Below are 52,697 nucleotides of genomic sequence, written 5' to 3'. Positions count from 1 at the left end.
TATGCCCGGAGACTCCAGCACCGCCTGGAGACAGCCCACACCTTCGCCAGAGAGCAGCTGGTGAATGCAGGTGTGAGGCAGAAAAGGAACTATGACGTGCACACCCGGGGAAGGCACTTTGTGGCTGGGGAGCTGGTCTGGGTCTACAGCCCCCTAAGGAAAAAAAGGCAGATGCCCCAAGTTGGACAGTCACTGGGTGGGACCCTGCAGTGTCCTGGAGAGGGTAGGGGAGGTTGTGTACCGGGTGCAGCTTCCTCCCAGGGGAGAAAGGTGGCACTGCACCGGGACAGGTTAGCCCCATACAGAGGGGCCTCTTCTCCCCAAACCCCAGGAACCCCCACAATTCCCCTCTCTGGCAATGGCATTCTCCAGGCACCCACCCTCAGGTGCCGCAGACAAGGCTCCAGACAGCCCACTCCCCCTGTCTCCCCCCCTGTGTCACCGCGTGGTTCCCCAGAGCCATGGACTGTATTACCCGTTCCCGCTTCCTTGTCACCCATATCCCTGCCTTCATCCCCTGGTTCCCAGAGGGGCACTCTGCGACCATCACGGCCACGCAGGCAAAGGAGACCTCCGGGTCGCTTCAGAGACTTTGTTCGGGGACGAGGGACTTTGTGGTGGGGGGGCTGTGTAGCGACCCGCACATACAGCTGTGTGTTATGTGTTAGGCTAGGAGGTGGTTGTGTTGTACTGACCAGTACCCGGTGTTCGCGGGGTCCGACATGTCAATCAACCTGCTATCTGCCAATCAAGGGAATGCCTGGAATGTTCTGATGCCGGGCATCCTGGTGGTTGGCGGAGTGGCGTGGAGGGGGGTTGGGCAGGGGGGTGGAGCATTGGAAGTTAAGACCAGGTTCAGCCTTTGTTCTCTCTCTCTTACGTCTGGGCTTCACAAGAGAAGGTCACGATTGGCTTGTGGGTTATCTGTCATCTATTTGGCGTGTGCTACAGCCCAAACAGTAGCCTGTGTAAAGTTGGTTTAATAAACCGTCAATTCGCAAACTCAAGCCTCTGTCTGGACAATTGTTCATTTATGATCTAGTCAGGTCATTACAGTACTTTCCATGCAAGGATATTATCTTCTGTTAAATGGACTTAATCGACAGGATGGCACAATTTTCACGCCACTATACCGAAGTGACTTTTTCGTAGCAGGTTAGGAGAATTTAGGAAAACGTTATTGAAATTATTGAAGCAATGTGATACAGGTTTCAGTGGAGAGGAAGTCTTAACTATATCTTTGCTACAGTCATTTACTAGTGTTTATGTTGTATCAAGGTAAACGTACCGAAGACCCGCAGGACTTACTGCAAGAAATGTAAAAACAAAAACGCAAAACTCACAAAGTTACCCAGTACAAGAAGGGCAAGGATTCTCTGTATGCACAGGGTAAGTTTGCCACGGAGTTTAACGTTCAAAATCACATTGTATTGGTCACATACACATATTTAGCAGAAGTTATTGTGGTTGTAGCGAAATGCTTGTAACTTTTTAAACGTAGGCACTAGAAGCAGAGCTGCCATGTGTCGTTACTTCCCAGTCTCTGTCTGCTTGAACATTCACATGTATTTATGCGTGGTGTCTACCTCCGCATGCGTTAATCAGGTAACAATGTATTTTAGGCAAAAGGAGATACAACCGAAAACAATCTGTTTGTGGTGGCCAGACAAAGCCTATTTTCAGGAAGAAGGTTTGCAAGAATCACAATGGGGAAATATTTTACAAATGCACTGTTACCCTAGTCTTCCCTTCTAAAGATGGAGGTTGTTTGCAAATTGCCTGTTTTAGTTACCATGTCTACCCAAGTCATTTCCATATTTTTATGTTGCATGCTTGAACCCTTGTGATTTGTTCTGCAGGGTAAAACTACAAAGAAGATTGTGTGGAGCCCAACTGTCGACAAAGGAGAATGGTGCCCATCAAGCGACGCAAACACTTTGAACTGGGAGGAGAGAAGAGGAAGGTAATAGTACTGGTTCTCCTCAGTTTTGAGAGCCAGCAAACCTTTGCGTCTATTGGTAGCCTAATTGTGAAACGTAGGCACGAAGCAGAGGGTGGTGTTAATGAGATGGACACTAAGACAATTTAGCTTCTTATAGACGGTGATTTAAATCTATTTGCAGCAATCTGTGAAATTTTATATTTTTTTACCTAATCGCTATCCTTTTTCTTACTCTCAGGGCCAGGTCATCCAGTTTTAAACTTTCTCTTTTCTTGGGCCACTTAATATATATTCTAACTGTACCTGAACTTGTACTGTATTTACTGTTATCACTTGATAATAAACCTCTAGTATACGTTGAAACATTGGAACCAGTCAGACAAGTGATCTTGAATTGTCTGACACATGCAGTTACACATGATAATGCCCTCCTTTTGGCAAATCTGACCACGACTCCATTTTGTTGCTCCAAGCCTATAGATAGAAACTAAAACAGGAAATGCCCGTGCTCAGGTCTGTTCAACGCTGATCCGACCAATCTGATTCCACGCTTCAAGATTGCTTCGCTCACGTGGAATGGGATGTGTTCCGGATAGCGTCAAACGACATTGATGTATTTGGTGAGTGAGTTTATTAGCAAGTGCATCGGTGATGTTGTACCCACGGCGACTAAAACCTTCCCCAACCAGAAACTGTGGTTTGATGGCAGCATTCACGCAAAACTCAAAGTGCGAACCACTGCTTTTAATCAGGGAAAGGCGACGGGAAACATGACCGAATACAAACAGTTTAGCTATTCCCTCCGCAAGGCAATCAAACAAGCTAAGCATTAGTATAGAGACAAAGTAGTCACAATTCAAAGTGTCAGACACGATAGGTATGTGGCAGCGTCTACAGTCAATCACGGACTTGTCACAGGTCTGCTCATAGCCTGTGGCAAAAATGAGGGGAGACGAACAACAGGTATAGGCCAATCAAAACGGTTCTTTATTGTAAACCAAAAACTATTAACATAAACAAAGAAAAAGGAATGAGGTGTGAAAGTATCATAATGTAAGGTGTATGTAAAGTGCAGGGATGTGTGAATCTGTGTGTGTGAATGACTGAGTGAAAACTCTGCAAAACTACAAAGGAACAAACAAAACAGGATCATACCTGGAGGAGCAGATAGAGAGAGGCAAGAGTGATTAGTGAAGCCATTTAAATACCCTGAGCCCAGGTGACTCCAATCACTAACAACCCTCCTGTGCCTGCAGGAGGAACCGCCCCTGCACTGCAGAGGAGGGGCCGTGACAGACTACAAAAAGAAAACAAACACTGTCGCGGACCCCGATGTCTTGCTCCCAGACAAACTAAACTTCTTTGCTCGCCTTGAGGACAATACAGTGCCACCAACACAGCCCGCTATCAAAACCTGCGGGCTCTTCTTCACCGCAGCCAACATGAGTAAAACATTTAAACTTGTTAACCCTCGCAAAGCTGCCGGTCCAGATGGCATCCCTAGCCGCGTCCTTGGAGCATGCGCAGACCAACTGGCTGATGAGTTTACAGACGTATTCAATCAATCCCAGTCTGCTGTTCCCACATGCTTCAAGAGGGCCACAATTGTTCCTCTTCCCAAGAAAGCTAAGGTGACTGAGCTAAATGACTATTGCCCCGTAGCACTCACTTCCGTCATCATGAAGTGCTTTGAGAGATTAATCAAGGATCATATCCACATCACCTCCACCCTACCTGACACCCTAGACCCACTCCAATTTGCTTACCACCCCAATAGGGCCACACAACGCAATCACACTGCCCTAACCCATCTGGACAAGAGGAATACCTATGTAAGAATGCTGTTCATCGACTACAGCTCAGCATTTAACACCATAGTACCCTCCAAACTCGTCATTAAGCTTGAGACCCTGGGTCTCGACCCCGCCATGTGCAACTGGGTCCTGGACTTTCTGATGGGACGACCCCAGGTGGTGAGGGTAGGAAACATCTCCACCCCTCTGATCCTCAACACTGGGGCTCCACAAGGGTGCGCTCTCAGCCCTTTCCTGTACTCCCTGTTCACCCATGACTGCGGGCCATGCACACCTCCAACTCAATCATCAAGGAAGGAGGAGGTGATGGCCCTCGGAGTATGGTGTCAGAAAAATAATCTCACACTCAACGTCAACAAAACAAAGGAGATGATTGTGGATAGACAGCAGATATAGCACGCCCCCTATCCACAGACGGGACAGTAGTGGAGAAGGTGGAAAGTTTTAAGTTCCTCAGCGTACACATCACGGACAAACAAATGGTCCACCCACACATAGCGTGGTGAAGGCACAACAGCGCCTCTTCAACCTCAGGAGGCTGAAGAAATTTGGCTTGTCACCAAAAACATTCACAAACTTTCACAGATGCACAATCAAGAGCATCCTGTCGGGCTGTATCACCGCCTGGTATGGCAACTTCTCAGCCCACAACCGCAAGGCTCTCCAGAGGGTAGTGAGGTCTGCACAACGCATCACCGGGGGCAAACTACCTGCCCTCCAGGACACTTACACCACCCGATGTCACAGGAAGGCAAAAAAGATCATCAAGGACAACAACCACCCGAGCCACTGCCGGTTCACCCTGCTATCATCCAGAAGGCGAGGTCAATACAGGTGCATCAAAGCAGGGACCGAGAGACTGAAAAACAGCTTCTATCTCAAGGCCATTAGACTGTTAAACAGCCAACATACTTACTCAAATCTCTAGCCACTTTAATAATTAAAAGTTGAATGTAATAAATGTATCACTAGTCACTTTAAGCAATGCCACTTTATATAATGGTTACATACCCTACATTACTCATCTCATATGCATCTACGGTACTCTATACCATCTACTGCAGCTTGCCTATGCCGCTCGGCCATCGCTCATCCATATATTTATATGTACATATTCTTATTCATTCCTTTACACTTGCGTGTAAAAGGTAGTAGTTGTTGTGAAATTGTTAGATATTACTGCATTGTCGGAACTAGAAGCACAAGCATTTCGCTACACTCACATTAACATCTGCTAACCATGTGTATGTGACCAGTACAATTTATTTTGATCTGTAGTGAAGTTTGGATGATGCCTTCCCCCCCTAATTGACTATCAAATGTGAGCAGAATGTAGGTTCTAGTTGTTAAAACAAACTAGATAATAATCCCTATGTATTATTCAGTGTTTGTAATGGATTAGCTGTGGATTTAATACTCCTAAAGGTGTACGCTGTATCCTGAACTTCCGTTCCACCTCTTATGTATGTTTTCTTTCAGAATGGGCACAAGTTTAGGAGCATCACTGAGACAGTGACAACAGCAGTCATTCATTTTCACACTAATCATTAATTTGGCTTTTTGATTTGTTTAATTGAGGATGACAAAGTCAATACTTGACACAGTATGATAATCAAGGACATTGCCTAACTAGACAATTCAATATGTCCAGCATTCACTTCTGTACCAATAATGTACAATTACATAGTGTACCATATGTTGAAATCAATATATTTGTAGGGGTTTATGATTTGCCAATACGGTAATGTGGCAATCCACAAGAGTACAAAATAAATACAATTCTGAAATACAAAAAAAATATTATTTTTTTCCATGCAGTCCTGCTTCAATATCTGGACTTGTGCCCTCCATGGGGGTGACATTGAAAGTATCCATAGTGCAAGAAGGCTTATATGCCATTCGTGCGTTCCATTGGAATTGTAAAAAAAAAATTAAGGATGACACTTCGAAGAGACATCAAGTTTACTTACTTTCATTAAAAAATGAATGGAACTGGACATGCAGTCAGTTATTTATCCATTGGCACAGCTGATGGATCGCTAACACTGTCTCAAAGTGTTCTGTGGAAGACTAGATTCTAGTGCTATAACTCAGTCCACAGATGTTGGTTTGTCACAGAGTAGCTCGGATGGCTTCATTCCGTAGCACTTTGTACGTGAGCCAATAGAAAACATTGAAGCAAAGGAAACTCAGAGGGAACACAGCCCTGGATATAGTGTCAATCCTTTTTGCCCGATCTACAAACCGCCTGCGGATGTCATACAGTGGAAACCCAGGAGGTAAGGCCTGAAAGATTGGGGAGTCCATCTCTGGTGGCGCATCTTCTACTGCTCCATAACTATGGAGAAAATAGGCCTGACTCTGCTCTGCCAGTTCTTGCTCCTAGGAAAGAACAAAAGGAAAAGGGTCAAATATGTCTGTCACCCTCAACCTGAAACATTTTCTCCACATTTCTTGCCACATACAGTATTATAATTATTCAAGTGTGGCAAAGTAAAAAAGGACTTGGATTTTGTGATGAATACATTTCACATGAGAGAGATTAAACAGATAGCGATGACAACCGTATCACTGTGAGATCTACCATTTTGTTTTTCTAAGTGAACAAACAGTGGACTATCCCCATTAAACTAGACTCCAGTCAAGGTGAGAAAAGTAGGAGTTTTTACCCTGGCACAGACACTGCACTGCTGAGGGCCAGACAAGGTCCCCTGGCAGGTGTTGTTGCCTGGTACGTTGTTACCTTTCACTTTGCTGCTCTCACCAGTTCCACTTCCCTGCTGATAGAGCCAGAGCAACATGGAGGTTTAGCAGGCATACGGGAATACTGTGATTCAATCTAAACAACATACAGTGACACATTACTGATGACATTCAAGTATGTTAACAGAGTCTGAGAAATACCAACTGAATGTGTAAAGGTTTCAGAATAAGATGAGACTTAGGTAAAACAGAAGACTACCTGGTCCCTGGAACTGATCTAGATGGAGGTGTCAGGGAAAACTATTGGGAATTTTCATAATATAATGGAAGGCTAACTGTGGAGCTACAGACAAACTACTACCACAAGTCAGTTCAATAATTCCAGATAATTCTTTTTTAGACCACTCTTTTGGGTTACTTGTTTATGTTGAGGTCCAAAGTGAAACGGAAAGCCAAGCTGTTGAGTAGAGCAATAATGGCTAGAAGAAGGAAGAAAATGACTTGAATTTAGAACAGATCTGTGGATCTCCCAGCATGATACAACAGCCAGCTGAACTGTGTTGCTGCTGCATAACAGGGCAATGAGGGAATAGCAGGTGACAGCAGCCTGAGGGAGTGGGCTGCACAGGGTCTCGTACTCACAGTTCTCTGCCTCTGTTGTTCTTTGATCTTTTTCCTCAGTCTGAAGAACTCTTTGTGCTGTCGTGAGACAAAGTTTACTGCTGCATACTCCAGCAGTGCAGCAAACACAAAAAGAAGACACACAGCCATCCAGATATCAATGGCCTTCACATAAGACACCTACAAACAGATGAATACGTGTTAGAACTTCAACATACAGGTAAACAACTGAAATAACCTGTGATGGTTAGGTATTAAGTATAAAACTGGTAACTGGCATTTTCTGAATTAAATCATCTTTTGAAATCAAATTTGATTGAATGTACTGTATGTAGCTTGTCCAGCTAGAACACCTGAGCAAAATAAAAAATCAAACATTTCCTCTCTTACCTTAGGCAAGGATGCCCTGGACCCAGAGCTTTGTGTTGTCATGGTGAGCACTGTGGTGATACCAAGGCCCACTCTAGCTGGGGCCGCATCCATGTTGATCCAGAAGGAGACCCAGGAGAGGATGACGGTTAGCAGGCTGGGGATGTACATCTGGATCAGGTAGTAACCCATCTGTCTCTCCAGGTGGAACTTTACCTCGATGCAGGCGAATTTACCTGCCAGCAGATGCCAGATGGTTAGAGATGAAGACATTGTCATTAAGCAAACTGTGGCAATAACATTCCATTGAGAACCCAGAATCTACCTGTGTTGTAGTGTTTGGTGCAGTAGCCCAAGTCTTTCTCCTCCTTCAACACAAACTGAGGAAGCATCAGGTCATCAGCCACCTGCACAGGGCCAATGTCCAGCCACTGGAAACACAGGTCATTCATGGTGTAGCCAACTAGAGCACAGAGGAGAAGGGAGAACACGGGTTTCTTTTATTCATGATCTAGCCTGCTACAGAGGGAGGCAAGTTTATTTATAAAGTTGTCAACATCAAAAGCTGTCTAGTCAAGTGTAGAAAATGGGGAAAAAGAGGCACCAGGAAGTGAAACTAGCCGAGTGCAAAGAATGGATAAAAAAGAGGTAATAGAAAACTCACAGCTTTCCAGCTGCATAGAGCATGTCTGAATGTCCATAGGGAAGTTAATCAGATCCATAGGGCAGGACAGGATCAGAGTTAACCTGACTCACAGAACCAGAAGCACATAGTGAGAGGGTGAATAGAAGACAGGTATGGGGAGCTTTGTACACTAATATTACTTGTGGCCTCAAATTGAGCGTTGATAATTATTGTTACTGGTCACATGTTATAAATAACACAATTGTACTCTTATATATCATTATGAGGAGACACTACTGTTTTAGAGACACCGGTCACCTGATACTGTAGAGGACATTCCCATTTTGGAATATCCGCAGCAGTTTGTTGTCTGTGGTGACTTCGTGAAAGTTTGCCCCTTTTTCATTGGCAAAGAAAAGGTCAGGTTTCCAGATGGAGTCCAACATGGAAGGATCCAGGTCCAGAGAGTCATCAGGGTACTCCTTATAGGCCAGTCGTGGGTCATTCCATTGTTGCCGTAGAAACACATTAAGCCGATAGTCCTATGGTAGTTATAGTAGAAAAGAGACAGTCTATTAAAGTGAGCGAACAGCCGCTGTTTGGAGGAAAGGTGGATGAGAATAAAAAGCCCTCACCATAGTGGTTTCTGTGATGGACCCAAAGCTGTTGATGAACAGGTTGATGGTGACATTCACAGGAGGACCTGAAAAATAGTCCATGAGACACAGCTACTCATCTATACTGGATTATAATTTCATGTGTTTCACTATACTATTTTCTGAAACTGACCATTTTTTCATTGCTTAACCTGTACTGTAAAATGCATTACTCATACAGTACATGTTCATTCATCATTCATTCATATTTCAAGGAAAATATCTGTGGCAGAGCATCTGTGGCAAATAAAAACGGATCTGAAAACATTGTCAGGTCTATTTAATGACGGGATAATATTGTATTCCAGCCCACAATGGAATAAGAACTATTTTACTGTATATACTGAACAAAAATATAAACGCAACATGTAAAGTGTTGGCCCCATGTTTCATGAGCTGAAATAAAATATCCCAGACATTTTCCATAAGCACAAAAAGCTTAATTTTGTGCACGTTTGTTTACATCCCTGTTAGTGAGCATTTCTCATTTGCCAAGATAACCCATCCACATGACAGGTGTGGCATATCAAGAACCTGGGGATAATAAAAGGCCACCTGTGGCGGACTGCACTAGCATCGAATAGTCCCCGCGATATGCAACTTTTCAGGGAAGTCAGGAACCAATACACGCAGTCTGTGAGGAAAGCAAAGGCTAGCTTTTTCAAACAGAAATTTGCATCCTGTAGCTCTAACTCCAAAAAGTCCATGGAGAATAAGAGCACCTCCTCCCAGCTGCCCACTGCACTGAGGCCAGGTAACAATGTCAACACCAATAAATCCATGATAATCGATAATTTCAATAAGCATTTCCCTACGTCTGGCCATGCTTTCCTCCTGGCTACCACAACCCCAGCCAACAGCGCTGCACCCCCCACAGCAACTCGTCCAAGCCTCCCCAGCTTCTCCTTCACCCAAATCCAGATAGCAGATGTTCTGAAAGAGCTGCAAAACCTGGACCCGTACAAATCAGCTGGGCTAGACAATCTGGACCCTATCTTTCTAAAATTATCCTCCGCCATTGTTGCAACCCCCATTACCAATCTGTTCAACCTCTCGTTCGTATCGTCCGAGATCCCTAAAGATTGGAAAGCTGCCGCGGTCACTACTCTGGACGGTTCTGACTTAGAATATGTGGACAACTACAAATAACTAGGTGTCTGGCTAGACTGTAAACTCTCCTTCCAGACTCATATTAAACATCTCCAATCCTAAATTAAATCTAGAATTGGCTTCCTATTTCGCAACAAAGCCTCCTTCACTGACGCCGCCCTCGTAAAACTGACTATCCTACCGATCCTCGATTTCTCAGAAAACTGGATGCAGTGCCCTCCATCTATCACAGTGCCATCCGTTTTGTCACCAAAGCCCCTTATACCACCCACCACTGCAACCTGTATGCTCTAGTCGGCTGGCCCTCGCTACATATTCGTCGCCAGACACACTGGCTCCAGGTCATCTATAAGTCTATGCTAGGTAAAGCAACACCTCATTTGGCAGCCTTTCCTTCCAGTTCTCTGCTGCCAATGACTGGAACGAATTGCAAAACTCGCTGTAGCTGGAGACTTATATTTCCCTCACTAACTTTAAACATCAGCTATCTGAGCAGATGACCGATCGCTGCAGCTGTACATAGCACATCTGTAAATAGCACATCTGTAAATAGCCCACCCAATCTACCTACCTCATCCCCATATTGTTTTTATTTACTTTTCTGCTCTTTTGCACACCAGTATTTCTACTTGCACATCACCATCTATCATCTATCACTCCAGTGTTAATTTGCTAAATTGTTATTACTTCGCTACTATGGCCTATTTATTGCCTTACCTCCTCACGCCATTTGCACACACTGTATATAGACTTTCTTTTTTTCTCTATTGTGTTATTGATGGTACGCTTGTTTATTTCATGTGTGTTGTTTTTAGTGTCACACTGCTTTGCTTTATCTTGGCCAGGTCGCAGTTTTAAATGAGAACTTGTTCTCAACTTGCTTACCTGGTTAAATAAAAAATATTAAAAAATGTCAGTTTTGTCACACAACCCAATGCCACAGATCTCAAGTTAAGGAATCGTGCAATTGGCATGCTGACTGTTGGAATGTCCACCAGAGTTGTTGCCAGAGAATTGAATGTTAATTTCTCTACCATAAGCTGCCTCCAATGTCATTTTAGAGAATTTGGCAGTACGTTCAACTGGCCTCACAACCGCAGACCACGTGTAACCACGCCAGCCCAGGACCTCTACATCCAGCTTGTTCACCTGCAGGATCGTCTGAGACCAGCCACTCGGACAGCTGATGAAACTGAGGAGTATTTCTGTCGTTAATAAAGCCCTTTTGTGGGGGGAAAACTAATTCTGATTGGCTGGACCTGGCTCCCCAGTGGGTGGGCCTGGCTCCCAAGTGAATGGGCCTATGCCCTCCCTGGCCCACCTATGGTTGTGCCCCTGCCCAGTCATGTGAAATCCATCGATTAGGGGCTAATTAATTAATTAATTTCAATTGACTGAATTCCTTTTATGAATTGTAACTATAAAATTGTTGAAATTGTTGCGTTTATATTTTTGTTCAGTATAATAATAATACATTTGTATAAAGCTTTTGATTAGATTTATTTTTGATACTGTATATATACAATAAAAACAACATGCATTTAGAATCAAGGCAGATAAAACAGCAATAGTGTGATTGGTGCTAAATACATTTTAGATTGGGACTAGGACTATCAAAAATTCAGTCTGTAGAAGTGGGTTTTAAGGCCCGTTTTAAAAGTTCAGAGTGATGGTGCAACTCTCAGATGGCCAGGGAGAGCATTCAATAGGCGAGGGGCAAGGAACCAGAAGGGTCGGTCCCCCATAGTTCGGAGACGTGTCTTGAGGACTTGAAGCAGTAGGGAGTGGCTGGAGCAGAGAGTGCAAGGTGGCTCGCTGATTGAGATGAGGTCGCTGGGCTTTAAATACAAGCATGACCATTTTGAAGTCAATCCTGTAGTTGACCGGTAGTCAGTGGAGTTGGACCAGGATCGGGGTGATATGGTCTGACTTCTTGGTCCTGGTCAAGACCCTGGCAGCACTGTTCTGGATTAGTTGGATCCTCTGTAGTGATTTGGCTAGGAAGCCCCCAAACAGCGCATTGCCGTAGTCATTCTGAGAGAAGGCGGCGTGGATGAATTTCTATGCATCTGTCTGGGAGAGTGATGGTATAACCTATTGGAAGAGGTCAGAGCAGAACCAGTTCAGAGCTGTTCCAGAGACAGCAGTGTGTTCTCTGAGATGCCACAGGAGGATGATGTGGTGTACAGAGTCAAAAGCAGCACTGAGATCTAAGAGGAGGAGGATGCTAGGAGATCCAGAATCGGCAGCCATCAGCAGGTCATTGGTAACTTTAATGAGAGCTGTTCCGGTGCTGTGCAAGGGCCAGAAGTCAGATTGGAAAAACTTTTACAACTGATTAGATGACAGATGAGATTGAAGTTGGTTTGCAACCACGTTCTCCAGTACTTTTGATAGGAAGGGGAGGTTGGAGATGGGCCTGTAGTTGGATAGGATGTGCTGGTCAAGGTTGGGTTTCTTCAGTAACGGGGTGACTGCAGCTGTTTTGAAGATTGGTGGTACTGTGCCTCTCCGGTCAGCAGGGACTTGTTGATCAGGGTGATGAGAAACATAAGCAGGCTTGATGAGCAGGTTTTGAGTAGGGATGTAGGGAGAAGGTGGTGGCCTTTCATTTTAGAGATGATTGACTGCACAGCGGTGGATGTGTTTACACAGTTTATAATGTGGCAAGCTGTCTTGTATTAGATTGAGTAATCACAAATAGACAGGATAAAATGGTTGTCGTTTCCAATATGCTCCCATTAGTACATTGCATCTCACAACTACTGACATCATAAATATTTCATAATCTCATTTCTTAAGAGGGTATAATTTATTGATTCTACTTTAATTCAATTTGTGTATTTATAGACAATCAGCATGGAGTTACTTTGCATTGCATTCACTGGCACATTTCAGTGATGTGCAGCAAGTATAAAATATATATGATGAGATTTGACCCTTGAGAAATAAAGAGGAACTATGTCAGAGGGAATCTGCTGGCTTCGCTGGCTGTGGAGAAACAGACTGAACTAGGGGCACTATTCATTCTGATCCCGAGATAACATTTTAAGGTCATTTACGATTGAGCTGACATGCAGCATATACTGTGAATGCAGTCTCCGCTAAAGCGGGAATATTGACTTTACATTTCAATCACACTGTAAGGCTGAACTTCTGCGACGCGGATTTATTAGAGCCCAAGGTCTGTGGGTTAACATACATGCAAAATGACACTTTTCTAACCAAAAACAAATGCTCTGAGTAATTCTGGCTTTAAGTTTCAAAATAAATAATAATTATAATATGAAAGTGGAAATCTTTCAGATTTATATCCAATTGTATCTTAAATATATTATTTAAAGCTACTGTACTACAGCCACCAGTTTAGGCTTTACTGTACTGTATAATAATGTGTATAACTGTATATGTATTGTTTTATAATCTACAATGTACTGCATTATACCTTTGAAGTTGGGTCTAATGCGGGCATCATACCCAGATGTCCTTCCCATGAGTTTATCCAGAAAGTCAGATGGGGAAGGGGCCTTCCCTACCCTGCTAGTTAGCTTCATCTCCTTACAGGACCCAGGCCTGCCAGAGGGGAGGAATGTCAGGAGTAGTATTATCTGGAACTGATGGGCAACTACAGTTTCAGACAGTCATAATAAATGGATGTGATAGAAAGAATTTGATTCATAAAAGGTGAAGAGTTACATACTCTGCTCAACAAGTGATATGATGCAAAAACATATTTCTTTGAAAATATAAGGCGGGAATAAGAATGGTAGGGACGATATATGCTTTTTGTAATTACTATTTCTTTGTAATCAGCCACAAGCAGTAAAGTAGTGACTATTTTTTGTAATAAAATTGGAATATTAATGTATTACAATTAAGAGATGGTATTTGAGTTGGTGTGATCATTTATATTGATTTTAGTAAACACACAGGTCATGTAGCTTTCTCCTTTATGTAGACTATATCTAATCCCTGGACAAAATCATCTCTCCACTGTGTCTTTCCCAACATTCCAAATCACCTTGCTCCCTCTATCAGCGGTTTTCTTTCATAGATGATCCTACTTTAAGTGTAGGACTTCTACGGTCTAGTCCCAATGCATTAGACTAACAGCAGAATCGTATAAATTTGTTAAGCTAAATGTAGAGTTGTTTATGAATAAATATTTAATACAGGGTAAAAGTCTGCAAAATTTGGAGGAATAACTACACCTTTTAGTATACAGTCCAAATAAATATCCTACAGTTATTGGTAATTATTTTACAAAATGCAATGTATGATGATCAACATGATTAGCTCATCAAAATCCATTTAATATCTATTATACATGTATTATTTTTAGGCACATTTAAAAAATATATCTTGTAGAACATATGAACCTTTCAAGGTGAAAAAAATGGTTTTATTTCTGTGATTTTCATATAATTGGGAAAACATTGTACATTCCCCATGGAACAACTTCTCACTTCAAAAGTAGATCTCTATTTCTTCAGTTTACACAAATGCGCATTGAAACATTTTTCTTAGTCTCCTTTTAGTTTTACTCAAACAACCACAGGCTATAATAAAACAACAAGTACTTACTAAGCCAAAAGGCAAGACAATGATGTATCTTACCTGCATTGTAGAAAGCAGACCGAGGAGACCCATACCATCCACAGGACTAGTGAAAGCATTCTCTGCTTACAGCTCTATGTATGAAATAAAATACAAATGGATGAAGAAATGTTTAGAGGCATATAACTCAGTGAAGAGTCTGTGAATCTAGGCTGAGAAACATGGTGTTGCTCCTCTACCTAGACAAATCCATATTGAGCCCTCTGAGCCTCCGGCTCTTTGCAGGTGTAACATCCAAGATGATGCTGGTCTATAATTCAAGGTCTGGGGAAGTTTTGCCATGTGATTTTTTTTGTGTTGAAGACCCACAAGCTTTATGTCTTTTTCATAGCCAAATGCATGCTCCAGGAATTACAGCAGGAGTATTTAAAGAGACAGCATCATTTGAGACCTCTTTTTTATACATTTTTTAGTCAGTGAGTCTTTAAAGTTCCAATATTTTGAGACTTTATCTTATGATGGCTTTAGACTTTCATGAACAGTTTGGATCCACAGTCAAGGCATTTTCTATTAAATACCTTTTTTCACCTAAAAAGAAAAACACAGTAACAGAGAACATGGACATACATTCTCCAAATATATATTCACTGAACAAAATTTAAACGCAACATGTAGTGTTGGTCCAATGTTTCATGAGCTGAAAAAATAAATCCCAGAAATGTTCCATATGCGCATATTTCTCTCAAATGTTGTGCACAAATTTGTTTACATCCCTGTTAGTGAGCATTTGTCCTTTGCCAAGATAATCCATCAACCTTGATAGGTGTGGCATATCAAGAAGCTGTTGAAACAGCATGGTCGTAACATAGGTGCACCTTGTGCTGGTGGACAATAAATTACCACTTTAAGATGTGCAGTTTTGCCACACAACACAATGCCACAGATCTTAAGTTAGGGGAGCGTGCAATTGGCATGCTGACTGAAGGAATGTCAACAAGAGCTGTTGCTAGAGAATTTAATGTTAATTTCTCTACCATAAGCCCCCTCCAACATCATTTTAGAGAATTTGGCAATACGTACAAACGGCCTCACAATCACAGACCACAGGAGTATTTGTGTCTGTAATAAATCCCTTTTATGGGGAAACACTCCATCTGATTGGCTGTGCCTGGCTCCCCAGTGGGTGGGCCTATGCCCTCCAAGGTTCACCAATGGCTGCATCCCTGCCCAGTGATGTGAAATCCATAGATTAGGGCCTAATGAATTTCAATTGACTGATTTCCTTATATGAACTGTAACTCAGTAAAATCTTTGAAATTATTGCATTTATATTTTTGGTAAGTATATTTCTAGATACAAGTCTACCTCCACTATTAAAATAATTAATTTGAAGAATGTATTAAATAAACATTAATTGGTTAAAGGATTTTGAATTATTCAAGAATGAAGAGGGGCACTCAAGGCGGTTAAGCAGACAAATTAAAGAATAAAGGGCACAACATTGTTATCAAAAGGAAAGTACTTTCAAGGTGTACAATACAAAAGGGAAAGACATTTTGTATATTTCTTTCTTATGAGAAGTTCGACTAGTTAATTAAACTATCCCTCGAAGGGATACGTTTTCTGTTCACAGGTTAATTACTTGTTTCTTTCAACACCTAGATAAATTATCACACCTTTGGAGGAACTCAGTAGTAACAGTCAGACATAAGGCGGCAATACATTTCACACATTACTTTTAATAATTACGCCTATGGCAGACTTATCTTAGTAAAAGCGATGCTAGCTGTACCTCACGTGTTAAAAGACAGTTCCTTCACATCTGTAAAAAGTTTCCCGCCTTCCCACAGGGAGGTGTTTAAGATACAGTGTCAGCAGATTGGGATAGAAAAAAAAAAAATCTTTAAAATCATGCAAGTTTTCTGCATGTAAAAACATTTCCAGTTCCATAGTGGTTAAGTAGGCCAGCTTTAATTTTAATGTGGTAGCCTTCTGTAGAGTATAAAGTTATACTGCATACTACTTTCCCAGTGAGTGGTTCTGTATGCTGTAGCCCACAGGTCAGGAGCCCTTGGAGCAGGACTGCCTGTTCCCATCCACTCTGAGGAGAGCCATGGCACTAACCTGAGAGCTCCCAGGACAGGAACTGTCTGTGGGAGCAGTGCAGGCAGGTGAGCAGTGATTGTTGGGAATGGATCTTTTGTTCAACAAAACGGTCTCAACATGGTAAACCATAGCAAAAGCCACTGCATAAGAGACTCCATATTTGAGCTTGTGTGATTTAATTACCAACATTTAAACAATATGAAACCATGTTATAATACAAGTTATCTTGGAAATGTATCAAGGGACTTTAGTGCTTGCAGTCCATATCAGAACCAGTTCTCCTAACCAAGTGATAACATCTTAGGAAATAAAAATGCAAATGGTAGGATAATTTCAATTTAAAAACATGTTTATTGCAGCCTTTAACAATAGGAGCTGCTCTGATCACACTGAAAAACAACCTCTATGTACCAGTATGTTGTCAGGCTTGCACACAATCACCTGTATTCCCGGGATGGACAATTTCACCTTGATCACAAAACGCAACAGAATAGATCTGGGGATATGGGGGCGGCATTCATTCTATATAGAATGATTAGACTGATCGACATTGGGAACATTTCTACTCACTATCTTGAATAGAAAATAAGAAAAAAAGCATGCATGTGATAGAAATTACAAACATGACAATATTCCAGCGACATTAAAATGTACAGAGTAGATTTGTGTCCAGAGATTCTCCCTTTTCAAGTGCATCATCATAGTGGGGTCTGCCAAAGCCTGGCGATGACTGTGAAAGTTCAAAGCCTTTATGAGTAGTGACAGCACACGTCTCTCCCAGCATAGGCTCAGCCTCCCCAGAGGAGAGAAGACTCAGTCGTCGTGAATGTTGAAGAGCTTAGCCACTTCATTCAGATCGGCATGTTCCTCTCCATCTTTGATGATCTGCAAAGACAAGAATACAAAGCAGTCTATATTTAACTGCGTTCAACATCACTTAAGTGACATGGAGCGGGTTAAAGAACAGAGAAAATATGTATCCTCTGACATTTGTGACAATTCTCACCTTCCTTGCAACGGGCATTCTGTTGAACACGTTCCACAGGATAATGCCCACCACCACTTTGTCTCGCAGATAGAAGATCACTCCTTTCCCGTAGTTGTCCTTCTGCTCGGGTACTGGAGGGGGTTCAGGGGTGGAGGAGGCTACAGGGCTACTGGCCGTCCCCTCAGTCTCACTCTCCGAACGGATTCCAGTTCCTATCGGGATAGGAAAGACGCTCAGTCTATGTCTTTGAAACAATTGTTGGGGGGGGGGGTTAAAAGTTGAGTTGATTTGTAAAACAGAGGTCCTTCTGTAGAATCAAATAGTTGTCAGCACATGCTTTGTAAACAACAGGTGTAGACTAACAGTGAAATGCTTACTTACAGGCCCTTCCCAACAATGCAGAGATGAAAAAATCTAAAATGATACCGTGAGAAATGATTGCACAATGAGCAATGATAACTTGGCTATATACACAGGGTAATAGTACCGAGTCAATGTGCAAGGTAAGAGGTAGATTTGTACATATAGGTAGGTGTAAAGTGACTAGGCAACAGGATAGATAATAAACAGTAGCAACAACGTCTGTTATGAGTCAAAAGAGTTCATGCAACAAGGGTCAATGCAGATAGTCCGGGTTCCTGTAGGTTCATGCTCTACAACATCCGCAGAGTACGACCCTGCCTCACACAGGAAGCGGCGCAGGTCCTAATCCAGGCACTTGTCATCTCCCGTCTTGATTACTGCAACTCGCTGTTGGCTGGGCTCCCTGCCTGTGCCATTAAACCCCTACAACTCATCCAGAACACCGCAGCCCGTCTGGTGTTCAACCTTCCCAAGTTCTCTCACGTCACCCCGCTCCTCCGCTCTCTCCACTGGCTTCCAGTTGAAGCTCGCATCCGCTACAAGACCATGGTGCTTGCCTACGGAGCTGTGAGGGGAACGGCACCTCAGTACCTCCAGGCTCTGATCAGGCCCTACACCCAAACAAGGGCACTGCGTTCATCCACCTCTGGCCTGCTCGCCTCCCTACCACTGAGGAAGTACAGTTCCCGCTCAGCCCAGTCAAAACTGTTCGCTGCTCTGGCCCCCAATGGTGGAACAAACTCCCTCACGACGCCAGGACAGCGGAGTCAATCACCACCTTCCGGAGACACCTGAAACCCCACCTCTTCAAGGAATACCTAGGATAGGGTAAGTAATCCTTCTCACCCCCCCCCTAAAAGATTTAGATGCACTATTGTAAGTGGCTGTTCCACTGGATGTCATAAGGTGTATGCACCAATTTGTAAGTCGCTCTGGATAAGAGCGTCTGCTAAATGACTTAAATGTAAATGTAACTATTTAACTAACTATTCAGCAGTCTTATGGCTTGGGGGGTAGAAGCTCTTCAGGGTCCTGTTGGTTCCAGACTTGGTGCATCGGTACCACTTGCAGTGTAGTAGCAGAGAAAACAGTCTAGAACTTGGGTGGCTGGAATCTGACAATTATGTTGACTGTAAATCAGTATAATGTGGATGGTTATACCTGACTTCTCTGTGGCAGCTTTGGGGGTGTCCTTAGCAGTGGCTTTGGCAAATACTCCAACTGTTGGAAGGCTACTGTCTACTATCCCAATGGCCTCATAGCCTACATCAGGCCCCAGGTCACTCCTGTGGGACAAAATAGGAAATTAGATACAAGTTTAGAGGAGAGGGAGCCACTGACGACTAGTGACAAGGAAACTGAATGATATGACTCGTACCAGAACATGGACTGATGCCAGTAGGGCTTATTGGCTCCCGTCATATTCTCTCCGGCCAGCCGGCCACTCACGACTGCATGGTCATGGTGCTCCACTCGCCTGCGGCCCAGTCTGATGTCATAGAAGCACGCTGCATCACCTGCCTGTAAACAGAGGACACAAAGGATCACAACAGTGGCCTACATAGTCATGACACATCAGTAATAAATGACAACACTTTTTAGTTTATAGTTTCCTTGTGCTTGAGAATGAGAGTAAAGGATGCATATCTTATGAGATGTTCTCAATCTTTCAATGGGGGAGCTCTTTACTGAGAATTGACCTTTCAGAAGAAAATTAAGTAGGAGCCGAAGACAACCACTTGAATTTGCACTTACCACCCATATATTGGACCTAGCCTGCAGTTCTGCGTTGACCCGAAAGCCCCCAAAGTCAGAGTCTACCTCCAGACCTGCTGACTTGGCCAGCTCTACACTGGGCTCCAGCCCAACAGCTGCAACAATATGGTCCGTCTTCACCACACGACCATCCTTCAGTTTGATCTCCACTTTACCATCTTTGAAGCTCACAGCTTTTACCAACGCTTCTGTGATGACCGCCACTCCCTCTGTAAAAGGTGAGAGATGAATTTCGGTATAAATAACTTACTTAAAAGAAGTATCAACCAGGCGAGTTTGGCAATGGCTGCCTCAGTCATATACTGCCATATACAGTCCATTAGTGAAACATACAAGTAATAGAGATTAAGAGGTTTCCCCTCCTTACCGCTCTTGACTTTGGCTGTTGTCCAGTTGCTTAGATACTCCGGCAGCACCTTTCCCATGTTGCCCTTCTCAGGGAACATCTGGATTACCTCCAGGTCAGAATCAGCAGCTGGGAGAAGGATGGACAGAGACACATTACAAAAGGGGCATTTCACTGTGGTGAATGTTGGTTCAGTAAGTGTCAAATTAATTGGAAAAACACACGTTTGAAAATTTGGGCCATAGACACATCCTATGTGTTTTAATCAAATCAACTATATGCACTGAGCTTGTCTGATACTTTAAGTGAACTGATGATGAAATAATTAAGTCACAAATTAATAGAGGGAGTTCGACCACAATTGATTTGAATGTGCCTGGCCTGGCACAGACTTGCTGTGTTAAAACATTTTTTTAAAGACGGCGAGGGACTGTGTGACTGGCATCCGTTCTCTCTCTGTCCTCCCTGCTGCAGCGACCACCACAAAACATCAACTGTGTGCATTGTACTGTTGTTACCGAAATCTCTCATTTGTCTTTGACAAACATTCCCTATCGAATGCACGTGACCAATAGGGCCTGACCAATAGAATATTATTAGCACATCAATAAATTGGTTATAAACTAACTCTGAACACCGTAACAACAAAATGGATGCCGAGGACGTGACAAATACACTCGCAACGGGGGAATGTTTACTGGTTGCTCATGAGGTAAAGGGGAAGTCTGAAGAGTGGAAAACATTTTACTAGCTGTGGAAAATACTGGAGATCAAGAAAAAGAAGTTATGGAGCAAGAGCTACATGGATATTACGTGCGCAAAACAAGTGCTGTTAGATTACAATATCATTTTCCTGACCATTTGGAACCACATAAACACAAAAATTGTAAGTGTACTTGAGAGTCTGTTGTAATTTTTGTTTTGCTTTTTGTAAAGCCTTTATTACAGAAAATACTAAAAACAGTCACATTCATCTGTTAATGCAATTTCCGAAATGGAACGGTTTAGGCCTATTTATTGTTCATGCTAATTATTCAATGGTTGCTTTGTTATTTTATTTTAAAACAAAATGCTTGATTGCATTTCATATCACGAATGACTCCTATGCTGTGTGATGACATGAACAAATTAATGATTGATTCAGTAGCCTATATAAAAGTAATGAAAGGTGTTTAATTGCCATATTGTAATTACTTTGCCGCCATGGCCTATTTATTGCCTTACCTCCCTTATTTGACCTTATTTGCACTCACTGTATATATACTTTTTCCCCTACTGTATTATTGACTATGTTTTGTTCATTCCATGTGTAACTCTGTTGTTGTATGTGTCGAACTGCTATGCTTGATCTTGGCCAGGTCACAGTTGCAAATGAGAACTTCTTCAACTAGCTTACCTGGTTAAATAAAGCGGAAATGAAAAAATAAAATAAAGCTATTAAGACTAAACAGGACGCGCTCTTAGGCCTATTGCTCGATGATGGAATACAAGGCTAGTAAACCTAGTAATAACATTTCTTATTGATCATCATAATAGCAATAATAACAAAGAGATAAAGGAAAAAGGAGGGTTATCATAATAAACATAATTTGACCATTTGGAACAGCGTAAACACTAAATAACAATAATACCATGGTCCAACAAAAAAAGTATAAAGCCTTTATTACAGCATAGCAAAGATTTTTAAAAATTGTTGCATGAGGCTTGGTGCTCACGGAATCAGTAGGCTATTAAACAAGCACCCAAACAGGATGTGTTATTTCTGTAGATACAGTGCATTCGGAAAGTATTCAGACCCCTTTACTTTTGACATTTTGTTACAGCCTTATTCTAAAATGTATTAAATAGTTTTATTTCTTCATCAATCTACACACCTCACAAAGCAAAATCAGGTTTACAGGTTTAAAAACACTTGCACATTTACTTTTAAAAAAATACAAAAACTGAAATATCACATTGCCTTACATATTCAGACCACTCAGTACTTTGTTGAAGCACCTTTGGCCATGATTACAGCCTCGAGTCTTGTTTTTTAAATATATATTTTTTTACCTTTATTTAACCAGGCAAGTCAGAACAAATTCTTATTTACAATGACGGCCTGGGAACAGTGGGTTAACTGCATTGTTCAGAACGACAGATTTTTACCTTGTCAGCTCAGGGATTCGATCTAGCAACCTTTCGGTTACTGGCCCAGTGCTCTAACCACTAGGCTACCTGCCACCCCATAGATTACCGAAAGCTTGGCACACTCAAGCTCTCAGGTTGGATGGGGAGCTTGCTGCACAGCCATTTTCAGGTCTCTCCAGAGATGTTTGATCGGGTTCAAGTCCGGGCTCTTAGCTGGGCCACTCAAGGACATTCAGAGACTTGTCCCAAAGCCACTCCTTTGTTGTCTTGGCTGTGTGCTTAGGGTCATTGTCCTCGTGGAAGGTGAACCTTTGCCACAGTCTGAGGTCCTGAGCGCTCTGGAGTAGGTTTTCATCAAGGATGTCTGTACTCCGTTCATCTTTCCCTCGATCCTGACTAGTCTCCCAGTCCCTGCAAAACATCCCCACAGCACCATGCTTGACAGTAGGGATGGTGCCAGCTTTCCTCCAGACATAACGCTTCGCATTCAGGCCAAAGGTTCAATCTTGGTTTCATCAGACCTTTTACTGAGGAGTGGCTTCAGTCTGGCCACTACCATAAAGACATGACTGGTTGAGTGCTGCAGAGATTGTTGTGCCTCTGGAAGGGTCTCCAATCTCCACAGAGGAACCACAGAGTCACCTCTCTGACCAAGGCCCTTCTCCCTCGATTGCTCAGTTTGGCCGGGTGGCCAGCTATAGGAAGAGTCTTGGTGGTTCCAAACCGCTTCCATTTAAGAATGGAGGAGGTCACTGTGTTCTTGCGGACCTTCAACACTGTAGACATTTGTTGTTACCTCCCCAGATCTGTGCCTCGACACAATCCCATCTCCGCGCTTTACGGACAATTTCTTCGACCTCATGACTTCGTTTTTGTTTTGACATTCATGGTCAACTGAGGGACAGGTGTGTGCCTGTGCAAATCATGTCCAATCAATTAAATGTATTGCTGGTGGACTCCAATCAAGTTGTAGAAACATTTCAAGGATGATCAATGGAAACAGGATGCACCTGAGCTCAATTTCGAGTCTTATAGCAAAGGGTCTGAATACAATATTTAATTATTATTTTTAGACATTTGCAACATTTCTAAAAACCTGTTTTTGCTTTGTCATTATGAGGTATCGTAATGAGAATTTTTTAAAATGCATTTTAGAACAAAGCTGTAAAGTAAATGTGGAAAAAGGGGTACACTGTATATTCAAATTATTTATAAAACAAGGCACATTTAACAGTTAGGCAATTGATTATAAAACTAATTAAATTGTGTTTTCCTCTCTCCTCACTTTTCTTAAGACAATTAAGGCAAGGGCTGTTTTCTCATCTCCCAACTCTGCTGCTGCATTGTTCTCAACATCAATATGCTGGTTAACTTTGTTATTACGCACATAGCAACATGGTCTAGGAAATGGTGCCAATTCAACAGCGCACTGTGTTTCAGAATTGCGGACAGCGACGATATTTTATTTGTGTTGCACCAACGTTCTCACATAATATAACCACCATATACAATTTTAGTTTCACATGTATGAGACTGATGGATTGTGCCATCTGGGGAGACCCCAATGGATAAGTCCACTGTGACAGGTGCGAATCAGACAGGTGTCTTGTACACTATGAAAACTTGGTCGACCAATAGCCTATCAACCAAACAATCGACCAGTGGACAAAATGGGGTCAGCCCTACTTAACTTACATCTCCTGCCCAGGGCACAGGCCAGCTCACTCCCCAAGAAACCTCCTCCAATGATGGTGATGGATTTGGTGTCTCTGGAGACCTTATCCAAAGCTTTGAAATCTTCAACCTAGGGATGATATCAAGTATTCCCTGTCAATGATAGCAAGTAACTACAAGTATTCCCTGTCAAAAAAACATACTTGCTGGCACTTATCTTAAACCATCCTTTATTTTGAATGATCGACATCACTATAGTTTTACGCAAAACAGGAAGTACATGACATAACGCAGGGCTCCATTGTAACAAACCTAACGCAATGGTACATCAAAGTGCAGGGGGTAGCGCTATAGGTTCAGGGGTGTCAGAAATATTTTTACTAATTTCACCATCACAGTTATCGGTGCACTTGCTGGCGTTGGCGCGAAAGGGCTAGGTTTTGATGAGTAAAACTATTTGTGGGTGTGGCGATACGTGGTTGCTTCAAGTTCTGTATTGCCTTGGAATCAACTCCAATGTTAGTCCGTTATAGTTTGTGAAATGGCTTATAGAACCGAAAATAAAATTTAGACCTATCTTTGATAAATAGGTTAACTTGAACCCATTTGCAGTCCACATTGTTCTAAGTAATTGCATGGCTTCAATAGCATTCACACTGATACAACGGCTAGGCCTACTGTAAATTACATTATTGATAAAAGACTAAATAAGAAAATAATCATTTGAAACAAGTTCTAAACAAAACAACCTGTTTTAAATAGGCTGTCACACTTACAGGCACCATCATTTCTCCTTGTGGGCATATAATATTCAAATGACAGACTATGGAGAGTTTAACACTTATCCAAACGTTTCACAGTAGCTGGACAAAGATCCAATATAAATAGCAAAGGATAATGTCGTTATACTGCTCCCAAATATGCCTGTTTTATTAAATGACCATAATCGGAACCACCTTACAGGTCAGATCTCCAGAAGTTGCATTGCAAGAGCGCTATGGACATGGTCAACATAAAACCAGGAAGGTAAATTATTCTAACAAGTTTGGTTGTAATAAAATTAAATGAAAAAGCAATATGTTATTTTTTTAAACAATAAATGTAAAGATATCATAAAAATGAACAGGTTAAAAACACAGGCATTGCTGTTGAACCAGCCTTCATTATAGCAGGCCTAAGGGAGGGCTTGGGTTTTTAACGTATGAAACGGGAAAACAAGACATTTTTACAGGTTACAGATAACGTCCAAATTTGAGGTTCACCGGTATTCACCAAGGTTCTCATCTCTTGTTTCATGATAGGCATAGACATGTAGCCTGCATTATGGAGGGGGTTTTACGCACGTCCAGAATGGGACCTACATGACTAAAATAATGTGGGCCTGCCTACAATGCATAGATAAAAAGGTAACGTCAGCTCAGTTTTACTCCTCTCAAATTTGATATTTTAAGAAAGCTTTGATGAAGATTTATTTCCAAGCTGTCTCGGAAGCCAAACCCTTTATCGACAGTCTTGACTACTTTGTATTTCTAAATACAAAGTATACAGAGGCACCAAAAGCACATTAGCCTACTCTTGTTCCATGTTCATATGGGCAGCGTGCTTCTTGGCTAGATAGGCTGCGTTTGAGGTCAAAATTCATGCCATAACCAACTGCGTTATCAATTAAAAAAACAGCATTTGGTTAGTCTTAAATATCCCCATCAGTACTGCCTGAAATTAGCACTTAAGGACACCGCACATATTTTCACCCCACCCAACTGAGCTAATATAAGGCAGGTAAATTGCCAAACCTGGCGTTAGGGCTGGAAAATGCCAGCGCGAATAATTGCAATTTCGTCATGGAAAAACGAACATGTGTTTGACACTAGCGCCACCTTAACTCCAGCGTGAAAATAGAGCCCCCAGGCTTGTGATGCATTAACACCAGATCGCATCAATCAAGCACAAAGGCTCTCCCTGGTGGCTCTCCTTACAGATGGAACATGTCTAAGTTATGACTTGGAAGTCCCTGAAGATGACTAAAATAATTGCCCCTTCCTAACATTGTAAAGGACCTAGCTTCAGCATATTTTATTGTCATGTCAATGGTACCAAACACCAAATTAATGAATCATCGTCTTGTGGCTTCTGCCCACACCTTTTAAAACATTGATTCTTTAGGCAATGTGTTTACCTTTCTAAACAGTGTAGTCCTCTTTGTCACCTCTTCTCCAGCTCGCTCAATCACTTGCAGATTCCTTGGGATTCCACCTTAAGAAAAAAGCTCATATTAATTACTGCTCAGTCCTAGCCTGTTGTGAATGTCGCACCCAAGTCAGCAGCTAAACAGGATGCGCTCAATAAACAGGATTTTCACCATGGTTTACCTGTGGCAATCAGGCACTTATCATAGGAGATCTCTGTGTCGTCACTCAGTGTCACTTTGTTGCCCCTCACGTCCATGTGCACCACCTGAAGAAGATTAGGGAAGGTTTGATAAAAATGTGATATTAGGACAACATGCTCATCACTCACAGATTTTTCTTCATGGAGGTTGGGTGCTGGATTCGCATTAGTAAAATACATTGAGTGAAATGGACAGCACTCTAAGGATACGGTTTAATAATTTATTCACCAATAAATCATTCACCAATAATTTAATTATTAAAGATTATCCTTGGAGTGCTATCCATTGCAATCTCCAAGAAGGTTTGATAAATATTTTTACTAAATCGGAATAAGTTTGGAAAAGATAGTATAACTAATGAAATGTAAGCAAATTCTTCAATTATATAGAATATAGCTCAAGACCAGAATACTATGCTATAAAAACAAACAAGCACCAACCTTTTTCCCAGTGAGCACAGCCACTCCACCATTCTCCACTTTCTCCAAATCCTGAGGACTAACATAGAATGAGGGAGGCTGGAAGTAGATGCTGAAAACCAGAAATAAACATGCATTAATACAAGAATATTGCACATGCTGATTGTGTTCTTTTAACATGTGAGCACACACACACCTCCTCTCCTTGCCATTCCACTGTTTGAAGCGCAGGGTGTCAACCACACTGGGGTCATCAGAGAACCACAGCTCCTTGGAGAGAGGAGGCCTCATGTATGGAAGGTCTGGTTCATCAGTGATAATCAATACCTGTGGACAGATATCAAAAGAAAAATAGATTTTGGTTAAGGAGCTAAAATAGATTAGTTATGGTCTAAAGAAATCAACATGAGGTAGAACTGCATTACTCTGCAAAACTCATACCATAATGAGCCTACTATCATAACACAGCTTGCTAAGTTCTTGGTCACTCCATAGATCAACAACAGAGAGGCCCACTAACCCTGGCTCCTGGGTCCCTGGCCCTGATGGAGCGTGCTGCAGCGAAGGAGGCCGTGCCTCCGCCAATCAAGAGGTAGGGGGCGTGTGAGGGAAACTCTACAGGGGTAGATGCAGGGACCTCAGCAGGTGCAACAGTTGCAGGTTCCGCAGCTGGGACAGCAAATAGGTAAAATCACTGCCTGGTCTGATACTGTGGACTCAGAGGTAGACCCCAAGCATGCTCCATCCTGCTGTACAATAGAAAACCTCAAGTCTAAAAACACCAAAACCATGTGTAGGAGATTATCATTTAGCCGCACAATGACCATTGCACAAGTAACCTTAAAAAGGAAAGGAGATTCAAATGGAGTTAAGGGAAAACAAAAAAAAGTTAAATTGTTATCCATCCATGTGAGAGCTTTATCACTTAGCATAAACAGGACCCAAACATAGACAACGAGTAACCTTAACTGGGAAGGAGAAAATGAAATCAACGTAACCATAAACAGAAAATGAATAAAGAAATAAAAAGGAGATGTGTTGGAAGTAACCATATCGTGTTTACAGAAAAACCCATAGTGCGGTGTTGTCTGTCTGCCCCCTCCCACTTCAGCAGAGGTTGGACTCAGGTCTTACCACTCTCTGTCTCTGTCGTAGTTTGCAGCTCCGCTGTTTCTGCAGGAAGGCTTCCTGCTACTGGTGTTGGTTCTGTTAGTATAACCGAAGCGTTAGGCAATTGGGGAAAAAAATCTGAAATCTATTTTGATCATTGAAAAATATGGGATCATTTTCCCATGCACTGGTCTGAGTGCTTACCACTCTTCACAACGGGAGCAGGAGGCTCTTCTATAACCTCTACGGGGGACGGTTCCACTGAAGGTTCTGTTTAGCCCAATGGCATTTTAAAAATGTAACGACTTATTCATTATGCTAGTAGTGACTTAAAAAAATAAATAAAGACTTCATCTTCATTGGCTAAAGCTCTTACCAATCAGAGCTGGTGCACTTGGCTGCTCCACTGCTTCTTCTGGGACAGATCTAGCTACAAGGGCTGCTTCTGTTAGCATGGGTCCTAAATTATTATTATTAACTCTATTTCAACTAAAATAAAAATGAACAATGATTTATTCCACGAAGTCAGATCTTACCACTCTTAACTACTGGATCAGCATCAGGCGTCCCTACTGATTCTTCAGGAGCTGGTTCTACCACCGATTCACGTGCTGTTGAGGGTAATCCATAGTCCATGATTATAGGGTGAACTCCACATCAAAAACCTATGGGAGTGGAAGGCCTGCTTTCTTCATCAATGCAACCATGCCTTACCAATCTCAGCCTCTGGTGTGGTGGGAGGATCCTCTTGTTCAACTGCAGAAACTTCAGGGGACACTTCTGTGTATTTGACCAACATTCTTAAAAAAAGTTCTGGGGGTCTATGATACTTACAGGCCAAGCATTGATTTGACTAAAATGGGGAGTTTTCTTCTAGCAACTTTCACCCTCACCTTCGACAATAGGGGTTACTTCCGGAGTTTCCACAGGAGCATCTTCCGTAACAGGTGCAATCTCTGTTAGTAGGCATGACCGTAAATGTTAAGGGGAGTGGTACAAAAACAGAACGCTTGAAAATGTGCTGCACTGGTTTTAGCTCTTCTCCATTTGATATGACGTAGGGAGCTTAACGGACTTCATAGAGGAGTTAACTGTAAAGGTGGGATCTGCCTCCCTCAATTAACACAACCAGAACATTAAGGCAAAACATAATAATAACACACAAAATTAATTTTCAACAATATGTAATAAATAAAAAAACGGAACATTCCCATAACATCTAGTAGTTATAACGGGAAAAGAAGCAGAGATTGGAAAGGCTGTGGTGTTAGTCAAGATGGTAAACAATTCAAATCAAACGTATTAAAGTTTGATTGATACAGAAAATGTGAGACAGGAGGAGATCCATTCATAATCATGGAGCTGTGGGCTAGGTAGTGTCAACCAACAGATAGATAGCCGACAAACTCCAATGACAATGCCCCCACCAACACGTTCCATCCAATTACCACATCCTCGCTATACGTTTGAAATAGTACACATTACATTCAAGGACATGGTATGGTGGGGCATGTGAGTGGAGTTCCAGAACACGTGTGCTGTCACAAAACAAGATTGGATGAGTACACATTGCACCCAGACAGTTGATCCAAGTTTGAGAAGACAAAATAAAAATGCAGAATAGGAACAAAGTAGACAACAGGGAAATGTGCTGACGGGAGGTGAGCCACTTGAAGAGGGCGTTAAAACAGAGAAAGTCACATGCCACAGATAGAAGAGGTTTGACCAGAAACCGGCCCCATGCAACACTCAGGACAGGCAACTAGATAAGCTAGTTCTTAGTCTCTGAACTTAAGCATCTCTATACACATAATGGGGTGTGAATGCGTTTGGAAGTTCCAGACGTGACGGAGGAATATACGTATATAAATAGCTATATATTCTATAGAACTTGTAGATAGTTCCGTTGTTTCACAGGGGGCGGGTTCCTCTGGAGGTGGGGAGCTCTCCTCCATAGCTGAAAGTGACACCTCGCTCTCAGCCGCTATAGGCTCAGAGCTCTCCTCGCTCTCAGCCGCTATAGGTTCAGAGACCGAACCCTGCACAGAAGTCTCTTCATGGTGAGTAATCACATGCAAATCACATGCAAACTCAACACATATATGTATAGCTAAAGGCCTTCTACCCTGCTGCAACAGTTAAGGGCCATATAATTGACCAAACTTAAAGGATCAAGCTCAGCAAAGCTAAAGGCTTTGACGAGGTTGAACAAATGAAAAGCAGAAGCATGGTAGGTTGGTAGACAAAACTATAGTTTTCATGTGTTAGTTTTACTTTGAACACACAATTTACAAACTATTAATAACAGCCGAATTAGTGTTGCAAACAGAAGTGACATTGGTGTGATGCCAGGGGTAACTGCTTTATAGAGTATTCATGTTTTCAGTGAAATCTTGCTCTGCCCACCAAACTTTAAAATCTGAAAAGTCACAAATAAAAACCGAACCATCCATGTAAATTAAAACAATATCCAACATAAGCATCCATGCCCCCTAGTGGTGCTTTTCTAGAGTTTGACAATAAACATCTAACTAAATATGAAATATACAGTACATTCGGAAAGTATTCAGTCACCTTGACATTTTACACATTTTGTTACGTTACAGCCTTATTCTAAAATTGAATAAATACAATATGTTCTCATCAATCTACACACAATACCCACAAAGACAAAACGATAACAGGTTTTTAGAAATGTTAGCTCATGTATTCAAAATAAAAAAAACAGAAATTCCTTATTTGCGTAAGTATGCAGACCCTTTGCTATGAGACTAAATTGAGCTCAGGTGCATCCAGTTGCCATTGATCCTCGAATCAAATGTCATGCGCCAAATACAACAGGTGAAATGCTTACTTATACAAGCCCTTAACCAACAGTGAAGTTCAAGAAATAGTTAAGAAAATATTGAATAAATAAAATAAAAATTAACAGTAGAACTACATAACAATAACAAGGCTATATACAGGGAGCCCGGTACAGAGTAAATGTGCAGGGGCACAGGTTAATCGAGATAATTTGTAAATGTAGGTGGGGGTAAAGTGACTATGCATAGATGGTAAACAGCGAGTAACGGCAGTGTAAAAAACAAAGGGGGGGGGGGCAATTTGATTAGCTGTTCAGCAGACTTGTAGCTTGGGGATAGAAGCTGTTTAAGGGGCCTTTTGGACCAACACCTGGCACTCCGGTACCACTTGCCGTGCGGTAGCAGAGGGAAGTCTATGACTTGGGTGACTGGAGTCTGACAATTTTGGGGCCTTCCTGACACCACCTGGTATATAGGTACTAGATGGCAGGAAGCTTGACCCCAGTGTTGTACTGGGCCGTTCGCACTACCCACTGTAGCGCCTTACGGTCAAGATACCGAGCAGTTGCCATACCAGGCGGTGATGCAACCGGTCAGGATGCTCGCGATGGTGCAGCTGTACAACTTTTTTGGATCCATTTTAGAATAAGGCTGTATGGTATCAAAATTTGTTAAAAGTGAAAGGGTCTGAATACTTTCCGAATGCACTGTATAACTAGGCTTACATGTTTTTCCTCTTAAGAAAAGTCCACAAATAATACTTTATTCCAGGTTTTGAACAAGGGTTTATAAAATTTCTCGTAAAAAAGGCTCAATGCCTAGCTAGAACGCACCGGGTCAAACTGAAGAATAATTTTGCTTTAATCTGAACTATGCAACATAATTGAGCCTTTTATGATTCTCACCTGACCTCTAATGTTATACCATCATGCACATTGTTACATAAAACAGAGAGACTACATGTTAATGTATGACATGAGGGTTGGGGACAGGGTTCTTATCGGCAAGCAACTCAAAATTCTCACCTTGTGGAGTTTCAGCAGCTTGTTCGCCTGAAAGACAAGATGTACACCACACAAGTAATTTTGTTTAAATGTAAAGACCAAAAAATGCAGATGTGACTTTAGACTGCCAATATGTGTTATGAATCGAACCTTCTCACCTGGGGCCTCTGTGATTGGTTGTTCTGGCACTACCTTATTTGGTCTGGAAGCAATTTCATTAATTCGTTCCTGATATCGCTCTTTGTCTCCTTTGATGGTGCGGTAAGCCTGTGAAGATACAAAACATTACATCTTTAAACCTCTTTTCAGGGATTTTTCTGCCATTGAAATCCTTGGGCAGGAAGTCTAAACGTTTTTTTTTTTCAAGATACCCATGTCCAAACAGTGTAAAAATGCATTTGCTTTCGGGATGGAAAAACACGCAGTATTTGTTCTTTAAATATAATCATTGAGAACTAACAAATCACCAAAATAAAAACTAGACAGTCAGGGAGAAGTGAAAATTACAAAAACCATACATTCAGCAGTATTGATTTTGTTATTATGCTTGAGCAAAATAACAGCATTAGCCATAGCAAAATGCATAGAATTGCAGGAAACTAGCAAAAACATTTTTGTAAATTAAATCTTTTGTTTTTTTAATCTACATCGCCAAAATGGGGGCATCTAAAATGTTATCTAAAATTCAGCCATGCTGACAGGCCCGACTACCTAGGCCCCTTTTTGACCCTCCAACTCAGTTGAATCTTAAATGACTACATTTGCCAAGTTCAAAACCAGAAGGTCCAACACAGTATTTAAAGGCTTCTGTCAAAAGACATGTAATGAATGGGTGAATGAGGCAAGAGGGCAATGACAACAACAACTGTTCAATTCCATTGAATAAAGTCCATACATAATCATTAATAGGGTGACCCACAGTTCTGGCCAAAACTCAGAAGACATCAAATGCAGACCAGACTTGTAATAGCACCTTACAGTTTGAAGCCCTGATGATATTTTGACTTAACTAAAACGGTCATCAGCTACAAAGGTCAACAACCTATGGTGTCCAATATATTTGCCCTACTTGTTTTTTTAAAGCTAGCCTATAGCACTAAGCAGGTGCACGTGACAGTACACTTTCACAACAAAGCATGATTCACAGTACTACAATCAAAATCCTTTGCATTCACATTGTGATTAGACAAAAGAATAATGCACTGAAACTAGTGTGCATTACTGTAAGAAATGGGCAGGACACTTATTACTTACATAAAATCCTCCCCCTACACAGGTTGCTCCCACTAGGAGGTAGTACAAGTTGTTGTCCCCTCCACTCCCTGGAGTTCCTGAGGACATGTGGGCCTGTGGAACCAGTGGCAGTCTTCTCTCATTGTTAAACACTGAAATGAATCAAGGTGTGTGTTAAGTAAGCTGGGCTGGAGCAAAAGCCTGAACATATAGTAGCTGTCCAGGACTAGAGTTGAGGACTCCTGCTGTAGTGTTTTCCATTAGGCTAACTCAAATAGTACATTACTTTTCAATTGATTAATGGTTATAACGTAAACAGAAATAGCCTGCATGTGACAAGTTATGACACTAGTCAATCATTCCGGTGATTTCATAAAGGTAGTTTAACATATCAGTTGAATCTGTTCTTTGTCTCACCATCTCAATAAGACATTATCTGCAAAGAAAACCCTGACTGGCTGATAATGATGCATGGCTCAATCATACTAATACTTCCTAAAAATACATATACACCTGATGGATGATCCAGTTTGACATTATAAACAGTCTGAAATAAACGTTGTGTGTATATGCACCCGAGACCGTGTTACAAGCCAAGCCTCCCCAAAGTTATATAATTTCTGCAAACATTTGAATATTGCCCAAAATGTGAGAAACAAATTACTGAAGTTTCAAGTTCAGTAAGCCAGCTGAGATGTGAACTTTTTTCCTACAGAAAATATGTCACGATAGTCCAATGAAGTTGAGATGACGGTGCCCACCACGTAGCCACGGTGGACATGCTTTCTAGCAACGACCTTGGCGGAATACATGGCCATGGGGAGGTTGCGCCACAACAGTTATGATAAAACAGGGCCACGTCGGTTTAAATGCGAGAATATTTAATCCTAGTTAGTAGACATGCCTGTGTGTTTCATTACCCACCATGCGAAATGGTGCTAACTAATCTAACGTTAGTAACTAGCTAGCCAACGTTAAATATATGTCTAGTTAGCTAGCTAGCTACCTATGACACTTAATTAACGTTAGCTAGCTAACTAGCCGCATCTGTAGTTAGTGCATTTTACTGCACATTAACGTTACTGACTAGCTACCCTAGCAAAGTTATCAGACTGAAGTAGTCCATGTTTGAGTTGGGGTGTAAGTGTACAGTGAAACCGGCTAACAACTGCAGTTTCGAAGTTGCACATGCTATCCAGGGCTCACCAAGCTGCTAACGTTACTTACATACTCCCCTTGCATTTTGCCGGCACAAAGTTGAAGAGGATCTGGCGAGTGGGACTAACTTCTTCCACAGGTTTTTACACGTCCACATTTCGAGTTCACGACAGAGAAACCGCTAGCTACAAGCTAGATCTGTACAACAATGTCGTTGGCTCGCTTTTGCCAGTGACTCAAACAGCTAGTACCTCTGAAATATAATTAGAACGGCTAGTACTAGCTACAAGGCCAGACAGATTTTTTTTTTAGGTCATCTGATTCAAAAGCGTTTTTTGTCATCACGCAATGCCCGCCCATCTCACCATTTCATTGGTGGTTTACTTTACGTGTGCATGTTCTTTCGATGCACATTGGCTCACACTCATGTGTTCGAGCATATCAACAATTTATCTGGTTTCAATTTTACGCAGTTGGTGTGCGCAAGACTGAGAAAGTAGGCTTGCTCTAATAAATAGATTGTACAAAATAATAATTACAGCAAATATGGTTTGAAACTTTGAGATCTGGTGCGAAAACCCCCAGTGTATTCCAAAACCAGAGCCGGAGAAGCATAACTGTCACTGAAAAATCAGTTGGTGCCATTTATTTATTACATTGTTTGGAACAATATTCAAGAAAAATATTGTCATGGCGGGAATTTAAACTGAATGTGTATATTAATTCGCGCATAATAATAATATTATGACTTTACTATTTACCACCATTGTTCTTCGAGCTGTTCCTGCAGACCGTTCTCGAGTTTACAAGTAAATTATAATTCCTGACATTTCTGAGTACATTCCGGTTCGACCAAGCTAACGAACTTCCCAGTTAGCTCTGTAGCTGGCAAGATAGATAGCAAGAGGGAAAAAATGGCAAATACACTCTAGCCTATATACTTAATTAACTTTTTTTAAAGTCTGTTGTCACTTTACGAGATGTGTACCTGGGCAACATATTTTCTTATCATCATTATGCTTCTCAATCTGTCAACACTTTAAACGCCATCAGCCTGATCAGATCAGGCACATTTGCCAAATGTGGAGCATCCTAGTGAGGTTCTGGATCTGAACTTTTTGGTAGCTAATAGCAATTTATTTTCACCAGTTTGAATTAACATAGTGTAAAGGACCCTGGGTTTATAAGCGCGGAAATTGACGAGCAGGCACAGTCGATATCGCGCCGGACCTCGGGCTAGAAGGTCGAGGGTTCGAGACCTACTCCCCTGCGGTTTCATTACACTGGTGTCAGAAGTGATCGGACCTGGCATCCACGACAGTGCGTGTGCTTGGCTGGTGAGCGCGTTCCTGTAAAACGCGAGCAAGCTGGAGTCGCATGCTAGCGCGAGGACGCGCTCTTTGTAACGACCCTGGTTTTATAAACGCGATTTATACTGTACGGAACGAGTATGCTTTTGCAGCACAGTCGATAGCGCACCGGACCTCGGGCTCGAAGGTCGATGATTCGAGACCTGCTCCCTGCTGTTTCATTACAATAATGTGTAAAAACATCACTTCACCTTGCAGTATAGTGTACAGATGAGTTCCACAGTGTTTCCTGGGGATACAACGAGATGTTTAAAGAGCCGTCTCAATCTATTAGCCAGTCTTACTCTGGCATAAGAATAGTGGGGGAGAACTATCCAATGACACCCATTTATCAGTAAATCGTATCTCTGAAGAATTTACCTTTCCATTATTCTTCATCTAGCTGGCTAATCTGTGTCTCATCTGCATTGTGGATTTTTATTTGGATTTCATGTAATGGACATAGAAAATTGTTCAAATTGGTGAAGTGAAATTAAAAATAACTTGTTAAAAATAATTATAAGAAACAGAAAAGTGGTGCGCACATATGCATTCACCCCCTTTGCTATGAAGCCCCTAAATAAGATATAGTGTAACCAATTATCTTCAGTAGTCACATTATTAGTTCAATAAAGTCCACCTGTGTGCAATCTAAGTGTCACATGATCTCAGTAAAAATACACCTGTTCTGAAAGGCCTCACAGTATGTAACACCACTAAGCAAGGGGCACCATGAAGACCAAGGAGCTCTCCAAACAGGTCAGGGACAAAGTTGTGGAGAAGTACGGATCAGGGTTGAGTTATAAAAAAATATCCCATGGAGCACCATTAAATCCATTATTAAAAAATGGAAAGAATATGGCACCAGAACAAACCTGCCAAGGAGGGCATTAATCAGAGGCAACAGAGACTAAAGATAACCAAGAAGGAGCTGCAAAGCTCCACAGTGGAGATTGGAGTACCTGTCCATAGGACCACTTTAAGTCGTACACTCCACAGAGCTGGGCTTTATGGAAGAGTGGCCAGAAAAAATGCAATTGCTTAATGAAAAAAATAAGCAAACACGTTTGGTGTTCACCAAAAGGCACATGGGACACTAAAATAGAGCTTTTTGGCCATCAAGGAAAATGCTATGTCTGGCGCAAACCCAACACCTCTCATCACCATCCCCACAGTGAAGCATGGTGGTGGCAGCATCATGCTGTGGGGATGTTTTTCCATCGGCAGGGACTGGGAAATTGGTCAGAATGATGGATGGTGCTAAATACAGGGAAATTCTTGCGGGAAACCTGTTTGTCGTCCAGAGATTTGAGAATAAGGTTCACCTTCCAGCAGGACAATGACCCTAAACATACTGATAAAGCAACACCTTTGAGTGGTTTAAGGGTAAACATTTAAATGTATTGGAATGGCCTAGTCAAAGCCCAGACCTCAATCCAATTGAGAATCTGTGGTATGACTTAAAGATTGCTGTACACCAGCAGAACCTATACAACTTGAAGGAGCTGGAAGTTTTTCCTTGAAGAATGGGCAAAAATCCCAGTGGCTAGATGTGCCAAGCTTAAAGAGACAAAGCCCAAGAGACTTGCAGCTGTAATTGCTGCAAAGGTGTCTATACAAAGTATTGACTAATAGTTACGCACGCTCAAGTTGTTTCCCTGTCCAATTTCCTGTTTCACAAATATTTTGCATCTTCAAAGTGGTAGGCATGTTGTGTAAATTATACAACCCCCCCCCCCAAACAAAATAGGAAAAATGTCAAGGGGGTTGAACACTTTCACAAGTCACTGTACTAAAATGTCCATCACTGATTGGTAATGGTCAAAACCTATTCCCTGCACTTGGAATGGACATTCCCGGAATATGGTCATGGAGCCAACAGAATACGGTAGCTTTTTGCTCCATCTTCAACAATGCAAAGTAGACTATAGGTTTTGGGATAAATGTGATGTATTTACAATTGTACATCTGATATTTTCCTGCATGCTGACATTTTCATTCAGCAGCATCTTAGAGATGGGCTCCCGAGTGGGTCTAAGGCACTGCATCCCAGTGCAAGAGGCATCACTACAGTCACTGGTTTGAATACAGGCTGTTTCACATCCGGCCGTGATTGGGAGTCCTATAGGGCGGCACACAATTGTCCCAGCGGCACCCGGGTTTGGCCGTCATTGTAAATAAGAATTTGTTCTTGCCTAGTTAAAGGTTACACATCCTAGTATTATCCACGAGTGCTTTTGAAATGACACTTGACCGTGAGTTAGTGTTGTCCTTTAAGTGGCTTACTGTAGAGCTTCCCAAACTTTTTCCACTCATGAAATAGATGTGGCAGTCTATGGCCACAAGCACTGTACCCTCTTGTTGGCCAATGTCTAATGCATGACTCAATCACAGCAAAATCAACAGGCTAAAAACATTAGCTGACATAGGTTAGTTGATCTGGACATTTGACAAGTTCTAAATAACTCACGTTCTACAATGACAAGAGAAACTGCTGATGCATTACCTCATTTCAAAAATCAACCACCTTGTATTGCATCGATGGGTAGAAACACTTAAAGTTCTCAAATATACAGAATATTAGCGTTCTATTAGTTCCCCTTTCTCTACAGATAGACCAATGTGGTCCAAGCTTGATTTAGGATACATCCCTACTTTCTGAGATCTTGGATGGTTGCTTGTAGTTAACATGCAGGCTAAGTCCACACGTCAAGCTAACGAGAGACCATCTCATGGCTAAATTAAGGTCTGCACTAAGCAGCATGCTGTGGGTTCAAGCCCGATGTCTTGACACATTCCTGATGCCTTTTGTTTTTGATCTGTAAATAAATGTCAAGCGCAGTTTGTAAATGTGGTGAGTTGTAGACCAGCAAAAAGTTGAACTGTTAGACACACTTGAGTTAAATGGCAATAAGATTAACACCCTATTTTACAGTACACCAACTTGTACATTAGACCATAGGAACAATGGTATGCTTCACTCAAATACCTTTATATCATGTGATTTTCACTGATGTATAACAGTGCTTTAGTAAAAATCTAAATGCTTTAAAGACTAAGTCTTCAAATCATACATGTAACTACATTATCCTCTTATGCATGTCTTCTATACAGTCGCTGAACCAGCCTTTTAAAGGAAAGGATAACATTCTAACAGTTAACATGAACATTAAAACATGACAAAGTACCAAAAAACCCTACATGGAATTAAGATTTTATTTAAAGCTGTTCATAAAGGCTTAGAGAGAGAATGAGCGTGACAAATGTACTATTGCTATATAAAAGTACATTGTTTTGAGGAGTGGTGTAGTGGTATAAAAATAGGTGGGTAAACTGATCGCCGGTCAAGGTGAAAAAAGCAACACTCCACACATTTGCAATGCATTTGCGTTTACCCTCCACTACACCACTGGTTTTGAGGAATAAAAAGAAAGTCTATACAGAAGCAGTATTCATCTGAAATACGAAAATGCCAACTTGACATTTAAAAAAAAAATCTGCATACAATTTTTCACAGTACATAAAATGTAATAATCCATGTATGACTTAAAATATAGTACAGTTTGAAAAGTAAAAAAAATAAATTGACCATTTTAGAACCTGCGACGCTTGTTGGCAAAGTCAGCAGGGCCTTGGCCAGGGCCTCTTGCGAAGCCAGGTTGGCCTCCTACGGGCATGGTGTCGTTTCCTGCCCCCTGCTGGAGAAAACAGAAAATACATAACATGAGTGACAACCACAAATGAAAGCAAGTCTGTTGCAGCGGTATATTTACATGACACCAGAGGTGCAATGATCAAATACATTCTTGTTTATGTTCTCTTTGGCACAATAAATGAGTTCATCTTGGTATGTAAATAGATGGTTTGTTATTCTAAGTAGTCTCTTATTTTACCATTAAAGGGGGGTTCTCAGCAGGCATGTTGGCAGCTCCAGGGTTGGGCCCGCTGGGCTTTCCTTCAACACCACCCATTGAGTTTCTGTTCATTACTTGACCTACACCAAACCAAGACAGACAGCACATCTGCAAACCAATGCAATATCTACTAGATAACATGGAGCCCTTGATAACTCTGTGAAAATCTGACCGCTAATGGAAAACTTACCTTGCATGTGCATCCGCATCTCCTGCTCCCACAAAAAAAAAATGATAACACATTAAAGGTATTTCTTAAATCAGATACATTAAACAATATACAGCTTTCAGAATGCCCAAACAAAATTGTTGTTTAGAGAATACTTGTCCTTTTTCCGATCGCTGACAACCAGTAACCACAAACAGAACAATTGTAAAGATGCTTAGAAACATTTTAGGCAACTTTCATTTCTGTGCATTTAAGCAGTGTCAAGAAGCAAAGACTCACATTTCCAGGGAAGTTCCCCTTGAAGCCTTCCTGCTGCCTCCTCATCCTCTCCTCAGTGTGCATCCTCATCTCCTCCTCCCTCCTGCGATGCTCCTCTTCCTGACGCAATTCCATCTGCTTCCTCTTCTGCATCTCCTGGTTATGGAGCTCCTCCATTCTCCTCAGCTCCTCCTGACGCCTCAGAAGGTCTATAATGAGATGAACACCCCATTTGTTAGTAACCCAGTCAAAAGACCTAAAACATATGAATCAATTGCTTATAGGACTACATTCAAGCGGTGTGGTATGCGATTGACCTCTAGGCTAAATCTGGTGGTAGGACACTTTTCCCATAAGACACCACGTTGTGTTCATCGGTATCCTAAACTTTGTATTGATATGCGTCTTTAGAGTGGACCGAGACCATACATGCATACCTTGTCTCATCAGGACAACCTGGTGCTCATGTCTGGCTGCCTCCATCTCCTGTTCAAGCTTCTCCTGAGCCTCCTTTATGTTCCTGTCAACCTGCTCATACTGCTGCTTCTCCATCTCCAAAAGGGCCTTCCAGCGCATGGCATACTCATACTCAAATGTCCCTGGCTGAGCAAACCTTGGTGGATGCTCCCGCTCCCTGGCGGAGAGATTTTACATAAGAGAAACAGCTCAGTACGCAACATTTTCAAGTTATGTATTGTACCTCTTTTCAGCAGCAAAGTGTGAGACTGTTGTACACACAGTTCTGACCAATGCATTCTGAGAAAGTATTACACACTTGTGAAAAACTTGGTTTTTGTTTACAATCCTCTCCGGCAGTCCCTCATCTTCATCAAACTGCTCCATTGGTTCGACTGTTACTGGCCTGGGGAATCTGAAAGCAGAAAACAATCAGCATGACGACTTCTGCCATTTTGAAAACCTCACAACAAATGCATTTGTAACATCAACCTGTTTTAATACATTTCCAGCATAATACTTACGCAGTCAATAGAAAGGCTCCATCTGCACACCTATCCAGAGCCTTCCTTGCTGCAGGCTTGGCTGTGTATTCCACAATCCCCTTTCCTGTGGGTCTCCCTCTATCATCCACTATAACTATAGCCCTTTCAATCTGGCCAAAGAAGGAGAAAGCTTCTTCCAGGAGCTCATTGGAAATGAACTGTGGCAAATTCTTCACAGCTAGAGCAGCACCATGTGTCGCAAACCGCACTCGCAACTGTCTGCCTCTGAATGAGGTTTCATCAAGTTCGGCTTTAGCAATCTCAGCCACTGTTTTTGTCTCCTGTTGGTAGACAATTATAAAATTAGAACATTTCCAAATGTATCACATAAATAGAAAGGTTGGCTATTGAGCAACAAAAACCAACACTTAGGGCAAAACAGACAGGGTTGGCTTAAGGCATCAGCATGCATTGGTTCGGCTGGCGCCCAACCGAACTCAGCCTGCATACTGCCTTAAAAGACAGTGGCTTGAAAACTAGAAAAAAAGCTACAATAGCACCGTTTGTCTATTTTGACATGACATAGCCAGCATACACTTCCTCAAACGTCAGATATTTCATATTTATTTAACTAGGCAAGTCAGTTAAGAACTAATTCTTATTTACAATGACGGCCTGCCCCGGACAAACCCTCCCTTAACCCAGACGACTCTGGGCCAATTGTACAGCCCGGGATCGAACCAGGGTCTGTAGTTACACTTCTAGCACAGCTGCAGTGCCTTAGACAGCTGCATCTAAGATGAGATTTTGGTCACGCAATTTAACATCTGTTTGCAGTATTTCTCAATGAAAAAATTAACATGAAAATGAGTTGTCTCTGGTTGAATGACAAAGACTATTGAAGCATCTCTACCACTGACCAATCAACAACAAAGGGGTGTAGACTTTGGCTTGCCTCCAGAAAAAAAAGTGTGCGCGCCAGAACAGCTGAAAAAAACCCTCACCGAAGTCTAAAAGGCCACAAAATGTTGTCATAAAATATGCACAAACTCTTCCTAACTGTTTCGGCTGGGAAGCATGTGGACGCCTTTAGACTATTTTGTCTCCAAATGTTCATTGAAAACAAGAACATTTGCACAATGTGCGCTTGTCTCACATAGATCATTAGAGTTGTTAGTTAGCAAATTTTAGCCATATTAGCATGGACATGACAGTAAAAACATGCCATGGTATCAATAAGATATGTGCTGAAACGAAGCCAAGATTCCCCATTGTTGCTAGTTATCTGACCGTTCAGATTCATAACGTACACCTTCCAGCCACCTCGTTGCGCAAATCATGTGTGAGGTCAGCCAGCCAGTCTGTTTTCCATATCATTTAGGATTGAGGAATATAACTTCCATCACTTGAATATGCTGCTGCGACAGACTGGAAATTCCACCTGACTGGGGTGCGAACTCACAACCCTTCTCAACGCAACAACTCACACGAGGCACTGTCAATACCACTGACCTGGAAACGCCAAGGCAATTCTAAAGCTGGGGCAACAGCATTTATACATCTCAGTAAGGCAGTAGATACACTTGGACATCCACTACACTAGCAACTTACCAGTCTAATGAATCCAAACCCCCTGTCCTTGTTGATGAAAATCTCAGCTGCCTTGCCATACTTGGAAAATAACTTCTCCACCTCCGCCTCCGTAACACCAGTTGGTAAATTTCCCACAAAGAGACGGCTACGCTGAGTGTAAGTCTTCTCTCCAGGTTTCCTGAAGTTCTGTAGATCTATGGTTATCCCAGCATCTACAGAGAAGAAAAATATTATAATCATCGAATACAGGAGGATTTAATTTCCTTCCAATACAGGGCTCAGGAGGCAATGAATCCCATCTTACTTGGGCTCTCCTGCTCATCTGCATGCTGTCCATTGCTGTTATCTCCAGGTTTTTTCTGACTATCCATCTGGTGTCTAGATGGGCCATGATTCTGCTGTTCACCACGGGGGCCCCAGTTTCCTTGCATCTAATAAAAAAAGGACAGTCATTAACACAGTCACTACATTAATTATAGAGAACATAATCGGGTTAACTAGTTATGAAATAAAATAAAGATTCCAAAGCTAGATTAACGATATAACGTTAGCTAGCTAATGTAAGTGTTCAGTTAGTTATATAACGTTAACTGATCATTTCACCGTCTAAAATATTTTTGGCTAACGTTTAACAAGCAAATAGTATGTGGTAAAGAGTGGCGTTTTGAGAGAACGTTACTATCGGCCAAGTAATGAAATGCGACATCGCTGGCTAGTTAGTTAAGTTGTCAAGATAGAATAAAGCGACTACCTAACGCGTTAACGCTAACTATCCGAATTTGAAAGCCACCTAATTAGCTAGCTAACTAGTTCAAGGCGTGCGTTGGCAGCTAGCAAACGAACATCGATGTTGAAACAATCAGTTAACGAACTAAAACGTAGTAGCACACGTTCGATAACTACCGATAGCTAGCGGCTAGCTGCCTTATACATTTGGGAAGCGGCCTAGCAGCAACTCCAGCTAGCTAAGCTAATCACCCTCACTCCTAGCTAACAATAGCTAGCTAGCACACTCGTTTTTTTTCTAGCAAATTAATCGAACATATTGCTAACTAATATAAGATACTTCTCAGATGAAAGCACCATTTTTATATATCCAAGCATTACTTCATACCTTTACCAAAATGAATGTTTGGGTCAATACGATTCCAACGCACGTAGCAGGGAAAATCGCTCTATACAAAGAACAGAGAATGGATTCACAAACAACCTTGATAATGCATGAGAAAGTAGATTTGCTGACAGAGAGGAGGCGGATATCGTGAAGACATGCAGTGATTGGAACAATTGCCGTCAATTATATAGAGAACAAGATATCTAACAATCTGATTGGTGCATTTTGTATTTGAATGTTCTTTGATTTTTGTCTGGAAATTACGTTTATAGTTTGTACGACGCTAAAGGGTAAGATAAATAGTAATTGTGTCTTTTGTAGGCACAAATAACTCCGCCATGGTTTGTTGGAAAAAGCCTGAGGGAAATGAATGGGATTTTGTGATAAACACCCATAATAAGGAATGTGGTAAACACAGGCTTAACAGACTTTATACGTTTTGTCCTATGAGATAATCTTCATCAGCTAAATCAACTTTTTTTGTGAAGTTTGACAAATTGATGTTATAAAAAAGCACATAAAGGCCTCATAATTCCAGTGGCAACCTGTCATTCAGGGAAGGTTTTGAGGCCTACCTTTTAAAATATATATATTTTTGATAGCCTGTCTGGTGGAATTATTGTAATTAAAAGGAGAGACTTTTAGATTTCTTCAAAATAATCAAACGTTATTATTTCATTACTGCACTAATGGAGCTGGTCGGCAATCACCCCTGGAGGTGATCATTGAGAACTCAATGAGCTGGTATGAATGAACCACAACATTTTTTATAGCGAAGTCCATCCTCCTTCTGTCTACATGACAAACAACAGATGTATGGAATGGGTTAAGATTTGTATGAAAGATACTTATAATTCACAGCAGACAGTATCTGCTGTAAAAACAGTTCTCATTGTGTAGAGACCAAGGTATGGCCCTGGAGTCATCTCTCCCTGGTACCTTATAGAACAGAAACATTAACTCATGCTCTGGAATGCAGTATCACCCAAAGACATCGTAAATCTTCCAGAGTCCCATCCTCAGTAGAACACACACAGATGAGCGTTCTAACAACCCCTTATTCAAAACAACCATTTGATGCAATTACAACATTATAACATCATCTTGCAATTTTGCTCTTACACCTGTTTTGCATGTTATTTTGGCATTAATACATGCCACATATCAGTTTGCAAACAATGTTTAAAAAAAAAAAGAATAATAATAATTGAGTTAATAAAGCCACATACAAACTTGATCTGCTATTCAGGGTGTGGTCCCAAGTCTGGGTTTAAGGTCTCTTTTCCAAGCTTAAAAGGATAAACATTCAACATTGGCCATGCTGTCAATCCAGCATGACATCTGCCACACTCAAAACAAGTGGTAACTCGGGAACTGGGAAATCTGACTTCAGTGAGTTCAAGACAACTGGAAATTCTGAAGAAGAAAAAACGAGCTCCGGCTGGGATAATACGTTTTGAACGGTCATCCAAGTCGGGAATTCTGGCCTCTTTCAAGAGCTCCAACCTGAAGATCACTGACATCATCATGATTCAATCTTGTTTTTTTTCAAGTTTCCAGTTGTCTTGAAAACACCATAAATCCAGAGAATGCCAGACTTTGATGACAAAGTTTGACAAAATTTGCCCACGAATGACCGCTGCACCACCTCCCTGTTCAAGTGAGCACATCACAAGGCAAGCCTAAAAATGTCTTTATGCTGCTGCATAAATTATGTAATTTACATGGGAGATATGTATACTGTAGCTAAGGAAGTAATATTAAGTGTATGTTGTGTAGTAAGCTGTTGTCCCTCACCCTAAAAATTTGGTACATTTTCCCCTCTTAATTTCGCCTACTGTTCTCACTTGGCGGTGCACATGTAGCCTATAGCCTGTTTAGAGAAATGTCACCATCAAATATTGTAAGAGCTTTCATTGTCTGCTTATATACCCCCTTTATTTTTCATATGGTTCTGACGTGGTGTACAGGGAGAATATGGTAATAATGGCCCATGTTCAATTCTGTCGCTGGACATTTCAAAAGTGCTGAACAAATAGTTACATTGACTACGTCCGTTCTAGCTCACTCATTGTCTTAACCAAAATAACAGATGGTCTCTTATCCACTCGTTGTCTCCTTATGCCTTAGTTTGTACAGCTCAATTGTCAGTAGAAACCACTTTTGTTTAAGCAAGTCAGCAATATCAGCTATATTTTTATTAAAGGCAGTAAATTAGGCTGAAGGAACTGTTTCGCTGCCAAACAAGGCTTTGCTGATAGCCAGGGCCCAGTTTCAGAAAGCGGGTTTAGTGAGAGTTAGTTGAGCCAGAGTTGAAGGAAACTCTGGGTTTTCGGTTGGACAAAGCCAGTTAAACTCTGAGTCAGTTACTATGGCAACATACTCCGTGAAGCTAACCTGCTCGCTGGCAGGTTTTCTTCAACTAACCCAGAGTTTCTCCTCTTTAGCTAAAGCCTGCAGACTGAAGGAGGTGTCAGACATGGCGTGTCCTTTTCTTGAAGAGCCAGTTGATATTGAAGCACAAATACTCCACAGAAATCTCCTTTGGGAGAGGGTAATCAGACCCCGCTTGGATGTTTAATCATTCCCTGATGATTATCTGTTGGAGGGTTCGATCGATCGATTCAAATCAAAGTTTATTTGTCACGTGCGCCGAATACAACAGGTGTAGACTTTACAGTGAAATGCTTACTTACAGGCTCTAACCAATAGTGCAAAAAAATGTATTAGGTGAACAATAGGTATGTAAAGAAATAAAACAACACTAAAAGGACATATACAGTATGTCATATACATATACAGTAGTGAGGCTACATACAGACACCGGTTAGTCAGGCTGATTGAGGTAGTATGTACATATAGATATGGTTAAAGTGAATATGCATATATGATGAACAGAGTAGCAGTAGCGTAAAAGGGGGTGGTGGGTGGGACACAATGCAGATGGATCATTCATCTTCACAATATTTTCAGCCCTTATATCGTTCATATGACACATCGTGGACATGCTCTCAGTTTGGGAAACAAATGATTTGTGTTGCACTTTGTTTTTTTTGCGAATATATGATAACGTTTACACTAATAACTTGATTTGATACATTTTAGGGTTTCCAGGTGTGATTAGTTGCATAGATGGCACTCATATTCCTATCACAGCTCCTTCAGTAACTGAAGCAGATTATGTGAATAGGAAGTATTTCCACAGCATTAATGTGCAGATAGGCCTAAATAGTAGCCTTTAGCATTCCAAATGAAAGATACTTTACAATACAGTTACTGTAGCTAATTACTGTTCTGCACTGTGAAGATCATATGTGATGCAGCCCACATCATCAGCATGGTGGAAGCAAAGTGGCCTGGGTTTGTACATGACTCGCACATTTTTCGACTCACATTTGCTCTGTTCTGTGAAGGGAGTCGTACAACGTATGAGATCTTCAGTTTCTTGGCAATTTCTCGCATGAAATAGCCTTTATTTCAAGGAACAAGAATAGACTGACGAGTTTCAGAAGAATGTTTTTTATTTCTAGCCATTTTGAGCCTGTAATCGAACCCACAAATGCTGATGCTCCAGATACTCAACTAGTCTAAAGAAGGCCAGTTGTATTGCTTCTTTAATCAGGACAAGTTTTCAGCTGTGCTAACGTAATTGCAAAAGGGTTTCCTAATGATCAATTAGCCTTTAAAATGATAAACTTGGATTAGCTAACACAACGTGCCATTGGAACACAGGAGTGATGGTTGATAATGGGCCTCTGTACGCCTACGTAGATATTCCATAAAAAATCTGCCATTTCCAGCTACAATAGTCATTTACAACATTAACAATGTCTATACTATTTCTGATCAATTTGGACAATTTTTTTGCTTATCTTTCAAAAACAAGGACATTTCTAAGTGACCCTAAACTTAACGGTAGTGTATACCCATATTCTGCACACGCATTCATTTATATTTCTAACTCCACTAGGGAGAAGTAGGAGGTTCGAGACCTTTTTTCTCCTGTTGCCATGATGAATCATGTTATCTGCTTTCCATTGATGAGGGCTTTTAATCTCCTCATGCACATGCTTTACTCTGGGTCAACTTAACTCAGAGTTGATTTAACTAATTGTTATCACCTGTTCTGAAACCAAAAAACGCAGAGTTTGAGAGCTCAGAATTAGTCAACCCAGAGTTCAGGTTTAAACTCAGTTTGTTAAACCTGCTTTCTGAAACAGGTCCCAGTTGTAGCAGTGGTAAGGTGTTGGGACTGTTGTTGAGACAGCTTAAAGTAGGCCCTACCAGTTTGTGGGCACTGTTTGTCACCGTTATAGAGCAATGAATGTATTGTTTAATGTTGTGTAGTGGCTTTGCTGGCATGCATTAAAACATTTTTTTATTTTTTATTGTTTGCCCCATCAAGATTTTCATGCAAAAAAAAAAAAATTGCTGCATAATTCATAAAGGATTTGTATGTTAACTCAAATCAAATGTACTTATAAAGCCCTTTTTACATAACTGCTATTATATCACAGAACAAAATGTATAACATTGCCAATGTAATGAAACAGCAGGGAGCAGGTCTCGAACCCTCGACCTTTGAGCCCGAGGTCCGGCGCGCTATTGACTGTGCCGCAAAAGCATGCTCAGTCAGTTATCCTCAGACCTTATTTTTTAGCTTTTATTCCAAAGCCCTATACTTTCTTCCCTTAGAGATGGCTGAACAAACCAGAGGTAACTAATTTATGGGTTTTAAGTCTACAAGCTGGTGAGCTCATATTCTTTTTGCAGCGCACAATACACACTTCATAAGAGGTGAAAGACACATGAGAATAACAATTAGACAGAAGCTCCAAGAAAGGGAGTTAGGTATCTCTATTTTTTTTAAGTCGAATTAAAGTTAAACATTGCATTTACAGTATCAAAAAATACCACAAACACACGTTTGCAAATAAAACAGTCAAACTCATGCACTTATTTCTGTACCCCAGTGTAGGCTGGTGGGAGGAGCTATAGGAAGATGGGATCATTGTTATGGCTGGAATTAAATAAATGGAATCAAATGTTGTTTCCATATGTTTGATCTGTTTGTTAATGTTCCATTTAAATTCCTTCCAGCCATTACAATGAGCCCATCCTATAGCTCCACCCACCAGCCTCCCTACTGTACCCGTATAATGAATACAAGCAGGGTGCACGGTTATTTTGGCTTAACCCTCTTGGCACCCTCATTGTAGTCCTCCTTGGTCAGTCGGTACCCCCAGTGCTGTAATGTCTGTCTGACCACAGGAGAGATTGTTGGGTTGTCAAAGCCACAGCCTGACCGGACTACTTTGGTTATCAGATTATTTCTCCACCGGCCTTTTACCCCAGCACACTTTGCCCATCGCCCGATCTGACGCTCATCATCCTTAGTACGCCGACCATGGTAAAACCTGTAGGGAATTTACATTTCAGAGTAAGATTCTGAGGAAGAAGACACTAATGTAAGAGACTAGAAAGGAGCCTTGTTATACCCAGTCTGAATGTACTGTATATATTCTGCAAATACCTGCAGTACCACTGAAACCACCCATAGGGATCCTGGGTTACAATCCATCCACTGCTTTCCCACATTTCTAGACTGCCTCCACACTTCACTTTGTATGTGTTTACACTGTCTCTGTATGTTGATGAGACCACCTGTATGGGGAAACACATAATGCATTATTTATTATAAGCAGTGTGAGCCTGGCTTTGTAATGTCTTATTAGTAGGGATGCACAATATATCGGTGGACATATCAGAATCGGACGATATTAGCTAAAAATGCCAACATCGGTATCGGCCTAATGTCTAGTTAATATAATAATTAATAATAAGTCTAGTTTAATGTCGATGTGGAAAACCAATGTCAAAGCTGACGTGCATGCCTATATAACGTGGCGTAATGATACCACGTAAAATTTTGCGCTACATGTGCAACACAGCATTCCTAACCTAGCCCACAATGTCTGCTGTGTGGATCGAGCAGTCAACAAGTCGAGCAGTCATTTGAAAGAGTAAGAACATTTCAGCGAGACAACTCAAAGGCGAAATCCATTAACTCCAAGATAATGGAATGTATTGCCCTTGACAATCAACCATTCTCTGTCGTGGGTGATGTTGGATTTTTCGCGACTGGTCGAGCACCGGGACACACTACCAAATGCACTATTTTTCAGATTTTGACCTACCGGAGTTACACAGTAATACACTAATGTTTTCTGGGTGTTACTGAGTAGACTGATACCCCATGTCATTCATCCACAATCCATAGGGAAGGCTGTACAGTGAAATAAGTATGCCCTCAATGCAATTCTAAAGTATAATACATCCAGTGTGATTTCAAACTATTTTTGATTTTATATAACATTCCAACCTCGTTTAACATGATCTATTCAATTATGGCATAATTCTACTATTTGTATTCATTTGCATCACTGTCAATGACATACTTTTATTTTGAAGGCTAACTGCAAAGTCCACTATTGTGGCTAATCCTTATTGTGGCTAGCTTCACATAGATGGGACCAACCACCATTAATCAAATAAGAACTGTCTTATATATTTTAGATGATGACAGCTAGCTATATAGTTAGCTAGTTAACTATAGCTACTGAAACAGATTGTTGTTTTGCTATATTTTTGGGGAAGAACATTGCTTGCATACATGAGCTACCTATCTTTTTTGTTAATGACCAGTTAATGAATCGTTGTGACATATGAAATACGAGTGATAGTGTAATCAATGTGTAATAACTACGTCAAAAATGTATGAACATGTTAAATTATGTGACGTGCAGTCATATTCAGGTCCTGATTAGTCAAATAGTGTTATTTGACCTGTATCTTTTTGACACACAAAGACCCAAACGGCATTCCATAGAAATCCTGGTTCAGAATGAAACGACTGAATAAATACACAACGAAACAGCACAGCAAGTAAGTGAAAGAAATAGGTTTCGATTATGTTTTACTGGTAAATGCCAACAAAATAACTTTTTGATCAGTTTGCAAACCCTTATTTAAATAGGCAAGTCAGTTAAGAATTCTTATTTACAATGATGGCCTACCCCGGACGACGCTGGGCCAATTGTGAGCCGCCCTATGGGACTCCCAATCATGGCTGGATGTGATACAGCCTGGATTCAAACCAGGGACTGTAGTGAAGCCTCCTGCACTGAGATACAGTGCCTTAGAGCGCTGCGTCCATGTGTGTGTGTTAACTATTTAACTGTACTAGAATGCTTAAAAAGGCAGCTAAAATGTTAAATATCGGATATCGGTATCTGTTTTTTTGGGGGGCAAGGAAAATATCGGTGCATATATTTCAGCAAATTTCCAAATGACTCAAAATGTCTAACTTCGTCAGGATCATTATGAGATCATAACAACATTGGTGGGCATGCTTATGGCAAGTCTTATAATGCTTTATTTTTTCATTAAACCAATCAGCTTGAATTGTTCGGTCTTGTTTGGGTGTCTCTATTACAATGAATGTGTTCATAGGTGTTTTATCATTTATCATCATAGGTGTTTTATCATTTATCGTTTGGTTTCGTATAATCACCTGTGTGGGAATGTTCAAACCTTTCAGCCAATCCTCAGGGAGCTCTTTCCATTCATCTTTGCAATTGTGTTCTATTATGAAAGAAACAAAAAAAAGTGTGATTAGTAAATTGGTTAACCTACATTAGTAATTACATCATAACATCCAAAGTAATGATTATAGATGTGTGTGGGATAGGCTACTCACTTGTCACACTTGAGTATATTGGTCTGAAGTAGGTACCACCAAAGCTGCCAGCTTGAAGTACTTCTTTTGGTGACATGTTAGGTTGGAACTGTGGGAAGTCTAAGAAAAATTACTTGTCACCGAGCCTTCTGTGAAATGAATGTCCGTGTGTTAAAACAGAGTGGCATATGTAGGCATACCTTTAAAAACAAGTTGTCCTTTGTCATTCTTTGAAACCTCTAGGCATCCATCCCGGATCATCTTCTGGCTTGCATGTGTAGAACTTAGAGAAACTTCTGAGCTACCCAAGAATGTGTGTTTTTTCTTGCTTGAGTCCTTCTCTATTTTAGTATTTTCTGTGGGAAAGTAAAATTATTTTTAGGTGGCTAACGTATATATATATTTTTCTACCATTGGCCGTGTTCAAGAGGATCAAATCCGCAATGTATCGTGGTTAAATTGTGACTGACTGACTAATAATGAGTCGTTATTTATGATGAAAAGTGATTTGTTGATAGTCGTTTTGATGCTCTGGAGCACGGCCATTTTCTATGCAGCCACGTTGTACCTACTCGAAACCGTGACTTACTCTTGTTCAGAGCTTTATTTGCGCTAGCCTTGCCACTATCCTTCGATTTCAGCTTTTTGCAGTCTGGAAGACTTGTCTCAGATGAGGAAGCTTTTCTTTTTGAAGAAATTGTCCCGCTGCTTTTCTCCATGTTTCGTCTCGTTATGTTCCTTCCTGTAGGCCCTAGACAACGTTCAAATGAAATACATCGAAAACGATCAATCATCAGAGTTGCACAACCCTAGCTACAATGGTTTTGTTGTGAAGAAGGTGGGACTCAACTGTATCCTCAGTATGAAAGAATGGGGGAAAATCGTGTTAAGTAACTGCGCATCTCACTGTTTATGTAATTCTACGGGTGCGCCTGCTTTACAAGCCAGCGCATCCCGACCAAGGCTCCGTAGTCAGATAACACGTTCCATTCAATGACATATTAACCCCGGATTGCTGATGCTATGTTTTGGCCATGGAGAGGTTTTGAAGGAGCCAAATTGTCACTCCTCAGAAAAGCAGTCTTCCATTGGAATGAATGGAATTCTAGAATGTTTCAAGGACAAAAAGTATGTTTAAAAACATATTTTTGTTGTTGTAGTGGGGACAGTAACATTAGTAGTTTCCAAAATTATGCTTTAAGGAAAATGTTTTTATATTTTTTGGTTCCAAACAATTACTTATATATATCTTAGAAAACTTGACAGTTGGTGCTGTTTTGAAACCACCATGCCTCCATCTTTGCACCCCCATCATTGTAAAAAATATTTGGAATCTATAGAAATGCATTTATTAACGTCTACATTGGTTTTTGCCATGTGTATTCTATTAAAGACACCTTAATGCATACTTAAATATACTGAACAAAAAATATAAACGCAACATACAGCAATTTCAAAGATTTTTACTAAGTTACGGTTCATAGAAGGAAATCAGTTAATTGAAATAAATAAATTAGGTCAAAATCTATCGATTTCACATGACTGGGCAGGGGTGCATCCATGGGTGGGCCTTGGAGGGCATAGGCCCACCCACTAAGCAGCCAGGCCCACTCACAGGGGAGTCAGGCCCAGCCAATCAAAATGAGTTTTCCACCACAAAAGGGCTTTATATTACAGACAGAAATATGTCCATTTGAAGAGCGTACGGTGGGGAGTCTTTGAGT

General features: G+C 41.3%; 4 protein-coding genes across 21 annotated transcripts; all 4 read right to left on the bottom strand.

Moving 5' to 3' along the window:
* Window positions 1–5,320: 5,320 nt before the first annotated feature.
* Window positions 5,321–14,495, bottom strand: LOC118391806 (glycine receptor subunit alpha-4). The gene is made up of 9 exons (XM_052510968.1): window positions 14,458–14,495; window positions 13,286–13,413; window positions 8,710–8,777; window positions 8,393–8,616; window positions 8,114–8,196; window positions 7,775–7,912; window positions 7,471–7,685; window positions 7,102–7,260; window positions 5,321–6,138 (listed from the first exon to the last, which is right to left on the bottom strand). The coding sequence occupies exons 1-9, from the start codon at window positions 14,493–14,495 to the stop codon at window positions 5,869–5,871; spliced, it is 1,323 nt and encodes a 440-aa protein (XP_052366928.1). The 3' UTR covers window positions 5,321–5,868.
* A 2,339-nt stretch (window positions 14,496–16,834) lies between these two features.
* On the bottom strand, window positions 16,835–34,213 carry aifm1 (apoptosis inducing factor mitochondrion associated 1). Of its 14 annotated transcripts, none has more exons than XM_035782646.2 (22): window positions 33,967–34,213; window positions 32,761–32,891; window positions 31,665–31,773; window positions 31,528–31,554; window positions 28,592–28,654; window positions 28,413–28,478; window positions 28,235–28,309; window positions 28,075–28,143; window positions 27,903–27,968; window positions 27,723–27,794; window positions 27,109–27,257; window positions 26,785–26,915; window positions 26,610–26,700; window positions 26,150–26,234; window positions 25,957–26,033; window positions 23,802–23,910; window positions 19,998–20,105; window positions 19,610–19,839; window positions 19,233–19,375; window positions 19,016–19,140; window positions 17,510–17,703; window positions 16,835–17,388 (listed from the first exon to the last, which is right to left on the bottom strand). In XM_035782646.2, exons 1-22 carry the CDS (start codon window positions 34,052–34,054, stop codon window positions 17,317–17,319), a joined length of 2,280 nt encoding a protein of 759 aa, XP_035638539.1. In that variant the 5' UTR covers window positions 34,055–34,213; the 3' UTR covers window positions 16,835–17,316. The 14 variants fall into 14 exon arrangements, with proteins under 14 accessions (XP_035638539.1, XP_035638540.1, XP_035638541.1 ...); XM_035782647.2 differs by having other exon boundaries at window positions 28,075–28,128; XM_035782648.2 differs by having other exon boundaries at window positions 28,413–28,463.
* Window positions 34,214–38,448: 4,235 nt separating this feature from the next.
* Window positions 38,449–43,403, bottom strand: LOC118391343 (non-POU domain-containing octamer-binding protein). 3 transcript variants are annotated; one of them, XM_035782644.2, is made up of 10 exons: window positions 43,236–43,403; window positions 42,426–42,552; window positions 42,140–42,333; window positions 40,568–40,869; window positions 40,363–40,458; window positions 40,025–40,221; window positions 39,609–39,796; window positions 39,351–39,372; window positions 39,140–39,240; window positions 38,449–38,944 (listed from the first exon to the last, which is right to left on the bottom strand). In XM_035782644.2, the coding sequence occupies exons 2-10, from the start codon at window positions 42,550–42,552 to the stop codon at window positions 38,840–38,842; spliced, it is 1,332 nt and encodes a 443-aa protein (XP_035638537.1). In that variant the 5' UTR covers window positions 43,236–43,403; the 3' UTR covers window positions 38,449–38,839. The 3 variants fall into 3 exon arrangements, with proteins under 3 accessions (XP_035638537.1, XP_035638538.1, XP_035638536.1); XM_035782645.2 differs by having other exon boundaries at window positions 38,449–38,941; XM_035782643.2 differs by having other exon boundaries at window positions 43,332–43,350.
* Window positions 43,404–48,077: 4,674 nt separating this feature from the next.
* zgc:113208 (uncharacterized protein LOC550591 homolog) lies at window positions 48,078–51,956 on the bottom strand. 3 transcript variants are annotated; one of them, XM_035782640.2, is made up of 7 exons: window positions 51,824–51,956; window positions 51,563–51,724; window positions 51,174–51,329; window positions 50,995–51,093; window positions 50,809–50,879; window positions 48,769–48,899; window positions 48,078–48,652 (listed from the first exon to the last, which is right to left on the bottom strand). In XM_035782640.2, exons 2-7 carry the CDS (start codon window positions 51,690–51,692, stop codon window positions 48,418–48,420), a joined length of 822 nt encoding a protein of 273 aa, XP_035638533.1. In that variant the 5' UTR covers window positions 51,693–51,724; window positions 51,824–51,956; the 3' UTR covers window positions 48,078–48,417. The 3 variants fall into 3 exon arrangements, with proteins under 3 accessions (XP_035638533.1, XP_035638532.1, XP_035638534.1); XM_035782639.2 differs by having other exon boundaries at window positions 51,563–51,897; XM_035782641.2 differs by lacking the exons at window positions 51,563–51,724; window positions 51,824–51,956 and having other exon boundaries at window positions 50,995–51,082; window positions 51,174–51,320.
* Between the last annotated feature and the right edge of the window lie 741 nt (window positions 51,957–52,697).

Source organism: Oncorhynchus keta, unplaced genomic scaffold, assembly GCF_023373465.1.
Source record: "Oncorhynchus keta strain PuntledgeMale-10-30-2019 unplaced genomic scaffold, Oket_V2 Un_contig_6244_pilon_pilon, whole genome shotgun sequence".
NCBI classification, from domain to species: Eukaryota; Metazoa; Chordata; class Actinopteri; order Salmoniformes; family Salmonidae; genus Oncorhynchus; species Oncorhynchus keta.
Note: the sequence above shows the minus strand (reverse complement) of the source record. Positions and strands in the feature narration are given on the sequence as shown.

Bases quoted from the DNA above. Each gene is read 5' to 3' on its own strand.
- LOC118391806 (XM_052510968.1), bottom strand. From the start codon at position 14,495: ATGGTATGGGTCTCCTCGGTCTGCTTTCTACAATGCAG. The intron at 13,414-14,457 runs GTAAGATACATC...CCCCTCTGGCAG, and splicing joins GTCTGCTTTCTACAATGCAG to GCCTGGGTCCTGTAAGGAGA. The intron at 7,913-8,113 runs GTGAGTTTTCTA...TCTGTGCTCTAG, and splicing joins CTCTATGCAGCTGGAAAGCT to TTGGCTACACCATGAATGAC.
- aifm1 (XM_035782646.2), bottom strand. From the start codon at position 34,054: ATGTGGACGTGTAAAAACCTGTGGAAGAAGTTAGTCCCACTCGCCAGA. The intron at 27,969-28,074 runs GTAAGAGCTTTA...TGGGCTAAACAG, and splicing joins AAGTGCACCAGCTCTGATTG to AACCTTCAGTGGAACCGTCC. The intron at 17,389-17,509 runs GTGAGAATTGTC...TTGTCTTTGCAG, and splicing joins GAATGCCCGTTGCAAGGAAG to ATCATCAAAGATGGAGAGGA.
- LOC118391343 (XM_035782644.2), bottom strand. From the start codon at position 42,552: ATGCAAGGAAACTGGGGCCCCCGTGGTGAACAGCAGAATCATGGCCCA. The intron at 40,222-40,362 runs GTGTGTAATACT...TCTCTCCGCCAG, and splicing joins AAAAACCAAGTTTTTCACAA to GGAGCGGGAGCATCCACCAA. The intron at 39,373-39,608 runs GTGAGTCTTTGC...TTGTGGGAGCAG, and splicing joins AGGGGAACTTCCCTGGAAAT to GAGATGCGGATGCACATGCA.
- zgc:113208 (XM_035782639.2), bottom strand. From the start codon at position 51,767: ATGATTGATCGTTTTCGATGTATTTCATTTGAACGTTGTCTAGGGCCT. The intron at 51,330-51,562 runs GTAAGTCACGGT...ACTTTCCCACAG, and splicing joins AAATAAAGCTCTGAACAAGA to AAAATACTAAAATAGAGAAG. The intron at 51,094-51,173 runs GTATGCCTACAT...AATTTTTCTTAG, and splicing joins AGGACAACTTGTTTTTAAAG to ACTTCCCACAGTTCCAACCT.